This window comes from Leptodactylus fuscus, chromosome 11, assembly GCF_031893055.1.
Source record: "Leptodactylus fuscus isolate aLepFus1 chromosome 11, aLepFus1.hap2, whole genome shotgun sequence".
In the NCBI taxonomy this organism is placed as follows: domain Eukaryota; kingdom Metazoa; phylum Chordata; class Amphibia; order Anura; family Leptodactylidae; genus Leptodactylus; species Leptodactylus fuscus.
The window spans coordinates 13,235,442-13,307,530 of NC_134275.1; the positions used below are offsets into that span (position 1 = coordinate 13,235,442).

The 72,089-nt window shown below is 43.6% G+C and overlaps 3 protein-coding genes across 3 annotated transcripts; 1 reads left to right on the plus strand and 2 right to left on the minus strand.

The window, feature by feature from the left end:
- The first annotated feature begins 417 nt into the window (after window positions 1-417).
- ATP7A (ATPase copper transporting alpha) lies at window positions 418-40,142 on the plus strand. Its single transcript, XM_075259525.1, has 23 exons — window positions 418-485; window positions 7,535-7,667; window positions 14,900-15,374; window positions 18,550-19,281; window positions 20,068-20,268; window positions 20,810-20,973; window positions 21,686-21,847; window positions 21,946-22,022; window positions 26,190-26,412; window positions 26,499-26,732; window positions 26,958-27,049; window positions 27,943-28,070; window positions 29,831-29,985; window positions 30,979-31,113; window positions 32,769-32,963; window positions 33,145-33,327; window positions 33,476-33,686; window positions 34,647-34,793; window positions 35,090-35,232; window positions 35,527-35,730; window positions 36,328-36,445; window positions 37,526-37,628; window positions 37,784-40,142. Exons 2-23 carry the CDS (start codon window positions 7,548-7,550, stop codon window positions 38,058-38,060), a joined length of 4,479 nt encoding a protein of 1,492 aa, XP_075115626.1. The 5' UTR covers window positions 418-485; window positions 7,535-7,547; the 3' UTR covers window positions 38,061-40,142.
- A 4,261-nt stretch (window positions 40,143-44,403) lies between these two features.
- LOC142184763 (cis-aconitate decarboxylase-like) lies at window positions 44,404-47,921 on the minus strand. Its single transcript, XM_075259826.1, has 6 exons — window positions 47,880-47,921; window positions 46,611-46,665; window positions 46,164-46,348; window positions 45,726-45,830; window positions 45,415-45,620; window positions 44,404-45,325 (listed from the first exon to the last, which is right to left on the minus strand). Exons 1-6 carry the CDS (start codon window positions 47,919-47,921, stop codon window positions 44,404-44,406), a joined length of 1,515 nt encoding a protein of 504 aa, XP_075115927.1.
- A 7,344-nt stretch (window positions 47,922-55,265) lies between these two features.
- On the minus strand, window positions 55,266-58,084 carry LOC142184207 (cis-aconitate decarboxylase-like). Its single transcript, XM_075258963.1, has 6 exons — window positions 58,064-58,084; window positions 57,720-57,774; window positions 57,194-57,381; window positions 56,982-57,086; window positions 56,274-56,479; window positions 55,266-56,187 (listed from the first exon to the last, which is right to left on the minus strand). The coding sequence occupies exons 1-6, from the start codon at window positions 58,082-58,084 to the stop codon at window positions 55,266-55,268; spliced, it is 1,497 nt and encodes a 498-aa protein (XP_075115064.1).
- Between the last annotated feature and the right edge of the window lie 14,005 nt (window positions 58,085-72,089).

The window sequence follows — 72,089 nt, forward strand, 5'->3', positions numbered from 1 at the left end:
TCCTCTACATTGCCTGCCGTGTGAACAGACCCAAAGGGGTTTCAGCCCAAATCCTGGTCACTCAGGGCTGCAGTACGACTCCATTCTCTCCTATTGGGTGACATGGCCGTCTCTGGCTGTGTGAGGTGAGTGGCTTCATGTACAGCCCCATGACCAGATTCCCCTCATGTCTCGGCCTGTCACTCACCACTCTCTAGCTCTTCCTCTGCACTAGTGTTTATCACACGACGGCCCCACTCACGTCAGCAACATTCCATTATCACGTGCGGACGACTTTCACCCCGCCCTTTTTTTTTGGCCTCGAGTTACCAGGGAGACTAGAAGCTCGGTCATGTGATCGCCATGTTCTCGCGAGATTCCTCGTGTCCCGGATCTCAGTGTCTGGCAGGCACAAAGTGACAGCGCGGCTCAGTATGTGAGAGTGCGGGCAGAGAGTGCAGGGGACGGGGATGCTGCCGATGGCGCCGCGCTCTGGACACAGTCATGTAAGTCACCTCTGACTGGTCTTATATCTCTGAGGAGAAGTCTGTGTGTGGCTGCGGGGACTGCAGGGGAGATGAGGAGAGATGAGGGACCAATAGACTACAGACCGGGGCAATACACTGCTGAATAGCCAGACAGTACTTACCTAGTGCTGTCTATAGGACGGGGGACACCTCTGCTGTCTACTAGGCTGCCAGTGTACCAGGGTGGATCTATCTATCTATCTATCTATCTATCTATTGTAGTATCTATCTATCTATCTCCTATCTATCTATCTATCTATCTATCTATCTCCTATCTATCTATCTATCTATCTATCTATCTATCTATCTATCTATCTCCTATCTATCGTATCTATTTATCTCTTATCTATCTGTTGTATCTATATCTATCTATCTCCTATCTATCTATCTATCTATCTATCTATCTCCTATCTATCTATCTCCTATCTATCTATCTATCTATCTATCTATCTATCTATCTATCTCCTATCTATCTCCTATCTATCTATCTATCTATCTATCTCCTATCTATCGTATCTATTTATCTCTTATCTATCTGTTGTATCTATATCTATCTATCTCCTATCTATCTATCTATCTATCTATCTATCTATCTATCTATCTATCTATCTCTCTATCTATCTCCTATCTATCTATCTATCTATCTATCTATCTATCTATCTCTCTCCTATCTATCTATCTATCTATCTATCTATCTATCATCTATCTATCTATTGTAGTATCTATCTATCTATCTATCATCTATCTATCTATTGTATCTATCTCCTATCTATCTATCTCCTATCTATCTATTTCCTATCTATCTATTTATCTATCTAAAGGGGTTTTCCGCCTTTATCAATTAACGACCTGACCTTAGGATAGGTCATCAAGTAAAGATAACTGGGGTCCACCGGGGGGGGACCCTCATGGATCAGCTGTTTGAAGTGGTAGCATCACTCTTTGTGCAGCTTATTGGTGGGTGTCGGACCCCTACTCATCCTCAGTTGATGGCCTACCCTAAGGATAGTTAGTAAAGCCTGGAGAACCCTTTTATTGTATGTACTGGAATAGCGTTCCTCACTCATAGGGATGGTAACATGTAATAGTTACTGGTGCTGTCTGTATGACGCTTTCCTCGGAGGGGGATTCTGTGTGGGAAGAGCTTTATCTTGGATTCTTTATATAAGGTTTGGGACATTTCAGAAGGATTAATTAGGGGAACGAAGGGGGGGGGGGGACTGGTGCTGAGACCCCCACTGATCGCTAAAATAAAGGACATTATGTTATGAGCTTAGTTTTTCATCAGCCAGTGCTTGTGGGGACTGAAAGGGGGAGATTTATCAGGACTGCCGATTCCTACCCCAATCCTGACCCTCATTGCCCTGGAATAAGGTGCATCTAATTTCTTAGGAGTCTCTTAATACATTGGGCGCGTCTTCTACTTCTGCATTTTACAGTCTCAGGTCTAGGCCAGCTCTAGCTTCAGCTATAATTCATGCCAATCTCTGGTGTAAAGTATAATAGCTCTGCTGAGCCCTGAGTGGCCGGACATTATTCCCCCCTTTCTGTTAAGCAAGGGGATTTTTAGGTAGAACATGTAATTTTTTAAAAAAAAATTCTGTATTTTTTTGGAGTTTTTTTCTATGTTATTTCTAAACACAAAATTGATATATTGTAGTTCTTACAGTGACCACTAGAGCGTTCCCCTGTCGTGTTTCAGGTAGATCAGTTTTCATCAATGCTGTGCAGAGCGGGTGTTTTGGTAGAATCCTCTTATTGGGGAAGGAGGGGGTACAAGGGCAGAGGGCACCCCTGTGGTCCTACAAAGGGCTCTAGTTATACCGGGCCCTTACTAGTCATACCTTGTCCTGACTCCTGACTTGCACATGTAATCCCCATTCTTACAAAATAAATAGCCAAACCAAACAGTATTGTGGCAATTTTTATATATTTTTTTTTTATAAAGTTTGCCTCTCTTTATTAGCTACACCATACAGTACTGTTGGGTCCTCATTCGATGGTCCGGGGCTATGGGGAGACCTGCATCCACCCATAGACTAGTAGACAATGCTGCCTCCACCGGCCTCCCTGACCAACCTTGGTGGTTGCTTGAGTCCATTCAAAATTGGGTTGTAAAACACCCCAGTTCTTACTGATCGGTGTTTGTCCCACTGGTCAGATCTCAAGATACCCCCCCCCCCCCAATCCTGTGAATAGGGGTACTTCTTGTAGTTGTTCCTATAGTTGGGCCTCAGCGGTCTCTGGAGTTAGTCAGGATGGCGGAAGAGGACCAAGACCATCAGTGAAGCCCAGGGAAGGTGAAGATCACTGTTTGTTTACTTACCTCCCATGGACTTCTGATGGTTAATCTCTGTAGTCTGAAGAGATTATAGATTATAATAGCTGTTCTGGTTGGGACATGTTTAGTCTGAATATATAATATCCGATCCAAAATAACTGATGTGCACATAATCACATTGGTTTCGGTTATTTTTCGATTAATTACACAGACCTAGCCCTAACCCCTTCTTGTAATATCTGGGTGCAGCCCCCGTAATATTATATAGGCTCAATCCTCCCCATAATATCTAGGCACAGCCTCTTACAATAGGCCCAGTTTCCCCTCATATAATAGCTAGGCCGACAGCCTAAGACAGCCGGGGGTCCCTGAGAGCAATAGTCTCGGCCTAGGTTCACACGTGCGCCTCCACTAGGGGATTCAGTACCCCATTCCGCTGGGGCAAAATCCCAGCTGGCCTCATTCTAGTCTAAGGGGTCCATTGGTAACCACTTTTTTAAGTGGGTTAGGGTCTTCAAGCGGACCCCCCCGACCAAATGGAAACTCAAACGCAGGTGTGTATCTAACGTAAGCCTGTCCCGTTAAGGCTCTGTTCCCACGGAGTAACGTGCCGCTCATTCTGACACGTAAACACATGTCAGAGAAAGGCACTTCAATGGTTGCCGGCTCATGCGCGCTACACATTGAAATCAATGGGAGGCTTTGCAACCCCTTGATTTCAATGTGTAGCGCGCGTAATTCGGCACCCAGTGAAGTCAATGGGATCTGTTTTGAAGCACCGCGGTCTGACAAGTGTTTACGTGTCAGAATGAGCGGCGCGTTACTCCGTGGGAACGGAGCTTAAGTGTTGTCAGTGGAGTTTGGTCTTCTATAAAATGGCCACCACCATCGAGACGTATTTCTTCAAGGCAAACGCGTGATGTGAATACACATTGGTCTAGGTTAAACTGTATGATGTGAATGTGGGCCATGGTCCCTCTTCATTTCGGTTGCTCTTCAGGAGGCGCCTTCTTCCCTTTCTTATGTGTCATCCTTCTTTCTTGTCCGTCCTTGGCTCTTCCACACCCTTTCAGTTTATAGGATTGCTCCTTGTGATGGAGTTCCACACCCACCACGTTTTCCTTCTAATTTCCTCGTGGCTTTGGTCAGACAGGTTTATTACTTAGTGGATTTACTTTGCTCACCTTACATATTGTGCGGCTTCAGCTTCCCTGACTACATTACTAGATTATGTTATCAAGACGGAAGGATCTGTGCTGGAGACAGACCGGTGCTACTGGTAGACGCCACCACATCAGGAGCCAAAATCTGTTCTTCTGGGTTCTTTGACTTTGTAAGGAACATGTGCCTGGCTGTAGGGTGTAGATTATGGGGGCATCTCGTCTATATGACCCCGCACCAGTACAACCCGAGAATACTGTAGCCCAAACTTTCTGCAGCCGCCCCCTCTTATGTTCTATTCCCTTTCCAGCATTGTATGTTGTCTCGTAACCCCTTAAGATTGCAGATTAAAATTAGAGATCTAGTAAATGTTGCTAGCACTTGACCCTGATGCCTAATGTCCATGTTAACCCTTTACTAATGTGACTCATTTCATTCATGATTTGTAACAATTTTTATTTCAGTTTTGTTGCCTCCACAATGTAGCTGCAGCTCTGTCCACTGTATAGTGGTGTATCCGGGTAACTGTGTCTCCACTCCTGTTACGTGAATAGGAGCAGGGTGCACATGTTCCCCAGGAATAGCGGGGCTGTCTGAACAGCTGATCTGTGTGGGGTCCCGATGTTGGACCCCCACAGATCACATACTGATGACTGACTTAGAGCCTTTTTAGTAACTGCTCCATGTGAATAACGCACCAGAGCACTTGTGTGACCGCCCATCATTCACTTTTATGTGGCTGCTGGAGATTACCGCCATTCCCCCCGCCCTCGCCAGACGACCCCTTTGTGATTAGATTCAGATTTATAAGATTTCTGATCTCCATTTTTTTCCCATCACTGGCCCACAGGACCTCTGGGTTCCTATAGTTTGCAGTAAATATGTATTTTCCAGGGCTGCTGTTCATACAATAAGGACAAGGAAGGGCTGGCTTATTTATTCTGCTAAATACGGAAAATGTCCAAGCGCTGACTCCTCCAGGAAGCTCCTGCGGGGCGGGGGCTGCGCTATGTACTCTGCTAGCTCCGCATCTTGTTTGTATTCCTTCTATTTCTCGCTTCCTGTTGCACACTTTTTTTTTTTTTGGTAACATTGTTTATTCAGTCAGGATGAGTTTGCACTACTGTTATTTACTGTCCATTGCTCTTATCCCTCACAGGATGTAAGCTACGGACATTAATGCAGGCAAAGCCTCCTTCCGTCTGGTGTCCATCTGCGTTCAACCCCAAGTGAAAATATGACAGCAGATTTCTTTTATCATGTATTTTACTTTTCTAATTGTAGAAACGATCCTGGAGGACTTCTTATTTTGTTACAAATGTGAACAAATGTGACGGAAGGAAATGTCCTTATAGTCAATGGGAAGAGACCCAGAGGAGGGGGCTGATGTGTCTGTTACTCTACTACTATTCATTTTAAGGACACGTTGATCCCGGGTTGTTACACAGACTGTCAGATTGGAGTCGGGAAATTTTTTTTTCCCCTGAAATGGGGCCTCATGGGGGGTTTTTTTGCCTTCCCCTAGATCAACACTGTAGGGGATTGTAGGGTTATAGGTTGGACTTGATGGACTGATGTCTTCATCCAACCTCATCTACTATGTGACTATGTAATTAAGTGACTATGAAATGAATAATGATGATTTAGTTCCTCATCCTCAATGACAGAAATCTGGAGATCCTATAACCCTTGGCCTCGTAACAACGGCGCTCATTCATAACCTTTAGGTTTAGGGCTCTGATCCTTCCATGGGAATGTTCCTCTTCTATCATGTGTCGGGTAACGTGACCCGAGGGCAGGGTCCTAATGGGATGAAAAGGGAAGTTCTGTGGCCAATTCCACCCTGGTGCTGAATGTTTTCAGATTACTGGTAATTTACACTTTAGTAAATGTGTTTATTCTAGATAAGAGCTAAGCCGCTTTACAGCAAATTCTTCTAATAAGCGACCACAAACCTAGTTATTTCCCCCGCCGCCTCCCTGGCCACAAGCCACAGTCCTTGACGTAGATGATCTTTTCACATTCTGTGTATAAGTGTGACATGTAAGGTACTCGGAGCCGCACCGGCCGCCATAGTGAAATCCCGGAGTGTCGTCTCATAATGGTTAACTGAGACAGGGAACGGATCCTGGGAAATAAACTCTTTGTGTTGCAAATTCCTGTAACATTTCACAGTTCATTTACTCCTGTACAAGGTGTGTTATTTGTGTAAGGATCGCCTGTCACTTGCACAGCTCAGACCATCGGACAACTGGCACAACCATAGCAATTCCTGGAGAGAAGGGAATACTTTGCAAACAAATCCTTTCTTGGCTTGCCAGCTTCAGCAAGTATTCCCGCCATCTAGTTCAGGCAGTTCTGTATGGTAGCGAGTGACTGTAGTATTGGAGTAGATGGAGGGTATTTGTTGCCTGTTACAATGCACGGGTGTGAACAGGAACAAAATAATAGGAAAGATTGTTTGCAGGTTTGCTTTGCAAGGGTGTTTGTGAAGGTGCACAGAGCCTATGTGCATGTCCTGCTCAGGGTCCTCGGGAGTGAGGAGTAGATACTGAGGACATCCATTGCTCTGGAAGACTTGTCCTGAATTGTACGGATATCCCACTGACTAATACTAAAGTATAAGGGTAAGTTCACACACGTTTTTTTGGTTAGTATTTTGAGGCCGTATCTGCCTCAAAATCCTGACCGAAAAAATGAAATCAATGGGAGCCGGAAAAAAGAAGTGAGATGCTCATTCTTCAGGCCGATTCGCCTCGCGATTCCACCTGAAGACCCTCCCTCCTCCTGACTAGGACCATTCATTTGGGCCTAATCCAGAGCGGAGTATGCGGCTGGGTACTGGTGCACCGCATCAGCGTCCAGTCACACCTACCCATATTTTGGTCCGGAACCTGAATCGGCCTCTGCCTCAGGTTCTGGACCAGAAAACCCTGTGTGTACTTACCCTTAAGCTACTTCTGTCCTTAGGTAGTACTCACTTGGTTAAGAGTCCGTTTACATGTGTGCCATGTGTTCATTTGGTCATAAATCGTTGAACAAAAAAGTCACGCAAACCTACTTTTTTTGTCCGGCAATATCAGTAAAACACCAAATGGTTCCCATTATAGTCCCGCGGGATCTGCTTGTGTTTGTCATTTTCCCGATCTGTTGTCATTCATCAAAAGAAGAGATAGGACAGCGCAGAGGTGAGCGTTATGTCATCAGAAAGCATAGAGAAGACCCATCACTTCATACAGAAGTTCTACCTAATGCCTTGGGGTAAAAAGCGTGACTCTACTTATGGATGGACAATAATGATCTGGACACGGAGTTACAGATGAGAGATAAGCAATGTACGTAGCCGCCTGCACAGAATCAGATTAGCCTTCTGTCCCAGCGTTGCTGGAGGGGATTGGTGACATCAGGGCACCTCAATCAGGATCAATGCTGAGAATCCGCACATGGCGCGGTTGTGTCTCAGATTTGTGGTCTGTTATATTATTGTATATTACTGCACTTGTATACATTTCAGTTCTCGATGGTAATGTCGTAGTATTTTCTACTTTCCACATTCCTCTTATTTATTCTTTTTCCTTTATTTTAGTGATAAATCCCGGATGGCGATGGAGTCCAGGGCTCTGCGGACTGTCATCCCTGTGGAGGGGATGACCTGTAACTCCTGCGTCCAGACCATCGAGCAAAGGATTGGCAGTCTCAATGGCGTTCACAGTATTCAAGTGAGTATTTTAAGTTTATATCAGTAGCCTATGCAGTTCCATAACTTTCTTATTGTGCCATGGCCGTGCTGTCTCTGTGCCGGATAACTTATTGGCTCGGCATTGTTATTTCTCTTCTTGTAGAGTCACTGGAGATCTGATATGATGGGATTATTCTAAGGGAAGTGTCAGGTCTAAAGCCCTTCCTAAACCAAACTGTTTGTTTTTATACCGTGTTAGCCAGTAGGTATGAAATATAAAAAACAAAAAACTTGATAGTCTTCAGTAGGTGATACCTTTTTAATGGCTAACTCATAATGATGACAGAATATAACGTTTCAAAGCTCTCAGCTAATAACACTTTCTAAAGGCTGCATATTTATGTACAGAGACGGATTTATGAGTACAGGTAACATGACCCTATTTAACACTCTGGAGAATGGAATGAATGCATCACATGGGTTCATGTCATTCTATACAAATCACTTAACTAAGACAGCCATAAAGATAAAGAACCTGGGAACTGTGAATTGTTTATATTTACAGTGCCTACAAGTAGTATTCAACCCCCTGCCGATTTAGCAGGTTTGATAAGATGCAAATAAGTTAGAGCCTTCAAACAAGAGCAGGATTTAGTAACAGATGCATAAATCTTACAAACCAAAAAGTTATGTTGCTCAGTTAAATTTTAATAAATTTTAAACATAAAAGTGTGGGTCAATTATTATTCAGCCCCTAGGTTTAATATTTTGTGGAATAACCCTTGTTTGCAATTCCAGCTAATAATCATCTTTTATAAGACCTGATCAGGCCGGCACAGGTCTCTGGAGTTATCTTGGCCCACTCCTCCATGCAGATCTTCTCCAAGTTATCTAGGTTCTTTGGGTGTCTCATGTGGACTTTAATCATGAGCTTCTTCCACAAGTTTTCAATTGGGTTAAGGTCAGGAGACTGACTAGGCCACTGCAACACCTTGATTTTTTTCCCTCTTGAACCAGGCCTTGGTTTTCTTGGCTGTGTGCTTTGGGTCGTTGTCTTGTTGGAAGATGAAATGACGACCCATCTTAAGATCCTTGATGGAGGAGCGGAGGTTCTTGGCCAAAATCTCCAGGTAGGCCGTGCTATCCATCTTCCCATGGATGCGGACCAGATGGCCAGGCCCCTTGACTGAGAAGCAGCCCCACAGCATGATGCTGCCACCACCATGCTTGACTGTAGGGATGGTATTCTTGGGGTCGTATGCAGTGCCATCCAGTCTCCAAACGTCACGTGCATGGTTGGCACCAAAGATCTCGATCTTGGTCTCATCAGACCAGAGAACCTTGAACCAGTCTGTCTCAGAGTCCTCCAAGTGATCATGAGCAAACTGTAGACGAGCCTTGACATGACGCTTTGATAGTAAAGGTACCTTACGGGCTCGTCTGGAACGGAGACCATTGCGGTGGAGTACGTTACTTATGGTATTGACTGAAACCAATGTCCCCACTGCCATGAGATCTTCCCGGAGCTCCTTCCTTGTTGTCCTTGGGTTAGCCTTGACTCTTCGGACAAGCCTGGCCTCGGCACGGGAGGAAACTTTCAAAGGCTGTCCAGGCCGTGGAAGGCTAACAGTAGTTCCATAAGCCTTCCACTTCCGGATGATGCTCCCAACAGTGGAGACAGGTAGGCCCAACTCCTTGGAAAGGGTTTTGTACCCCTTGCCAGCCTTGTGACCCTCCACCATCTTGTCTCTGATGGCCTTGGAATGCTCCTTTGTCTTTCCCATGTTGACCATGTATGAGTGCTGTTCACAAGTTTGGGGAGGGTCTTAAATAGTCAGAAAAGGCTGGAAAAAGAGATAATTCATCCAAACATGTGAAGCTCATTGTTCTTTGTGCCTGAACTACTTCTTAATACTTTAGGGGAACCAAACAGAATTCTGGTGGTTTGAGGGGTTGAATAATAAATGACCCTCTGAATAAACTTTTCACAATTTTTAAAAAAATTAAGCAAAGAAATAACATTCTTTTTTGCTGCAGAGCATTTCACACTTCCAGGCTGATCTACAGTCCAAATGTCACAATGCCAAGTTACTTCAGAATGTGTAAACCTGCTAAATCTGCAGGGGGTTGAATACTACTTGTAGGCACTGTATATGTATATAGTAATAAGCCTCTCTCCCCCCCCCTCCTGAAATCCTATCCCTATGTGTCCAGTTGTACATAAATATGCAGCCTTCAGAAAGTGTTTTTAGATATATCTGAAGAAGAAGCCTAGAAGCTTCGAAACGTTATATTCTTCCTAAACCAATAAGAGTGCCATATGGGGAACTTGTGGCCACAAACTCCTGAAGCAATTCTGAGATATTCATCTTTTTAAAGAATTATAAATCCGCCTGCAAGTGCACAGAGGACATGTCGAAATTGCCAGATTTGCTGATAAGTGTTCTGGCTTTCCCCTGGAATTGCTGACTGATGTCACTCCTTTTCCCCCAATTGACATTTTTAGTTTCTTTATGTGTCATGTCTGACTACAGACAATTTAGACTAACCCAGGGCAACACGGTGGCTCAGTGGCTAGCACTGTAGCCTTGCAGAGTCCTGGGTTCGAATCCCTCCAGGAACAACATCTGCAAGGAGTTTGTATGTTCCCCCCGTGTTTGTGTGGATCTCCTCCCATTCTACAAAGACATACTTGATAGGAAAGAAATGTACATTGTGATCCCTATATGGGGCGCACAATCTACATGGGAAAAACAAAGTAGACTATTCCCCCCCACCCTCTCCATATCCATAAAAAGATGATAATGTTGTGGTTCCTTTTAGTATCCCCTCCCCCCCACGAGGCACTCTTATTGGTTTGGAAACATCTTGGACCTGTCAGTTTTCCTGGATATTGAAGACTTATCCTTAGGATGGGTCATTAATATAAGATCAGTCGGGGTCCGACACTCTCATCGCTTATATATTTGGGAGTGGTTGCAGCCTTCAGATTCTGTACTTGGTTTTGCAGCTCAACATCATTCACTTGAATGGGACTGAGCTGCACACAGACCATGCAATGAATGGATGAATGAATGATGTAACATCCAGGGCTTTGAAGCAGACCTGTACTCACTGGAGCGCTGTTGCTATTCTCTTTAGCTGACCTTTGGGAGTCTTGGTGTCAGACCCCCATGATCATCTATCCCAAGGATGGGTCCTCTTTATTTAAATCCTAAAAAACCTCTTTCAGCCTAAGGCCTTACATAGCAAAATGCAGCAAAGAAACGTGGAAAAAACCTGGTGGAAACCCATCACAGACTGTCTATAACTATACCGTAGGTGTAATTGACAAGCATTTTGAAAGCACAGCTGTGGATATTATTTTCTGCAATGTTTGGATGGGGTTAGATTCAATGCTATCGACTTTGCAGGTAATGTAAAATGCAGTGAGTTTTCTCAACACGGGGGTTCGGCCTCCATCTAACACTTTTGTCTTGAGATGTTACTCGATTTCCTACACAGCACCCTCTACTGGGGGGTCCTCCAGTGCTCAGGTGAGATCCAACACCTTACCTTGCTGAGCTACTGATCTGACCAAGGTTCTTCTTTTTGGCCCATTATAACGATCTGACACCCGGCTGCTCCCAAACACGTCAGATTATCAGAATTTTACTGCATTTGCACATTGGAGCAGATTTATTAAAATGGTTTTAGCTACCTATAGCAGCCAATCACAGTGCAGCTTATATAGATAAATGAAAGCTGAGCTGTGATTGGCTACTATGGGCAAGTAATGACCGTTTTGCGCTTAATAAGTCTGCCCCGTTATTTTTATGAATTCACAATGTTCTCACATATGGCAAACTGGAATAAAAATTGTGCCGTTCCGTTCGGCATCATTTCTAATAGTCTGATATTGAGTAGATTAGAGGTTAAGTGGAATATTCCATTATTGTATTCGTAATAAAAACTTCTGGTATTTACATAAGGGTAGACGACCGCTAATCTGTTATGTACACACAGGAATACGCATCTGGTACTGCTTATAAAACAGTCATTAAACTTATTTATACAGGCTGTAACCTGCTGGCCGCCTGCCAGGGTCACTGAGTGAATGAGAATTGGGGATGTTCTGCAGTGTATACCTCAGGCCCGGTTCACATCTGCGTTCGGTATTCCGCATGGGGACCCCCTGAACAGAATACCGAACACATTGACAAGCGGTGAGCAATGAAAGCACACGGACCCCATAGACTATAATGGGGTCCGTGTGTTTTCTGCACAGTGTCCGTATAAGTCATGCGGAGAGGAAAGTAGTTCATGAAGTGTTTTTCTCTCAGCATGCTTCATGCGGACACCACACAGACCCCATTATAGTCTACGGGGTCCGTGTGCTTTCATTGCTCACCGCTTGTCAATACGTTCGGTATTCCATTCGGGATATCCCCAAGCGGACTCCCCAAATGGAATACTGAAGGCAGACATGAACCAGGCCTTACTGATAGCGTATAGGCCGGGGAGAGGACGGTTAGGTACTATCCTAATTAGTAATTCTTCTATATACAGTGAGACCTCTCCAGCAGACCTCCCCCTTACCCTCACCACATTTTCCATATTAGCCACCATCTTTGAGAAGACCACCCCATAAGTTATAGATCTGTGAGGGTCTCATCTGACTTGCTTGATTTTTGTTTTCTCATATTCTTTCCGAAAGGGTCTGGTAATAACTTATAACCCGGGGGTAGGATCTGTGTTCTCCTCCACCGGACTGGAAAAAACAAAACCCTCTTCTGGGATCCATTCCCATTATAGAAAAAAGAATGGCTAAATAACACCAGACATTCAGTACAATTGAGGAATGGCTGACAGAAGAGGGAATTGGGGGACATTTCCTTGTGTGTGGGGTGCAGCTCTGCTTCGGTGGAGAATGTATTCGAGGTAACGCTGCACATCGTCCGTGTCCGTGCGCTGATAACATGACGCCTGTTGTGCAGCACATACACATTGTAGCCGCTGCTTGCCCTTGTTATTGCAGGGCTCTGATTTGCTTTTAATTGAATCCACATTGCTCACATCAGCTTCCTGGTAATTTCGGCACGCCATTCCCTGCAGGGCATATCCCAGACGGATGTCCTAGGCAGTAGCGAACAGCTAAAGATTCAATTTGCGTTAACAAGGAATTGAATGTTCTCATTGTCCAGGTTATTCTTATTATGCCCGGTGGCGATGCGTCTCTAGCTTGCGCGTGTAGATTATTATTGCAGATTTTCTTTTTCTTTCCACCTTTATCTTCTGCTCTACAAACAATAAGAATTCTTCCAAAATGTTCATACTATTGCGGCATAGCTTGAGGCTCCTGGCCCCTTGTAAGATTTACAATGGACCCCTCTTTATCCCCAGACGCTTGAAATGGCTTCCACTCTTTGCAAAGACTTTCTACAAGGAGAGTCTGGGTGGGGATTTTTGCCCATTCATCCAGAACAGACAATGATGTTGTACAAGGGAACCTGGCGTGCAATCTCCATTCTAGTTCATTGTCAGGGCCCGGACCAGTCAAGTTCTTCTTTCCTCCAACCATAACTTTATGGCTATTGCTATGTGCACTGGGCGCTGTTATTCTGGAACGGGAAAGGGCATTCCCCAAACAGTTGCTACAAAGATAGAAGCATACATTTTCCTAAAACATCTTGGCATGCTGAAGCTTTAAGATTTCCCTTCACTGATACTAAGGAGCCTAGGTCAACCCCTGAAAAACATTCCCCTAGCATTCCCCTCCTCCACCCAACTGTATAGCTGCACAATGCCATCAGACAGATCACATTCTCCGGACATGTGCCGAACCCAGTCTTGTGGATTAGACTGTCAGCAGAGTCTTGGTGATGCCCAGTAACGCTAGTTCATCTCCACTTTCTGGGGACTGATGTAGCGCTGTGCTCCGAGCCATGAGCACTGCCATGTATTTTCAGTAACATTTCTCCTGCCCAGAGACTTCCATTAAGCCCCTTTTTCTTATAATCCACCCCCACATGTTGAGCAAGTTGATCCATTTTAGCCCATACTAGATGCGTTACGTGTATGCGGTACAATTTTCCTGCTGACAGACTCCTTGTTAGGACGGGCTCACACCTGCACCCGGTCTCTGCTTTCGGGTTTCTGTCTTCTGCTGAGAGAGATTGGACAAGAGACAGAAACCTGGGAAAGACAACAGACTGTGAATGGGTTTGCAAAGTGAGCGCCCATGAACGTCTTCCGCCTCTCCACAGCGAAACTGTTTTTTTTTAACCGGTCACAGAGTTGGCCTGGCAGGACTCTGTGTCTGGTTAAAAAGAAATGTTTGGCCGCGGAGAGTCAGAAGACGTTCATGGGCGCTCACTATGCGAATCCATTCAAGTGAATTGGTTTGAAAACTGACCGCCGGGTTCCGTCTCCTGTCCAGTTTCTCTCGGAAGAAGACGGAAACCCAAAAGCGGAGACCGGGCGCAGGTGTGAACCCGCCCTAACTAAACTATCGGACAGTATTTGTGCCATTAATAAATGTTGTAGTATATTTTACTAACAGATTTTGGCTCCTTTGTGTGAAATCCTTCATTTCATTTCTCTCTATTGTGAGCTGTCCCCTGCGTCTCACTGTGTGTGGAATACCAGATTGTGTGTAATCCAGATATCTAATATGATCCTAAATCTCCCATTCCAGACTGTGTTTTCAGACGGTGATATCTCTGGAAACTGCATCTCTTCTTGAATCTCCTCTTTCATATGACACCCAAATCCCGTTTCTATGTTGTATAATATCCCATCTATAACCATTTGAAGTGACCCTCCCCCACCCTCATTTGTTCCCTTCATTATACGCAAACCTGTACGCCATACACAGTGAGATCTCTTAATAGAGAAGGGAAAGAATTCGGAAATTCACAGGATTTCACAGAAAGGAGCCAAAATGTATCAATAAGGTGTATTAAAGAATGTATGAATGGCGCAGATACTGCCGGAAACCCAAACGTTGTCTGAAGATTTAGCTATGCTGTAAGTAGAGGCATCTGATCTAAACTCTGTATTTCGCTGCACAGAACGGACACGAGGTTTGGAGCTTTGTCTAATAAAACATATTAACACATTAAATACAGAATTATGGACCTGGTGTAAAAAAAACACCCTGAAATGATAGGTGCATATTGAATACATGTGACAAAACCGGTTGTGTGTGCTGCTGACTTCCAGATTTTTGGCTGGCCCAGTTGTTCCTGTGTTTTGTTTGGCTACTAGATGTCATATCTGTTTGCATTTCAGGTATCGCTGGAGGGGAAAAATGCAGCAATTCTGTATGACCCCGCGCTACAGACGTCAGATACTCTGCAGGAAGCTATTGAGGATATGGGATTTGAGAGTGCACCTGCAGACAGAAGCCCTGAGTCCGTACCTACCGAGAGCACCCTTCTCTACACCTCACCGGAGCAGTCTATGGAGAGTCTATGCAGTGACCTCCTAAGGCTGAGAGGGGTCCTAGATGCGAGGAGTCTTCCCGATGGAGGAGCGCTCAGTGTGACCTTCATACCCTCAGCCCTGAATACTGACCGTATAATACAGAAGTTTCCAGGACTCCGTTTAGAAGCAGCAGACACCAATAAGATGTCTTCAGCTTCTCAGGACAGTCAGACTGGAGATGTCTTAGTGAAAATGAAGGTGGAAGGGATGACCTGCCATTCCTGTACCAGCACTATAGAAGGCAAGATCGGGAAACTCAAAGGAGTTCTGCGAATCAAAGGTAATAAGCTGTGCCGGTTATGTCTATTGATGTAGTAACATTATTTGCTAACTTCATTATGGCCTATGGTTATATTTCCTCACCTTGCTGTCATGTGTATACAATACTGCGGTGTTTTGTCCGTATGACTTGTACAGTATAAGGTTCGCACTTCAGATACATTTTGCAGCATGGCCGCACACACTGTAACTTGTGCAGGACTTGGAGAATTTCTCAATCCGTCTTCATATTATTCTTACAATGTGGTGACTTATTTTGCACGACAGCGGCCGTCGCTGGATTTTGTATCTTTAGTTATTTTCCATTGTACACACCAGCCAGGTAAGTATTACTTCTGGGTATAGGGATCAGGTTGCAGTGGTTTATTCTCTATGAGCTCAGGATAGTCTTAGATGTATCGGAGGTTCACTGGCAATTGTTTCTGCTCAGAAAAGCCTGAAAAATGAAGCCGATGGAAGTGATTTACTTGTATACAGATTACAAAGAGCGCAGCCATATAATAAAGGGGCAGTAACGCTGCTCTCAGAACCCCTCATTGTGGAGTATTGTTGGGGTCCGCTAGATATTACAGATGGAGAAGGTTGTCTGATGGGGAGACTCCTTTATACATTTCCATAGAATGTCAATGTTAGAGGGGTCTGATGGTGACCCCCAGTGATCAGGTGTTTTATGGGGCTGTGTTGCTGAGACCTCTTCATTCTTTAATGTGCAGAGAGTGGGGGTAGAGTTGGGGGTCTGCCTGGCTGAGAGTTGGGGGTCTGCCTGGCTGAGAGTTGGGGGTCTGCCTGGCTGAGAGTTGGGGGTCTGCCTGGCTGAGAGTGGGGGGTCTGCCTGGCTGAGAGTGGGGGGTCTGCCTGGCTGAGAGTTGGGGGTCTGCATGGCTGAGAGTGGGGGGTCTGCCTGGCTGAGAGTTGGGGGTCTGCCTGGCTGAGAGTTGGGGGTCTGCCTGGCTGAGAGTTGGGGGTCTGCCTGGCTGAGAGTGGCGGGTCTGCCTGGCTGAGAGTGGCGGGTCTGCCTGGCTGAGAGTGGCGGGTCTGCATGGCTGAGTATGTGGGGCGACATGGCAGAAGACTCTGGTTCCAAATCGTTTAAGGTGGATCCTGGGAATGTGTATTTGCGGCTGCTGATCTGAGCGCTCGGTAAGGCTTCGGGGGCTGCACAAGGTCTTTCTAGTAGTCGGGGCTTGAACTGTTTATGGATTTGAAAGTCACCCACAGACTGTAAAGTGTATTCTCCATTTTATGGGCAGCCAGTGGTTTATGGGGACAGGTCGGGGTTGTTGGGTATTAACCCTGCTGCAGCATTTTGGACAAGTAGGAGGAAATGTATTTTCTTCATGGTGCATTACAGTAATAAGATAAGATAAGATAATCCTTTAATAGTCCCACAGTGCGGATACTCAGCGTGTTACAGCAGCCTAGTAATACAGATACAGGATAATACACAGTAATATATTACAGACGTAGACACACATAAGCTGAGAAGAGAAGATATACTAGGAGTCCATAGCAGCTAAGGGACAGAAGAAGAAAGAAGGAAGACTTCATAATCATTAGTTCTCTGTGCGGAGTGTCTTCGCTTGGTCTGATGTAGATTATACAGCCTGGTCACGATTGGGAGGAAGGACTTGTGATAGCTCCTTCTCACACTTGGGGTGAAGCAGACGGTCACTTACAGTGCTGCCAAGTCCCATCAGGGTCCCATACATGGGGTGGGATTTGTTCTCCCGCATGGAGGTCACCATGAACAGTATCCTTCTGTCACCCACCACCTGTACTGGGTCCAGGGGGCTCCCCAGGACAGAGCTGGTCCTTCTGATCAGCCTGTCAAGTCTATTTCTGTCCCTGGTTGATATACTGCTCCCCCAGCAGGCCACACCGAAAAAGATGGCTGAGGCAACCACAGAGTAGAAAAGGCCCTAAGAAGTGGCCCCTGGACTCCGACATGACATTATGAAGCCATGGACCAGCATGTAGAGCTCTTCTCTTGGAATAAGGTGTTTGATTTTTGCATTATTCCTCAGGTAGAAGTACAAAGATATAATGGAGGATACCTGGATGCTGAGAGATAATTCCCCATCAATAACTATAACTACGCACAAGTTGCACATTCTCTGACCTTTTGCAGGCTTGTGTTTTTAGGGATAGAGGTGGGGGGTGTATAAGTTACCATTATGCGCTGACCTCCAACCCTAACAATTTCACATTTGTCCGGGTTCAGCTTTACAAAACCCTTTGGCAAAACAAGCGCCGAGGCTCTGAGCAATCCAGGTGGGTTTATATCAGGGTTGGCTATTGTTGTGTCTTTTTGGATGTAATTGGATTTTTTTCTTACATGTATGTTGTACTAGCTTTTACCCACGACTTCGTCTGCGGTGATTTGAGAATTGGGCGGACACAGACGTGTGAAACTGTAAAAGTGCTTTAAAAAGTTTGGTGGGCTAGGAAATGTGATGTGATGTGTTGTATTGTGTATGTCGTGGTACAGACAATGTGATGTGTTGTATTGTGTATGTAGTGATACAGACAATGTGTATATATATATATATATATAATATATATGGGTATCATCTTTATAGCAGTGATAGGCCAGGTCATGACTCCTTATTAATTTGCCTAATGGAAGTATGTAAACTGCAAACCACATTGGGGATAGCACTGAGCCCTGTGCACCTCCATATTTTGTGTGGCATGATGATGATGAAGAAGAAGAATCATCAATCCTCATCATCCATCCAGGAACTAAACCACTGAAGAACGGTGCCATCAATTCCACAAAACTCCTAAAGTCTATGTATTAGGATGTCATGGTCATCTGTAACAATGGTGCTGATGGGTCTAATAAGATTGGCAGGGTGCATTCACCTCCGGCCATGGCCATGGGCAGGTCATTTAATAATAATGTATTAAATGACCTGGACTCATTGGGGGAGATGTATAAATATCCGAGGCCACATCTGTTTCTTAAAAGAAACTACAAATTTCCGGTTTGCTTTCCAGTGGCAACAAATATGTGGTGTTTTTACGCTGCCCTTACTGGTAGTGAATTGGCCCCAAACCAGCCGTTCCATTCATAGTGAACCACATTGTTGGTAATATAATGGTGGATTTGGACGGATTATTTTCAGGTCGCTGTTTGGTCTTTGGTAATGTGTGCACCTTTCTCTTTTTGGCAGTGTCCCTGGACAGTCAGGAAGCTCACATCATCTACCAACCTCAACTCATCACGGCAGCGGAAATCAGGAGCCAAATAGAAGAAGCTGGTTTTACAGCATCGATAAAGAACAAACCCCTCCCGAAACTGGGAGTCATTGACATTAGACCCTTGACTAATGGGATTGGAGATATTGCACCGGCCAGACCAAAGTCTCTTAGTGACCTAACAAGGGCTGTATTCCAGGTGGACGGCATGCACTGCAGATCATGTGTCGTGAACATTGAGAGTAACATCTCTTCCTATCCGGGGGTGTCCAGTGTTGAAGTATCATTAGAGAAAAAATCGGCAGTGATCACCTATAATCCTAATCTCCTTAGTTCGGAAGCGCTGTGTAGGGCGATAGAGTCTCTGTCACCAGGCACTTTTAAAGCAAGGCTCTGCAATGGCCTGGACGGCGGTGACCCTGCCATTGTCCAGCGTCCGTCAGAGACAAGTAACACCGAGCAAACCTCTTCTGAGCGGACGTCTCACGGGGTATCCTCTAAAGTCACTGTGATCGACATCGAAGGGATGACTTGCAATTCTTGTGTGCAATCTATTGAGGGTCTCATCTCTCAGAAGCCAGGTATAAAAAGTATCACTGTGTCCCTGGCAAACAAAAACGGGACCGTGGAATATGACCCTGCAGTGACCAACCCTGAGTCTATACGGACCGCAATAGAAGATATGGGATTTGATGCCTCACTAGCTGGTAAGTGGAGTTCTGTTACTGCCGTGAACCCGCTCCATCTATCGTGATGCCTTTACCATTGCACTTTATGATCATAAGAAAAAAAAAAAAAAAAACAGTGTTACTATTTTTAGAGAGCGGATTACGGTACGCCAAATCATATCAAAACCTAAAATTGAAATATGTATACTCAATTCCACAAGGGATCCAGAGAGAGTCCGGGCATCGGGCAGGGATACAGTGCAGCGCGTCGCCTGCCAAATGCTGTTGACTTTGGGTAGTCACTCCGTGAGTCAGAGAGGAAAGCAAATTCAGAACCTGTGGGGTGTGGTGGTTATTTTAGGGCACAGCTATTTTTAGTATTCTTGGTATCAGCAACACGCATCTCTTTATGCCGCCCAATGTATCCGCCAGTCCAAGTTTATCTTCCCATTGAAGACAGGGGAATGGTGTTGGAGGTCCACCACAAAAGAGAGCGGAGTCCATACATTGTAGAAAATGAAAGAGATGCTATGGAGATGCCTCCTCCCACCAAAAACACCGGGGTCCCTGCCCACCCCTTTAAAATCTTAGGAGTGTCAGAGTTGGCGCTCACCCGCTCACCATTTCAAGCTCCTGAAGAACATGGGTCTAGAGACTGTAGAAACCATCTAATATATTTTGGCATCACTGTCAGTCCTGTAAAAATGTCTGCTGGTATTTTGCCGTTTTCTTGATACATTAGTATGTCATATAATTCTGCTTTTATAGAATTACCCGCAGCAATATTCTTATTTGAACACCACATGTTTCTTCCATTTGCTTTAGGCCTGTTCCCTGAAATTACTCTGGAACCCGTACAGAAACCTCAACGCTATTCTATTAATCCAAAAGAAGGCGCCAGCAAAGAATCGCCGGAGCACAGCAGTCAGGAAACCAGAACAGTCAGCAAGTGTTTCATTCAGGTCTCCGGCATGACGTGTGCATCCTGTGTAGCAAACATAGAAAGAAACCTCCGCCGGGAAGACGGTCAGTGGTCCCGCATACAGATCACACAGATTCCTGAACATCAGCACTTTCAGGGTTAAACTGTAGTGGCCAAAAATAATGTACAGTATTAAGGTTTATAGTCCTCTTCATATATATTCGTGGTAATAGTAGAGCTCAATGTATGTTACTGAACACACAATATCATGGATTTCTATACATCCTACATTGCGGAAATGCAGATTTTTTTGCTGCAGATTTTGTAGCGTTTTTTTAAGCCATAACCAGGAGCGGATTGAGTAAAAGGTAGAAGTGTATATATATTTCCCATTCCTTCTTGGTTTTGGCTCAAAAAAACCAAAAACTAAATTTGCAACAAAAAAAACCTGCGTTTCCACAACCTGGGGCCTTAACCGAAGTTGGATCTCTCCAAGAAGAATCAGGACAGTCCATGAGTCTATAGAATCCATAAGTAGATGGCTAGACTCACTCATTCATCTATTATCTATGTAACGTGATGGTTTTTACTCCGTAAGACATGACGTATAGTTTATTGTAATGGATTCTGTTCTATTCTTTCTAGGTATACATACTGTGTTAGTAGCTTTAATGGCAGGCAAAGCTGAAGTGAGATACAACCCAGTGATCGTACAGCCCCCAGACATTGCTGAGCTCATCCAAGAACTGGGCTTTGAGGCCGTTGTACTAGACGACTACGATGAAGGAGATGGAGTCCTGGAGTTGGTGGTAAGCTGACTTTGCTGATCTGGTTGGAGGGCGCTATGTAAGGCCTCGTTCACATCTGCGTCGGTAATCTGTTCAGGGGAGTCCGCATGGGGACCCCCTACCCGAACGGACTACCGAACGCATTGGCAAGCAGTGTGCAGTGAAAGCACATGGACCCCATAGACTATAATGAGGTCTGTGTGCTTGCTGTGAGATCGCCACAGTCGTTCACAATTTACTTTCCTGTCGGCATGACTCGTGCAGAGATCTCGCGGCAAACACACGGTCCCCATTATAGTCTATGGGGTCCTTGTGCTTTCACTGCACACTGCTTGCAAATACATTCAGTAGTCCATTTGGGAGGGATGGTCCCCATGCGGACTCCCCTGAACGGATTACCGACGCAGATGTGAACCAAGGGTAATGTGCTTTGTAACCTGATGGACATGATCATTTAATTGCGCGTTTCCAGACTTTGATTCAGTCCTGTATGTGTTTCCGGTTTCATTGTTAGACAGTTGAATGAACGTTGCAGCCAAGAACTCAGAAATTGTAAATTTTGCAACCCTGCATTTAGTACTAGAATTAAAGGGGAGAAGTCTCCTGCATTATAATAATGACTTTGGCCTTACTGTTTAGAATCACAGATACAGAGGGGATAGACTTACAATTGTGTGGTGGTGGTTTAATTTTTTTTTTTCAGTTTAATTTTGTTTTTTTTGTTTTTTTGTAGGTTAGAGGGATGACCTGTGCATCCTGTGTCCATAAAATAGAATCATGTCTGATGAAGACTAAAGGCGTGCAGTACAGCTCTGTTGCTCTTGCAACAAATAAAGCTCATATTAAATATGATCCCGAGATTATTGGACCGAGAGACATCATGAAGATTATTAATGTAAGTGTTTTTTCAAAAAATCCCTGTTGCCCTGTAGGTTGCGTAGTGTATATAGAAATGCGGCCTACGATCTTTTAACCAATTTTCTTGTTGTTCAGGATTTAGGATTCCGCACATCCTTAGTTAAAAAAGATCGATCTGCAAGTCATCTGGATCACAGGACTGAAATACGGAGGTTTGTATTATTTCAGGCATTATTCTTACATGCAGAACTTATTTAACCCCTTCCCGATATCTATCGTACCATTACAGTGAATGCCGGGTCTTAAAAGATAGCGGCCATCCTAGTTATTGGGTCTCCGCTGTATTGTACAGCAGAGACCCAGCACCAATACCTGCAATCAGAGACAAAGTGCCCCCTGTGTCAGTGCGAGACAGTTGCCACAAAAGTGACAGCCCATAGGACAATAGGGGGGGTTGATAAAATGGTCAAAATTAAATAAATAATATATTTTTCCCAAATCGAAAAATGGCAGCAGCGGGAAGGGTCTAAGGCGTTCCCAAGAGCAGTAAAATGCTGTTTAATCCCTGACTACGTCCGTGCTGCTGATACAATTGTCACCTCCAGTCTTTGCACGTGACTGCTGCAGCAAATGAATGGCCTCGTGGGTCAGGAGCCCCCGGCTACGTTCACATCTGCACCCGGTGTCCTGCAACTTTTTCGTTCAGTGATTCAAAGGGAAAAAATGGGCCCCAGATAAACCCCATTATAGACAATGCTCACTACAGCTGTATTGGCAAAGGGAGCTTAGGGACTTCCAGTTTTGGAAAAATTGTATTTCGATGAAAGGATGATACAATTACAAATATAGTAATAGTGAACATCTAAAACTTTTAATTATATATAACATATATATATATATATACACACACATATATATATGTGTGTACTCAGTAAGAAAAACTTAGTGAGCACAGTGACTGCTGAGTTGCCACGAGACGTATATGTATCCTGCTATAAATAATGTCTTGTGAGACCGTGAAATACTACCGCATACTGAATGCTGGGCTCCTCGGACAATACAGGGTATGTCTCCCATACGTCACTGATGAAACTCAGCTGCTAGTCATAAGACTTCTTCATATCACAAGTCCCCTCCTTTGTGAACGTTAGCTAGGTAACACAAACGTGTCCATATATCTAAATGGAAATTTGGTATTGGACAGACAGGCGCCTAGGAGTCATCCCAAACAGTCAGTATGAGCAGTATATCAACCCTGTATGGCTTGGGGTCTGCTAACCGCACATTGCTGTGAAAAGTCTCACTGTTAAGGTATAATCCCTATTAGTAAGGAATTACATGGCACCGCCGTGTTGTAGTATTAATATGGTTCACAACTGGAGTAGCCTCCCCTCGATTAACATCAGTGACCTGTTCCAATATACGTCTCTGGATTTACCAACATACTGTGCACCACATGAGCAAGTTATTGGGTATATCACCCCCTTAGTACAGCAGTTAGCTTTAGACCGTGTCATGCCCAACAGGAACCACATGTATAAGTGCCAGTGAGATGGCTAGTGCCTAACCAGGAGGGATCACTGGCCATAGGTAACGTATGACGGATCACAGGACGGTCCCGGAGGTTGGCTCCTCTTCTGAGTGTAACACTCGGGTGATCTTCTATCAGGAGGCTTCAGCCCCTGCATTCATGGGATAGGAGATACAATAGGTGGAAGTAATGTTATTCATAAACGCCATCAGCATCCCCTCCTGCCCTGCATTGACCTAGCAGACCGGTGTCGGCCAACACATCCCTTTAACTGATCAGGGAAGTGCTTTATTAACACTTCTATGGATCACCGATCATTATCGAGGCTGCCGGGATTTCTGCCACTGCTGGACTGTTTGCACTATAAGGCGCAGCCGCTTTTAAGCAAGTTTTTTTTCTTGCTAAGAAGCACGACATAGTCCGAAAAATCTGGTATATAGTGATAGTATTGCATTGTATTGTCTTGTGCTCGTCATCTTTCCACCAGTTCCAGGTCTTTGCATCCTTCAGTAGACGCCGGTCCAGTGATTCCAGAACAGGACAGTGGTGGGAGCAGAATGACGGGGGCAGCACACTGCAAAATTGTGCAAAAATTACCAGAAATCATTGCTTGGCAATGGTAGGGCCTAGAGAAAACTCCAACTGTGCCAGAATCAGTGGCCGGTGCCTATTGACAGATGCAATTACTTGGAGTTGGTGGTGGAAGGTGCTCTTTAAAGGTAGTGTTTTTGTGTCTCGGCTTGCGAAGCTCTTGGCGTTCTGTACCCACATCACAGCTGTCCTCCTCTACGCATTAGTGAGTATTTGCACTTTGTCCTGCGCTGTGTCTCTACCTTACTGACTAGTAAAGCTTTTTATTATCCTTATCCTAATCACTGTTGATACTTGAACCTGGTTTGCAAGTCAAAATCTGATATTATGGCTGGAAACGAGCGGCAGAAGAGGAAGGAATCGCCCTGTACACAGATAACATGGCTTCACTTCTGCTTTGGTTTTTTTGTCTCTCTGTCAAAAGTCATTAGAATTTATTTATATATTTATTTTCAGCCTTTACAAACATCAACATGTTTATTGCATAATATTGACTCGCATGTCCCTTCTCGCATTCAGTTGCTACAAATTCTAGGGAATAATAAGTTGAAAGGAGCAGAATTTTTAATACGTATTTATTAGAATTTATACAATTTTCCATTATTCATGAGGACTACATTAAAGAGGACCTTTCATGGTTTGGGGCACAGGCAGTTCTATATACTGCTGAATTCAGCGCACTGTCGGCTTTCCCGATCTGTGTCCTGGGTGAAGAGCTAGCGGTCCCGGTCCTGTAGCTCTTTACAGCCAGGAGGGCGTTCGGGACAGTCTGTCAGGTACGTCCTTCTCCACAGCAGCACCTATCGTGCTGTACAGTGTGAGCGGGGACAAACGCCCCCTCCCTCTGCTCACAGTGCTCGTCCATAGACAAGTATTATCAGGAGGGGAGGGGGGTGTTCCTCCCCGCGCACACTGTACAGCGCGATAGACGCTGCTGTGGAGAAGGACTTACCTGACTGACTGTCCCGAACGCCCTTCTGACTGTAAAGAGCTACGGTATCGGCACCGATAGCTCTTCACCCGGGGCACAGATCGGGAAAGCAGACAGTGCGCTGAATTCAGCAGTATATAGAGCCTGTGCCCAAACCATGAAGGGTCCTCTTTAAATAAAATTTCCCTTGTCTAGCACTTGCTGTAGGACTTTGCAGTTTGGGGCCATATTAACACTTACTATACAGTAGTGTAATGTAGAAACCAGTAGAATTGTGTCCAGCTCATGACGCTGCAGTATTATAGCTCAGCTAAGCTGTTGGGGTGTTTGCCAACAAAATGTGAGTGGGTTCTGGTAGCGGCCAGGGATAGTCGGGGGGTAAATAATGACCAGTGCGTGCTCGGTTATACAGCGTAGGATGAAATCTGATTATAATCTATGTAATCTGCTTCGTACTGTGACATCAGGGACCCTTATTCATCCTGAGAATGAAGATGTAGCATTGCATCTCACACGTAGCAAGCCGCAGTAAAACAATGCTGCGGAAAACATCGCATTGCGGTTTTTTTCCTGCAGCTTTTGCACAGAAAGTTTGCAGAGTTTTCCTTTCCTGACTCCTTGCACCTGTTATACCTATGCAGAAAACATTGGCATTTCCATAAGTATAATTGACATCCTGCCAGAATCCCATCCATATTGCAGGTAACGTAAAACGTTGCATGTTTTTGCCACAGCCGAAATGCTGCATTTTTTTGTGTAGATTGTGACCCCCAGATTGGGCTCACAATGTACTTTTTTTTTTTTTCTCTCAGTATGTCTTTGTAGAATGAGCAGAAATCCACACAAACACGGGGAGAACATACAAACTCCTTGCACATGTTGTTCCCAGCGGGATTCGAACCCAGGACTCCAGCATTTTTAAACGTGGTGTCCTGGCCTTAAAGAGGTTGTCCGGGCGTTGGGGGAGGCAAAAATGAAATAAACCATCTCCTGTCCCTGGTGCCCTGGTGTCCTCCCATTACGTTCTGCTGCCCAACTGTCTTCTTTGGTGGAAGTCCTCGCCGGCTGCGACGTGCCGTGTCCCTTTTGCTGAGGCCGCTGATTGGCCTCTGTAGTCACATGGCTGGGAATTCTGCCGGAAGAAAACACTGGAACTGCAGGAGCAACTGGAGCCCTGAGGACAGGGACTTACAATTGCTTCCTTTATTTTTGGTGTAGATGAAATTCTTGCCCGGGCCTTGGCTATCTCTTCTGTATATTAATGTATGTGAAGCTCACCATCACTGTACTGACATGGGATGTGGCCTGTCCTGTTCTCTTTTGCAGGTGGAAGCGATCATTTCTGATCAGTTTGATCTTTTGCATTCCTGTAATGGGATTAATGATCCACATGATGTTCATGGACAGCAGTCACATGATGCTTCACTACCACAACATGACTCTGCAAGACCTCACAGCCCATCACCCTACAATGGTCCTGGAGTATCAGATCATGCCCGGCTTGTCCATCATGAACTTGCTCTCCTTCCTGTTGTGCGTTCCCGTGCAGGTACATGCTTATGATTTTTGCACAGTGTTATTTTTGAGAATATTGTTTTCTAACCTGTTTTAGTAAATCTCTTGTCTGTGTTTTAGTTTTTAGGTGGCTGGTACTTCTACATTCAGGCATATAAAGCCTTGAAGCATAAGACTGCCAATATGGACGTGCTCATCGTTCTCGCCACCTCCATTGCCTTTATTTATTCGCTGGTTATTCTTCTGGTTGCCATGTTTGAAAAATCCACTGTAAACCCAATTACCTTCTTTGACACCCCACCGATGCTGTTTGTCTTCATTGCATTGGGCCGGTGGCTGGAACATGTGGCTAAGGTAAGAAGTAATCTGCTTTATTGTAGGGGTGGAAGGATTACAATGTAAATTTACTTCTATCAGACCCACTATTTGATTCATAATATTATGTCCCAAACCAATAGGGCTATTATTCTAGATGGATTATTGAGTGGATTATATGCGCTATGTAATGTATCAGGGAAAAAAAAACGTCAGATTAATGGCATCATTAACAAAAATCTAAAGTGATCAAATCTTTTCCAGAGTAAAACATCAGAAGCCCTGGCGCGACTCATATCACTCCAAGCAACTGAAGCTACCATCGTAACAATGAGGCCTGACAACTCTATACTGAGGTAGGAAAAGTTAATATACAGAAATGTATATCTGTAGAGTCTGTAGCATATATGACATGGACACCCGGATCCACCTTTGGCAGAGCGGACCGCTGCGAGACGTGCAGGAAGAGAGGGGATGTAGTGATGATGGTCACTGAGATGTTGAGCCATGCCGACTCCAGTGCCGTGACCAGCTGCGCTAGGTTACGTGGTTGAGCATCCATGGCGTGAACAATGCGATTGAGGTGGTACCACAGATTCTCTTGGGTTCAAGTCCGGGGAATTTTCTGGCCATGGGAATACGGTAAACTCCTCCTGGTGCTCCTCCAACCAGGCACGTACACTGCGAGCTTTATGACACGTCACATTGTCCTGCTGGTAGATGCCATCATTTATTATTGTTTATTTATATAGCACCATTAATTCCATGGTGCTTTACATTTGGGGGTTACATACAATACACAAAATATACATATCATACTAACAGTGATCGGCTGGCACAGTGGGGTAGAGGGCCCTGTCCGTGAGGGCTTACAATCTATCATCCTGAGGAAAAACAATTGGCATGTAGGGGTGAACATGGTCCGCAAGGATAGATGCATACTTGTGCTGTTCCATCGTGCCTTCCACAATGATGAGTGCACCCAGATGGCTGCTGACACGTGGCTTCTGCCACTGGTTATGTAACATTGATGTCAAAAGTAGGCGGTGGTGACATTAATATAACAGGACTGTGTGTGTATGTTATATATATATATATATATATATATTATACATACACTCTTTAATACATGTATACTTGTATTATGTAAATGGCAGTCTGTATTTGTATGCCACACATTTCTGTTTTGAGATTTTTGGCAACAGAGTTATTCCTTTAGACTAATGGGAATGTCCTTTCTGTCTCACAGCGAGGAGCAGGTCGATGTGGAGTTGGTTCAGAGAGGAGACATTGTGAAAGTGGTACCTGGTGGAAAGTTCCCTGTGGACGGGCGAGTTCTTGAAGGCCACTCTATGGTGGATGAATCTCTTATTACAGGTACTGTCTGTTCTGTGATTGTTTGTAGAGACCTTCATGGAAAGGATTTTTTGTATTCACTGGACTTTTCCTGATATAACATTTTAGGCTATGTTCACACTACCTATTGACCGACCTTGTTTTCCATCATGTTTATTTACTTTTATAATTGAAGAAAAATTACCAGAAAAGTGAAAAGCACGACAGAACAAGCTTCCATCATGTTTTTTTGCATTGATGTGAATGCAGACGGACACTAAATGGAGGGGACTCCATCTGCATAGTGTCCATTGGTCTTATCCTGTTATGGGTGCGACCGTCAGATATTAAATAACAATAGTGTGAACCTACCCTTAGAAGTGTTTCACAGCAATGTCGAAGCAAATGTATCTGATGGGATGGGATATAGCATTGCACCTCCCGTGTAGCGTGCCGATACAATGCTGTGGAAAAGGCCGCGGTGGAAACGCGTTGCCACTTAAATGCGTCATACAGCACTGTACCATGACATTCATTTATGTCTTGTGAACAGATGGAAGCCTGCTAAAGATGGCCATACATCTCTAAAAACTGTTTGACAAAAACCCGTGTGGCTGCCGGACCCCCTACCCATACTGTACAAGTGCAGGCTCTGTTTGGCAGAGGGTGCATGTGTTCCTTAGAGGGCATAGGTGACGGCTGCTGCCAGATATCTCTGTGGGTGAATTATTTCACATGAAAACCAAAGGATTGTGCATCACTTCTATTCCCTATATACGTGTGCCATTGATGGAAAGTCTTATTACACTGCAGTAACTCCTGGGGACGCCTGTTTTGATCGACACATGTTGGGGGAGACTATATAGTTGTTATTAGGTAGAGGACATTTGGGATTATCACTGCCGCAGACTTGCCCTGCTGGATTGTTAATGCTGTCCATTAGGGATGTAGGTTACTATTCACATTATAATCCTCCAGTTTTAAGGTTTTGTCTTAGAGTAGTCCATAAAATGTTAGATCCCAGGTTAGACTTCATTCATGGCCCCTTTCTGGGTTTATTAGGGGGAGGTGCATTTATTGACGGTCACTTCACCCTGGTCCATTTAGTAGTAGAGTTTGTCACTGATGGAAAGTCAAGACGATTGTATATACATAACATTAGGTTCACACTCGCGTCGCCTCTCTGTTGTTCTGGTCTGTCGGAGGATCAGAGCAACAGAGAGGTGGATTGCTGAAATAGCGGTAACACACGTTGTACACAAATTTAAACATATGTCCTACCCATAGGGCAGTGGTAAGTATGTGATCATGGGGCTGCAACCACTAGGACCCCATCTGATCATGACAATGGAAGTCTCAAGTCCTTTACACCGCTTCAGTGTGAAGTATTATTTTACAACATCGGCTAATGATATTACAGAAGGTGTAACAAGAAGAGATATGTGATACGTGAGTCCGATCACCTGAAGATCACTAACGCTGGCTGAGATCCATAGTGTTACCTTATATAACAGCCTATTACGTGTGTGTATATGTGTAATGTGTATATATATATGTATACACACACACACCTGTGGTATCCTTATCAGTAACACTTACTCTTGGGATCACGGCAATAAATACAATTAAAATAATTAGGACAGTCATTGAATATTCATCAGACTGTGATAAGCCGCCATCATGATGACTTATTTATAGCAGATTGTGTAACTACACTTGGCCTGACTCTTTACTGGAGACGCTGAAAAGTATGTGAACCCCTCTTACTGTATGACATGAATGTGTACCATGTGCTCTCCCAGGTGAGGCAATGCCTGTACTGAAGAAGCCCGGGAGCAGTGTTATTGCAGGATCCATTAACCAGAACGGCTCCTTGCTCATCTTGGCCACTCATGTTGGATCTGATACTACTCTCTCACAAATAGTTAAGCTTGTGGAAGAAGCGCAGACATCCAAGGTAACGACCTCCATAGTACATTAAGCTATTTTCTCAGTCAACCATCAGTTTCCATTTATGGTCCAGGTCAGAGGTCTTGTATACCCCTCCCAATAAAACATTGGAAGGGTGCATTCACACTGAGTAAACGCTAGCTTATTCTGAACGTAAAACACGTTCAGAATAAGCGGCGTCTAAAGCAGCTCCATTCATTTCTATGGGAGCGGGGATACGAGCGCTCCCCATAGAAATGAATGGGCTGCTTCTTTCACTCCGTGCAGTCCCATTGAAGTGAATGGGGAGTGCCGGCGTGTACGCTCCGGCATGAGCAGAGCTTGCCGTATACGCCGGCACTCCCCATTCACTTCAATGGGACTGCACGGAGTGAAAGAAGCAGCCCATTCATTTCTATGGGGAGCGCTCGTATCCCCGCTCCCATAGAAATGAATGGAGCTGCTTTAGACGCCGCTTATTCTGAACGTGTTTTACGTTCAGAATAAGCTAGCGTTTACTCAGTGTGAATTCACCCGAAGGGGTATGTGGACATGACGTGGTTAGAATAAGATACATTTCTAAAGATAATACTGGCAGATTCTATTATTTTATCCCATCATTGATTTCCAGAAAAAAAAAATGGTTCTTTGGGATCCTCCCCATTTGTGAGGGTCACGGGCTCCAAATTGTGATCTTCTCGCACGTAACTATGCCATACATATAATGAATGATTTGTAATTAAGATAAGATAATTTCATAGTCCCGTTGGAGTCGGTAGTTTGGCTCCAGATTCCACAGCCCTGCTCCTGCTCCTTGTAATGGCCACAACCACGTAGGTATTGTATATGGGATACGTCCATACCTGAGCTATATGCACATGTAGAGGTTTCCTCTCTGTGCAATGAGAATTATAGGCTAGATATTGTAGTGGGTGTCCTAGTGATTTGTAATGCGATCTCACTTCATTCGTATACTAATATCATGTCTATCTATTAGCGTCATCTATATTGTCTCTTCCAGGCTCCCATCCAGCAGTTTGCTGATAAGCTCAGCGGATACTTTGTTCCATTCATTGTCATAGTCTCTGTCGTCACCCTGTTTGTCTGGATTATTATTGGCTACCATGACTTTGAAATAGTAGAGAAGTATTTCCCTGTAAGTATATAAATGGCTGAATTATTGCTTTTAGAAAGCGTATGTCTGATTCTGAGGGGGATTCCAAGTTCTGTCTCTAATCCTGCTTCATCTTACTGTGATTTTCTAGACTCAGTCACTGCAAAAACGGCAGCACGAGGCTTCACACTTGTATATGAGGTTAATGAGCGTGCAAGGGGGGGGAAGCCAAGGCTGTTGTCAAACTACAACTCCCAGCATGTATACTGGCTCTGCTGTTCTTGGAACTCCCATGGAAGCGAATGGAGCATGCTGGGAGTTGTAGTTTCACAGCGGCTGGAGTGCCGGAGGTTGCTGACCCCTGGTCTAGTCTGTCTGAAAGATAAATGGTGCCAAAAGAGGGTCCAGGGGGTCCTTGTTGCCTCCCGCTGTCTTGTTGACCTATAGATAAGGATACGGATTTATATTACGATGTCCTAAAAGCTCCCATATAGTTGTAGTTTTGTCCGTTGCGTGCATTAGTCATTTTACAATATTGTCTCATGCTTATCTATTACTAGCAGTACTCACGACTTTGTCTGCGGGCCCCCGGCCCCTGCGCGACCCACATGCAAACCATCCCCCGTTGCACCCCTACCACAGTTCCCTGCGGGCCCACCCCTGGCCCCCCTTCCCCTTTGAACCCCCAACATGCCTACCCCCCCCCCCCCCTACAACCTCCTTCCTTCCCCCCCTATCCCCATGCACTGTGAAAGCCCCTAACCCCTGCAGCCAACAACCCCTACCTGGAGCCCGCTACAGGGCATCTCGGCACTACGACATGGTAGCCTAGGCTGCGCTGTATTTGCAGGCCAGGCACAGGGCGCACCCGGCCCGCTGTACTCACCGAACAGGTGGTGCCGAGGTACGTGTCCTGTCTTCAGCATGTGTTTGTTCCAACCGCAAGTTACTGGTGCTGGTGCGGTTGTCTGCCGAATGTGTGGTGAGGCGGCCGCAACCTATGCTGGCTCCGCACTGCCGGCTGGCATTGTGGCGTCGTTCCGAACCGGGAGCAGCCACCATTTTCTCTGGCGTGGACTTTCTCACTGGTGCCACCCACGCAAGGCCACCAACGTATCAGGCCGCTCGGCTTCCCCTGTGGCCCGCCCACAGACTGCAGCCAAGCAATCGGAGCCCTGCTGAAAGACCTGCGATGACGTCATCTCAGGTCCTGCAGCGGAACCAGATAGAACATTCGCGGGTCGCGGTCGGAATTCCGGGTGAGTGTGGGACCTAAGAAGTCTCCTATCTTTCCTTCCTAGTGAATATCTAGGTCTGTGTGAAATCTCACCTAAATCCCTTCAGCCATTTGGCTGTGATTGAGGAACAAACATCCAAACATGCAAACGTTCACATTTATAATATTCGTAGGATAGGATTAGTAGGATAGGATGAAGCCTATCAGCGCCCTCTAGTGTTCATTTGATATTTTGGGAAAATTATACACCTTTACTGCTTCTAAGGGTTCTCTATAGGATGGGCATCTGTAGAAATAATCTTTTGGGCATATTATTGTTCTCCATATTATATTTATTATAACATAAAGAGTTTTCTCTGTCTAGTTCATCCACTTTTGGCGGCAGGAAACCCTTCTTTTAAGTTTTAGTGTTGAAGCCACTTTCCTTTATATCCTAATGTAATGTATGTTCTTTCCCCAGGGTTACAACAAGAGTATTCCAAGAGGAGAAGTCATTGTCCGCTTTGCCTTTCAAGCCTCTATTACAGTGTTATGCATAGCTTGCCCGTGCTCGCTTGGTTTGGCGACACCGACCGCAGTTATGGTCGGCACTGGTGTCGGCGCTCAGAATGGCATACTGATTAAAGGAGGCGAACCCCTGGAAATGGCGCACAAAGTAAGCCTACGGAAAAATGAATAGTGCAAGTGTGTTACTTTATAAGAAGGCACCTTGTTCTTAGGAGATCTCTCCATACAAGCTTCTGATATTGGTTGTTGTGTTGAGTTGGAGAAATGTCCATCACTGGAGTCTTTACAGTCCTATGAAAGTGAAATGAATGACTTTGTTGTTTCCTCAGATCCGAACGGTTGTGTTTGACAAGACGGGGACCATCACACATGGCACGCCTGTTGTTATGCAAGTGAAGCTTTTAGTGGAAGGTAATAGGATGTCTTCAAACAAGCTGCTGGCGATTGTGGGGACGGCCGAGAGTAACAGCGAGCATCCCCTCGGAGCCGCCGTCACAAAGCATTGCAAAGAGGTAGGAGGCGGTAACTGTATCTGTCACTGCTAGGGGGTTCACATAGATAAAACTCACCCTACATCTGGAGGATACAATAAGTATACATTTTGGGTTTTTTACACATTACCATAAAGAAGTGATTTTTTTTTTCTTTTTCCTTTAACAGGTCCTTAACACAGAGATTCTGGGTACTTGCTCTGATTTTCAAGCCGTACCTGGATGTGGGATCAGATGCAAAGTCAGTAACATTGAACGTCTACTTAACCCCGCCAACCAAACGATGAGTGCAAACAACAGCAAAAATGCCCTGCTTGTTCACATAGATGAAAGTCAGGAGGACTCGGATATTCATTCTTATGCGGATTCCCAGAAAGCAAGTAAGTGCACATTTTATTCTCTCGAGCTGTTGACTATTAGGCCGGGGCTCCACGGGTCTGAAAACGCCGCGATTTGCCTGGGTTGGAGACACCGCAGCAAAAATCACGGCGTTTTACAGTACAGGCAAAGTAGTTGGGATTCTAGTGAATCCCATGCATACTTTGTGTATGTACACACCGCGATTTCCAAAACCATGCTGGTTTTGGAAATCGCAGCATGTCAATTATACCTATGGAAACACCAGCGGGTTCCCCATAAGTATAAGTGCAACAGAAAGTCTGCGGAGGAAAACGCCTCCAACTTTCTGTTTAAAGCGCTGTAGGAAGAACCACGATACGTTGCCACAATAAAGCGCTGGGGGACGTCCCGTGGGGCCTTAGCCTCAATCTGATCTCTTCAGAGATTTCTTGGTTCATCTTATTTATGGCCACAGCTATGACCTTGTACTTTAGCCAACTATCACTACAGCTCTGTCTAGATCTGATCTGATCTTTTTACAGAAGGCACTGCTTCCTAAAAGGGTTAAGTCATGAAAAATATCTATAGGATTCCCTACACTTGAAACCCCCACCAGTCCTGAGATCGGGGGGTTGGGTTTCTTCCTCCATTATGAATTCAGCTTAACCTCGGCCTGTCTGAATAGATGTCCCCCTGCAGGATGGGGCACATGAGCCGGAGATGGCAGAATGCTGAGCCAACAACAATGATTTAACTTTCAATTTTAGAACCATTTTCTTTCCATTTACAGCACTGGACTGGACGGTATTGGTTTTATACCAGTGTGCTAGGACAGAATAAGACGTCTTTATTTCACAATTATAAACGTAGGACTTGTCTCCCCAATATGGGACATTCCTTACAAAGACCATATGGTTTGTCACATAGTAAAAGTGGCTCTGGAAGCTTCAGAACTACTACGAAATATACATTTCATTTATCCTCCATCTTGCCTCTTGCAGCTTCTTCTTCACATCAGACATATTCTGTGCTTATTGGGAACCGGGAGTGGATGAACCGAAATTTCCTTAGTATGAACAGCGAGACGGACGCTCTTATGACCGAACACGAGAAGAAAGGTCGCACGGCGGTCCTGGTTGCTGTTGATGGTGAGCAGTACGTTCCATATAGTCACACTGACCAGCCCTTGTGTGTATGATTTATTGGTAGACTCTAGAGATGAACGAGTACTGTTTGGATCAGCCGATCCGAAAAGCACGCTCCATAGAAATGAATGGACGTAGCCGGCGCGTGGGGGGTTAAGCTGCCGGCCGATGTCAAAGCGGAAGTACCAGGTGCATCCATTCTTTTCTTTGGAGCGTGCTGTTCGGATCGGCTGATCCGAACAGTACTCGCTCATCTCTAGTAGACTCGCATTCACGCTGTGCTTTTTTTTTTCTTTTAGGTGTCCTTTGTGGTTTAGTAGCTATAGCGGACACTGTGAAGCCCGAAGCGGCATTAGCAGTTTATACGTTACGTTCCATGGGGTTGGATGTCGTACTCATGACTGGAGACAACAGCAAAACTGCAAAAGCCATCGCCTCGCAGGTAACTTATATAACCTACTCTAAGGAGAGAACGCAGTGTACAATATAGTATCTCCAGATCCGGAAATAATAATGGGAGGAATTGTGCACCTTATATTTGGGAGTATTCTATTTCTTCTGGTAGCTACATTTGTGGCATTAACGTGAAATCTATGAATATATGTGTATGTCTATTTATTGCAGGTCACCGTACATATTATATACATATAGATTGTGATTATATGTGGTCATTTATTTTTTAAAGATTAATTTCAATTATTCATTAACCACTTTTTTTTTTTTCTTTCTTCTCCAGGTTGGTATAACCAAAGTGTTTGCTGAGGTTCTGCCATCCCATAAAGTCGCCAAGGTAAAGCAACTACAGGACCAAGGTACGCGAGTGGCAATGGTGGGAGACGGAATAAATGACTCTCCAGCTCTGGCAATGGCCAATGTCGGGATTGCCATAGGGACTGGCACAGACGTAGCCATTGAAGCCGCAGACGTGGTGCTGATACGGGTAAGGTTTAACACTTTCTGTTCGCTCAAAGCTACTAGTCACGGCTAGTCGGGAATTAAGATAAGATAATTGTTTAATAGTCTCACCATGGGGAAATTCAGTGTGTTACAGCAGCCTCGATAATACTGTAATATATTACAATAAAGAAAACATACAAGCTCAGAATAGCAGATAGTAAAGATACCAGGAGTCAGAGCAACTAAGAAGAGAAGACTCAGGATCATTTAGTTCTCTGTGCCGAGTGATCTCCGCTTAGCCTGATGTTGATTATACAGCCTGACCGTGGCTCCTTAACCCCAGTGCTATCACGGTCTCATACATGGGGTGGGAGTTGTTCTCCATGACCGTATACAGTGTATACTTAATAGAAGGTCATGGGCTTACTGTGCCATACCCAATATGTCAGCGGCTGTCCTAATGGTGACAAGGGGTTGTTTATTCCATATATTGCAAGGAGGGAAACAAACTAACATTTCATCCGCTGGGTCTCAGGCACAAGAACATTGAATGCAGTCTATGAGCACATACCGTGAGAACTTATGTAATCCATACGGACACATGACTAAATAAACATATAAAACTGTTTTTCTCACACAGAATAATCTCCTGGATGTTGTGGCCAGCATTGACTTATCCCGCAAGACTGTGAAGAGAATAAGAATCAATTTTGTGTTTGCCCTTATTTATAATCTCATTGGTATCCCTATAGCTGCAGGTATGTAATGGCTGCCTATAGATACTGAAGACCAGGACGGGTGGATAACAAATGTCATTAGCCTGGTTTGCTTAAAGCAAGTGAAAACTCAACTCGAAGTATTACTGAATTTACATATATCATATATCAGATGTGGAGGCCAATGTCCTGACAATAAATGGGCGTTCTGTGGTTTTTGGTGACCAGCAGAGTTTACAGGCAGTTTTGTGTCTGTATAGAGTCGCCTCTCTGCATTTTTATAATTCTGTATATAGCAATGTTACCTGAATCTGTATTGTTTCTGTAGTTAAAGGGATCCTATCATTAAAATCACATTTTTTCTCGATCACACGTAGGAATAGCCTTAAGAAAGGCTATTCTTCTCCTACCTTTAGATGTCTTCTCTGCGCCACCGTTCGGTAGAAATCCCGGTTGTCATCTGTATGCAACTGAGTTGTCTCGCAGCAGTGGGGGTGAGTCCTAGCGATCAAGCAGCACTGGGGGCGTCCCCAATGCTTCGAAAGAAATCTCCATCACCGCCTCCATCTTCTTGAGGAACGGAGTCTCTGCGCATCTTCTTCTGGAACTGGGTTTCAATCTTCTAGGCATGCCCGGGCCACAAGAAAAATGGTCACTTACACAGTAAGCTGTGTAAGTGGCCATTTTCTTGTGTCCGCTTACACAGTAAGCTGGTGTAAGCAGCCATTTTCTTGTGGCCGCGGGCATGCACAGTTGGCTCTGCCCGAGGCCTAGAAGTTTGAATCAAGTTCCGGAAGAAGACACAGGGAGATGGAGGCGTCGCTGGAGAGTTCTCTCGCAGCATTGAGACGCCCTCAGTGCTGTTTGAGCGCTAAGGACCGCCCCCAGTGCTGCAAGAGAACTCATTTGCATACAGAGGAGAACTGAGATTTCTACCAAACAGCGGTGCGGAGAAGACATCTAAAGGTAGGAGAAGAACAGCCTTTCTTAAGGCTATTCCTACGTGTGATCGAGAAAAAAAATTGATTTTAATGATAGGATCCCTTTAAGGATGAATGACAGTAAAGACATCAGGTAATAATATTAGTTATTAATTTTACATGTCTATAACTGTCCTTTCAGGTGTGTTCATGCCGGTCGGTTTGATCTTGCAGCCCTGGATGGGATCTGCAGCTATGGCCGCCTCCTCGGTCTCTGTTGTTTTCTCCTCTTTGCTGCTTAAGCTGTAAGTAGTGTTTTATCCGCGTGTTACTCTCAGTGACATGGTTTTCGCCATTATTTACCTTCCCATATGTTGACTATACCTGTTCCGTTGGGGGCTGCACGTTGGTTTCTTGTTTCATACCTTGAAGGTAATTCCTTTATTCTTTCTTTGTGCAGTTACCGCAAGCCAAGTGTGGAGAAACTGGAGTTGCAAGCACAAGGCCAGCTAAGACAGAAGTCTCCGTCAGAGATCAGCGTTCACATCGGCATCTCGGAAAACCGAAGAAGTTCTCCAAAGCTCAGCTTGTTGGACCGCTTTGTGAACTACAGCCGGGCTTCCCTTAACTCCTTCCTGTCTGATAAACATTCTCAGCAGAGCGTCCCACTAAACGATCCCGACAAACATACACTACTACTAGAAGACCCCAGAGGAGAAGAAGACACCTTCCTGTGATCAGACGCACCAAAATATTCTAGTTACACATGTACTGACTGTTCGTCCTGTCTGCCTAATACAGATACCTGCTAGAATATACCTAAGAGCCCGTGCGGATTGGCTTATTGGGCCAAGGACATTTGTCACAAAGGTGACAAGATACCAATGAGCCTTGTGTAGCTGACGTATGAATACAATGCAGGGACACCTTGTGGTTACAAGGTTCCTCAAGCCATTGACTTGCAAGCTTATGTGCCTTATTGCCTTGAGATTTTGTTTTCTCATAGATTGACCTGGACACTTGAGAATTATGTGACCCCATTCACACCCTCTGGTTTTTTTTAACGTGGTTGTTGGTGGACATTCCCTTATTAAATGGGGTCAAATTGATCCCAATTTTCTAACAAATCATTGCTTCACATTTATGCAGTGGGGCCATTGGGATGGTTTCTATCTACCAAACCTATGGAGACTTGCTTGCCCCCATCATAATATCCCTATAGGATTGTATTACCGCGCTATGGGACGGGATGTCACTGGTTAGTTCTTACTGCCACATACAATATAAGATCCCTAAAACAGCCCGAATCCTGTTTCTACCAAGACCCTGATCGGGTTCTAGAAACCACCAAAATCTTAGGGTCAAATAAAACGTTCACGTCAAGGAGGATTCTCTTAATTTATTGTAAGTGTTTATGAAGAGTCTATAGAGTCTAATATATTATGTGCTTCTATCACGTCACACGGGCAGCTCACCGCTATTTATACCTCATTGACAAGAAACCTCCCAGAACGTCCATCAAAGATCCCAGCATGTGTTTTACAAATGGCGGAAATCTTCCTATATTTCTTCTGTATGGCACAGGCCACAATACCAGAGTTATGTTAGGATAGCAGCACTCGGCTAAAGGCAGTAGATATAGGTATAGATATTCAGTCTCTTACATAGAAAATAAGAAATAGTTTAGTTGCAATGAAACCCAATGTTAGGGGGTAGGTGAGGAATTGTGGGGGGAGACAAGCGTATCGCATTTTGCATCTGTAACGTCAAGCTTTGATAACTTGTAACCATAATAAGATAGTTCAAGCTTCATACATGAGAGAGTCTGATAAGGCCTTGCTTACATCCGCGTTCGGTAATCCGTTCAAAAGAGTCTGGAAGGGGACACCCCACCCCACCCCCCCGAATAGCAAACACACTGGCAAGCAGTGTGCAGTGAAAGCACACGGACCCCATAGACTATAATAGGGTCCGTGTGCTTGCCGCCCAGATCTCTGCAGGGAACATGTGGACAGGAAAGGACGGATTACCAAACGCAGATGTGAACCTAAGTGTAACTGAAATCTTTCACTTTTCTGTAATGGTAAAGCAATGCGATTCCCCAATAACCAAAAACTGTCTCTTTCTGTGCATGGCCTTAGCCTTAAGGTACAATTTCTATTTTACATTTTCACATTTATAAAACACATTTCAGCCCAGGCCACAGGTTGCGAGACAACTGCATTATTTTTTTTGCAAATTCTGCTGCAAAGGCAACGGTGGCCTGAAAAGGAACGGGGAATGTAATAAATTTCGGGTAAGTTCACACAGAGTTTTTTAGACCGGAACCTGAAGCGGAGGCTGCCTCAGGTTCCGGTCCAAAATACGGGTAGCCGTGACTGAATCCGGGTGCACTGCACCAGCATCCAGGCGCGCACTCCCGCTTCTTTTTCCCGGGAGCCGGAACATACCGGCTCCCGGAAAAAACACCTGACCATCTCCCATTGATTTCAATGGGAGCCGTCTTTTTGGTCAGGATTTTGAGGTGAATACGGCCTTAAAATCCTGACCAAATAACCCCGTGTGAACTTAGCCATCTGCTAAATCCGCTTCCGGCCTTGGCACAAAATCTGCAACCAGAAATCGCTTTTGTGCAATGTGTGACCTCAGCCGACAGGGATGGATACGCAGGACTTGGAGCTTCTTATTTGGTGTATTATGTTCTTCATTTCAGTGAGCAGTAACTACATTTTCACATTACAATTCTGTCTGTTGGAATGATGTGGAATTATCGCAGTAACGTCTTTCTATTTGTAAAATATATTTATTGGATTTCTTTCCTTTTTCAGACAAATTGTATTTGCTATATTTCTTTTACATGATGTATATTTCTGCTATTGGATCTAAGAAATACAAAATATATTCACTTGTTTTACTCAGCTAAACTCTACTCGGATGTGGCTCTGTGTGGTCTCTAGTGACGTCTCTTACCCAGGTTTAACGAATGAGCTAAGGCTGGGTTCACACTAGCGCCCGGTCCACTTTAAAAATGCAAGCAGGAATTTCCTCTCTACATTTTTTGGGTAAAGACCCGACAGACTCCATTATCGTCTATGGGGTCCGCGGGTTTCCAAGGGATTAGGTTTCCGTTCGGGGATCCACCAAACAGAAAACTGAACGCAGGTGTGAACCTAGAATAAGAGGGTTTTTGGTTTGGTTTTGTCTCTCCAAACAGACTCCATATCTAAGGTAGGGGGGGGGGGGAGACATTTCCTTTAGTTGTAGATCATATTCCACAGCGTTTGGCAGACATGGACATTCACTATCCAATCTACATTCCCTATCAGGATGTCTTTGGAGTCTGGGAGGAAACACATCAGAACATAGACTGCCACAAATGTTGTCCTTGTACCTAACGAATCACTATAAGGCCGGGACCCCATGGACCGGAAACGCCACGGGAAAAATTGTAGCATTCTACAGTACAGGCAAAGTGGATGGGATTCATGCGAATCTCATGCCCACTGTGCGTTTAAAACCACAGCGCGGACACACTGCGATTTCCAAAACCAGTGCAGTTTTGGAAATCAGAGCATGTCTATTATATTTACGGAAACACCGGCGGCTTCCCCATAGATAAAATGGTAACAGAAAATTTGCGATGGAAAAGTCCGTAAACTTTCTGTTCAAAGCGCTGCGGGAAGAACCACAATGCGTTCTTGTCACTGGTTTTCCTGCAGCACTTTATAGCGGCAACTCATCCTGTGGGGCTTTAGCCTAAGACTCTGTTCACACTGCCGTATATATCAATACAGGAAAGTCAGTTTTGCTACATTGTTTAGCCATAATTTGAGCCACTTCTAGAAATTGCTCCTTAATGGTTGATAAATTAGATACATTTACAAGTCTGACACATCTAAGTGGCATCGTAAAATGTTACACCACTTTTTATGTCACTCGCTGACAAGAACCAGTTTGCGACTTTTTAAATAGTTGATAATTCGCAAATTCCTGTTTTTGCAGGTTTGATATATGCAGTGTATATCTGCATGTGTCCATAAGCCCTATAAACCTGATGGAGTGTCCTTAGCATTTGGCAGACGGGTTCACAGAAATGGCATTAATAGAATTTAATAGAACAATAAATCATAAAAAAAAAACTTTGAATTAAAACCAGTCAGCAGAAATTGTGTACGTTCACAAGGGGGTTTTTGGACCGGATTTTGACACGGAAGCCGCCTCAGAATCTGGCTCCAAAAAATGCCTCCCATTGACTTCAATGGGCCTAGTTGGGAGGGAGGGAGGCAGATAGAGCCTCTTCTATCTAGTCCCTGTCTGCATTGACTCTAATGTAAAAAAAAACAAAACGGGAGCTTTCTTCCATCGTGTTAGTTCCTTTTCTGACTGGAGAAAAAAAAATGTCCTCTCATTCTATAATTTGAGAGTAAGGGCTCATTCACATCTGCGCCCGGGACTCTGCTCTGCAGGTTTCCGTTTCCTGCACAAAACAGGGGCAGGAGACAGAAACCTGCCGACATCTTTCATTTGAATGGGTTTTAAAAGTCTCCGGCCGGTGAACATTTTATGCTCTCCGCTGCTAAACTATTTTTTTAAACTGGGCACAGAGTCGGACATGCAGTACTCTGTGTCAGATTTTTAAAAATCTGTTTCGCCGCGGAGAGCATAAAACGCTCACCAGCGCTCACGGCCAGACTCGGCATGACAGGTTTCCATCTTTTGCATGCAGAAGACGGAAACCTGATAATGGAGTCCAGGTGCTGGTGTGAACCCAGTGTAATGGATATTTATGAACGTATCCTTATAGCCAAAAACTGAATGTATCCTAAATTAGTACTTGGTTAGTCTGAAACTGCTCGCTACTTTCTAAAGCCGAGTTCACACTGAGTTTTTTTGGACTGGATTTTGACGCGGAGGCCGCAGCATTCCACTCCGGATTAGGCCCAATGAATGTCAGGAGGGAGATATAATCCCAATTGCTATTGAATTATCACATATTACATTTGGCTCCTTTACAGTGTCCTGTGCGCATCCCTCCAGCTGCTAATACAGCAAAAAGCGCTACTATCTAAGTGCTATATCCAATGCATCAATTAGCAACAGTATATCTGTTTTGCACTAGTCACTATTGCTTGCCAAATGTCACATATATACTAAAGTTGGCCTCCTATATTATCGTCACATGTATTGGTAAGTATTAAGCGTCATTCATAGTCGTTTTTTTTTTTCTTGTTTTATATGTTCTATTTATATAGATGAATGTTTAATAAAAATATATATATATTTATTTTTTTTGAATGAATACAAAATTATAATATCTAAGATGACAGAAACATCGACTGTAAGAGTAACCAACACAGATTGGGCCCCTCTGTTTCCATTTTCATTGATACAGAGCCTGCACTGCTGGTCTAACAGTGTGACGGAGACTCTGTGTGTGTCTGTCTGTCCATCCGTCCGTGTGTGTGTGTCCTAACATGCTACACTTCCCACATTATATGTATGTGCTCCTAACTGTCTAACCTCTCCCCACAAAATGGATACATGTTCTTCCTGCCTGGTCTATGAAGCTATGATGACTTACATCTGAGTCAGCAGTGACCCCAGGCCTATCGTCCCTTATGATTGGCTGAGGGATGCCTGCGAGGCATTATGGGGAACCCCATGCGAATCCAGATGTCATCTCTACTCAGCATCAATTTTGCCCAGAGTTTGACTGGCCTATTACACGATCTAGACCAGGGGTAGGGAACGTGCGGCTCTCCAGCTGTTGCAAAACTACATTTCCCAGCATGCATACTCGCTCTGCTGTTCTTGGAACTCCCATGGAAGTGAATGGAGCATGCTGGGAGTTGTAGTTTCACAGCAGCTGGAGAGTCGAAGGTTTTCTACCATAGATCTAGAGGATTCTTTAATGACCCAGACTCTGAACAAATTGTATTCATAAGATATATGAATGGCCGGTAACTGAACAAATTAGTCTTTGCTTACAAAGGAACTGTGATGTCAAGTCTCTCATACAAGATAACCAAGCAGAGCTTAAAAGAACTCCATAGACTTAGATTTGCATCAATTTTCATTTATAGTTAGATTTTTACCTGCAGATTTTAAAGTCAAAAGTAGGAATGGATTAAAAAAAATAAAAAATCCATCATCTATATCTCTCTCTCTATATCTATATATCTCCCCCATTATCAGTATGACCCACGCCTGGTTTTGTCAATCTGTGACTAGATCCATAAGGTTTCCATTTAGACAAGAACATCATTGCATGCTGCACTATTCTTGCTATCAAAAGTTACAGAACTGTAGACAGATTGGAAGCTGGAACCTAGATTGGTCTGAGAAGTTAGATGTAGACTCACAAATGACTATTAATGCTTTATTTTTTAAAATTTACATAAAAAGGGAAAGGAATACAGAAAACAGAACGTGGAACATTCAGAGATACAACTAGAAGTAACCAAGAACATTCTCTGACGACAATACATTAAATCATTTACGATAGAGATTTCTGTTCAGACTATTTACAGACAAACACATATTGGTCGTAACATTTAACAGGACTGAAGTGAAAAGCTATTGCTTGCTGCAGGGATCACGGTCAGTGGCAGTCGGCAATAAGACGTCACAATCTTTGGGCGATTCCCATTGAAAGACCTAGAAACACCTGGAATTACTTGTATAACTCTTGGGTGGCCATAAATATCCCTATGAGACTTAGATATATCCATATATTATGAAAGAGGCATATACAAAGAGATTTACATATGGTAGATGAAGACGCTGGTACATCAGGCCTCACACATCCCTCCACTAGTACATCCTCCCCTATGAGAAAGGTGGGAAGGTGAGCCTGGGATCCCAACCCTGGAAGTTACTGACCCCTAAACTAGGCTGTACAGTGTCTGGCTTAGTGCTAAAAACAGACCGTTTGTGTGAAAGCAGCCCTAGTCTGATATTTTATATGGTTACATGAACAGCGCAGACTCTTGCTCTAGAATTCCAGTATATGGCGCAGAGAAATGTTATTCTGCCCCTTTTTAGCTACAACATATTGCAAACAATCAGAATTTTTCTGGATTACTGGAGCAGAAGTGGTAGCTGTGAGCCATCTGAGACACTTTCTAGATTCTCTACCATCTCTATAACACACTGAATTTGGTCGTCCTGTAGGACGTGTCCAGCATTGGACCTGAATTTCTTCACTAGAGATTTTCGGCTCAGAGGTTTCCTCCAGTGCCCATAAAAAGTGCTAGAATTGCCAACGATTATGTCTCCATTTTTCATGAGCAGGGACACTTCTCCATACATCTTGTCAAAGTTGGCTTCATTGTCTTGTGGATGCTCCACCACCACTTTGTTCAAGAGTATATGGATAGCCTTACGGAACATTTTGTTCTCGTGGAAAGACCTGAAATTAACTTCCCCATCCAGTAGAGCGGTGCAGGCAATGAATTGCAAGGAGTGACGGGCCTCATGTTCTGAATATGGGTAGGGCATGTCAATATACTTAAAATCTGGAATTCTAAGAACAATGGTCCGAATGATGGATGGGTTGAATGTTCCATACTGCTCTGCAAACCTGTTTCTCACTGAGAACGCAGCATCAGCTATCCAATGCATTCCTAAATGTGCTGGGAAAGACTTGAAAGCAACATCTTGCTTCTCAAGAAGAAACGCATAATGCTTTCCTGGCGAGTCGACGGCCTTAGTCTGGTAGTCACCATAGAAAGCACTAAAACCAGAACAACTGGGCACATCATCAAGTATATGGGAGTTTGCCTCCATACCATTAGCAGCCAGAATGGCGGCTTCAAGGCCTAACCTAGTGGCATTACCAATATGTAATGGCTTAGCAAGAGTGGCAGCGTTGGCCATTGGAGCGCCAGCAAGTGAGGCCGCAATGGCCAAGGCGTGGGTACATTCATCTTTGTCTAATGAGAGAAGCTTGGCTGAAGCTGCTGCACTTCCCATGGTGCCAACTACAGAAGGTGGATGGAACCTGTTAAGAAAACATTATTCCATGAATTAGTTCCAATATATTCTATGACATACACAATGATGGCGCGCTACAAGGAGCTCACTACTCACTTTTTAGGAATATTCTTTGCTTCACTAGAGAAACTCATCAGTCTTCCTTGTATTTCAACCCCCACATTGAACGCGGTCAGGAGATCTTCACCACTGACTCTTTTATCAGGTGAGATCATCTGAGCCAATGAAAGGATGGCAGGAAGCACGGCACCCGATGGGTGAGTGGCAGGGTGCCAGGTGTCATCAAAGTCCATGGAGTGTACCTGCCGGAATAGGGAGTGGAACTATACAACCCAAATGGTGACCAGTCCAGATGGATTATGTGTTTATTGCTAATATTATTAAGCCCTTTATTCTTATATACTTACAGCGACTCCATTGACATAGGCTGCCAGGGTCGGGGAGAGCTTCAAGCCTTTATGGCCGTAGACTGAACACAAGTGAGAATTGCCACGAGCGGAGGAATGGAGGTCCTAGAACAATGAATAGTATAAACTGGAATATAACCAATGCAATATCTATGGGATCGAAATCCAACTGTCCAAGGGTAGAATTAGTCCATAATAGTCTAAGGAACAGAAATGGATATACTGTCTATAAGTCATGTGGTTCCATTTAGAGAATTACACAAAGTTGTCGCTAGAGAAGAGACTACGGCATTGTAACGTGGGCTCAAATAATAGAAATATATAAAAATTGAAAAACTAGAATGTTCTGTATCCCTTGTCCAGTATGAGCTCCGTATAATGTTACCTACACTACTATAAGTATCTATACAGTCCCAATCCACATGGTCATTACCGTACCTGGCAGTATTTCAGCACAATCTTAAAGACATGTGTTGTGCTGCCGATAAGCCCCACGCCAATGTTGTCCAGTATCATGCGCTTACTTCTGTGGCGGACGATATCAGACAGATGCTCCGGGCAGGTCCCATCAATAAACGATGCAAAACTGTAGGTGACCGGGTTTTCTATCTGGTTTCCAACCACTGTAAAGAAACGTAGAAGGATATAGATCACTAACTCTATAAAGGACTCATAGAAGGGAACCAGAAATATTGTCGCCTTCACCATTTATCTGCGTGATCTTTACACAAATAGACTGAAAGCCTGAATAAGACACAGACGGGTCATCTCCTACTAAGCTGTTCTATCTTTGGTTGGTTTCTAGCTGGGGGGTCGGCGTAACACAGTTTTGTCTGCTGTCGTACCAGTCAGAGAAATAGCTTTGGGGATATGTTGCAGATTTACCTTTTACCGCAGACTTGTGAATGCATCGTGACAGCGCAGGAAATCTCCTGGAGTTCTAGAAATAAAAGAAACTTTGTAATCAGAATCTGTGCAATACCTTGCACCAATACTATAGTGAGAAGAGGCAGAAGCAGTGTACAGCTCCTCCAGTGTACAGTGACCACCGCAACGCAGCGCCCGCAGGAGGAGCGACCTAGTGGTCCAGCAAGACCCTTACCACCAGACCAAGCCCCCAGGCTCTGGGCCACACCACCCCACAATAGACACCATGCAGCAACGCTCCATGTGAACAGATTCCAAACAATCCACCTTACCATACTGCTTCAGTCAGAGGAGTCAGCGCTTGTAGGTGGGGCCCTTTTGCAGTCTCCTGCTAAATAAAAACACCTGGGCCAAAAGGGAGGAGCGCTGGTAACAAGTGAGAGGACAGATTTACTATAGTATATGTATGGAGAAGAGTATAAAAGACAGGGGCAACGCGGTGGCTCAGTGGTTAGCAATGCAGCCCTGCGGCGCTGGAGTCCTGAGCTCAAATCCCGCCAGAGACAACATCTGCAAGGAGTTTGCATGTTCTCTCCGTGTTTGTATGGATTTCCTCCCATTCACCAAAGACATACCAATAGGAAAAAAAAACGTACATTGTGATCCCTATATCATGTATCCCCATATGGGGCTCACCATCTACATAGAAAAAAACCCAAAAAACACAGACCGCACATCCCAATCTTATACATTGAGCTAATGCGTCTCAGCATAATCTACAAACATGAGCATGAGGTTCTTAGTATACGTATAGATAAAGGCGTATGAGCCCACTCACTAATAAATATAATATAATATCATCATCATCTAATGAGAAGCTGCAGCGTATAATAATCCACTGGTGTCATTTTAATTAAACTATAAAAATTAATTATTGGCTGATAAATATAAATATATAAATACTAAGATAATCTAATAACTCTGAATACAGACATTGACGTATTTATCAATCTAGTCATCAATATATAGAAAAGTAAGATGATTATTTGGTTGTCTTTAAGGCGCTTACTTACACGGACAAATGTGAGAAGCACCTACAGTAGGGTACCAAGTGTTTTCTGATCTGAGATTTCGGGTGATTTCGGGTGTTGTATGCCTCCAGCTGCCCCCTTCCGTTCTGCTGCTATTAGTATAACCTAGGGGTCTCCTCAGACCCCAGAGTCTAATAATTGGAGGCCCAGGGAAGGTGAATAAAACTAACAAACACGAATACCCTCCTGGCCTCACCTTTCCTGGGCATCCTAGCTCATCTTTAGCATCTTCGGCCATCTTCCCGTTAACCCTGCTAAGGCCTGTGATTGGTTCTCAGTGGTCACGTGAGGGCGCACTGACTTCATTACACTGCTGCGCCCCATGTGACTGCTGAGATCTAATCACAGGCCTCAGTCACATGACGGAAGACGCCAGAGAGGACGCTGAGCCCAGGAGAGGTGAGTATAACTAGTTATTAATGTAAGCCCCCTCTCCTGGGCTAGCATTGATTGAGAAGAGGCCCATTTTCATTTACAATATGGAGCAGCTTTCCCTGACCGCTTACATAGTGATCCAGGTCCCTGGCCATCTCCAGCTGGTCGCAGGCCCCATACCCTGCCGGGCCTGGTCATGGTCACACTCCCTGCGACCACCATAGTTACACCACTTGGTAGCGTTACCAGAAGAGCTTACACTTATAAAACATGTCATATATTATTGTGGGAATTTTCACAGAAATTAATGTACCTGACATAACGTGATGATACGCCAGGTCGTAGGAAAGGCCCTGAAGCCTCCATTTTGTCTTCCTATCTATCTATTTTCCAATTATCTTCCCCATCATAAACATAATGGTGGACTTGGCCAAGCATGCGTATTTTCTCAATAGGCAGAGGGAATAAGTCTCTGTCAGAAAATGGTCGGACATACTAAATGTCAACTCTTCATTCCCCCATTTGCTTCTGGGAACAGTCAGGACACCCCTTTATATATGAGATGGTCAGTCAGTCCTGCTAAAATGGTTGGATAGGACTGACATTAATCTAATGGGTACGAGCACCTAAATGTCTAACAACATTTTTAGTCGCCCTTGAAGCGATTAGGGAAAAGGGCAAAGACTATTTGTCAGTTGCATCCTGGGCCTAGTTAATAGAAGTTTTGCAGACTCCTGTATAGTTGAACTTTTCACCTCACTCCCTCACTCCCTCCCCCGTTCAGGAACTTTCCAGGGGAGGGAGGGGGGAGCAGAGTATGTTAATGAGAAGGGGAGTCTCCGGTATATTACAGGGGTACGTGTGCGGAGACTCACCTTCTGCCATTTGTCCTTGATGGTGAGAGGAACCCCCGCCCACCCTACCCTTGCGGTGGTTTTTTGTTGTCTGGTTTCTGGCTGGTTTTTTCTTTGTTTTTCAGTTGTCACAGCGGCGGATGTTCCATGCCCCTTGGCGATAAAAAGATTGGCCTACATGTCCGCTGTACCACAGCGGTAACATTCGGGAGGAAGATTGGAAGAAGGAAAGGCGGGGCATGGAGGTTTTTTCCGGGTTTAGTTTTGTTTACTTTCATAAAGTATTTGTTTATGGTTGAATTTTTTCAAATGTTTACAATATGTTAATATAGAATAAAATCGCTGTGGCCAACCCACCTTTTACCAAAATTTAGGCGTTTGTGGTTTGTTGTATAAAGTCAGCAATAAGGTCATGGTTAATCGACGGTATGTACAAATAGTCTGATCATTTTCTGTGCACATTTGTGTCATGTTCTCTTCATTGCACACAATTCAGGGAGAAGCCGAGCACAGCTGACATTTTTCACCTTCCAACAATGTATAACCTTTCCACTGTTGGTCACTAGAGGGAGGCGCATCATCATACATACAGCCCATACACGGCATCATACAGCCCATACACGGCATCATACAGCCCATACACGGCATCATACAGCCCATACACGGCATCATACGGCCCATACACGGCATCATACGGCCCATACACGGCATCATACGGCCCATACACGGCATCATACGGCCCATACACGGCCCATACACGGCATCATACAGCCCATACACGGCTCATATACAGCATCATACAGCCCATACATCCCATACACGGCATCATGCAGCCCATACACGGTTCATACACGGCATCATACAGCCCATACACAGTCCATATACGGCATCATACAGCCCATACACGGCATCATACAGCCCATACACGGCATCATACAGCCCATACACAGTCCATATATGGCATCATACAACCCATACACCGCATCATACAGCCCATACACGGCATCATACAGCCCATACATCCCATACACGGCATCATGCAGCCCATACACGGCCCATACACAGCATCATACAGCCCATACACGGCCCATACACGGCATCATGCAGCCCATACACGGCATCATACAGCCCATACACGGTTCATACACGGCATCATACAGCCCATACACAGTCCATATACGGCATCATACAGCCCATACACGGCATCATACAGCCCATACACAGTCCATATACGGCATCATACAGCCCATACACAGCATCATACAACCCATACACGGCCCATACACCGCATCATACAGCCCATACACGGACCATACAGCCCATACACGGCATCATACAGCCCATAAAGGTTTTAGCGAAAGTATTGGCTACAAGATACAAGAACAGTAATATCAATATTAGTGCAAGCAGACCCAAAGAACAAAAAAGTCGTACATTAGTGTGAACCTAGCTTAAGCCCTTTTTGTGATTTCTATCGCGGTTTTTTATTGTGCATGTTTTATTTTTATGTATGTTTTGTGTGTATCTGTATATTGATTGTTATTGTCTTTGTAGATTTGCGTATATGAGAAGTTCCATTGGTTACCTGCTTTCCTGGTCCGCTGGTTGTCGGTGCCGATTCCGCTGCCTTGGTGTTTTGGATCTTTGTTGGTGTCGTCTCTGCTGAGTTCTATTATTTTTGAATATAAACAGAATTGGAGCACATCCGGGATAGGAGCATATTGAAATGCATTGGATATTTTACTACTTACCTGTTGTCCTGGTCCGATGGCTGTCGGCGTTGATTTTGTGACTACTGAAGCTTGGACTTTATTGGCGCCATTCCTGCTGGGTTTTAAATTGAGTACAATAAAGAATTAGATTTGTATATTAAACGTGGACATTTATGTATAACTGTATTTGTGGTATTTATTTAGTTATTAGTTTTTTATGTGTTGTTATTTATGAATTATTATTTATCATTATTTATTTATTATTTTTTATTTATTTTTATTTATTTTTTCATTTTTTATTATTATTATTTATTTATATATTCATTATTGTTTTTTATTTATTTTTTATTTTATTTTTTATTTATTAGCACTTCCTAGCACCTCTATTCACTTATTCACTTTATTATTATCATTATTTTATATATATATTAAATAGCACTTTATATTATTGTTTCAACACATTAGTGTACACATATATGTTATTTTACACTATTTATATTTAATCTAATTATATTAGTTTTTTTAAAAAATTTAATATGAATTCATACACTAATTAGGTATTTACTATTAAATATTGAATATATGTGATGAATTTTTGGTATTTGGTATTTGTATTTCACATATTATTTCATTTTATGTTTTGTTTTCAGTGTATTATATTTTTCTATTTTTTTGTTATTGTAAATTTATTCTATTTATTTATGCCCTTATGCGTTATGCATTGAACGTAACTATATTCATTCATTGTCTTTGTACCCCAGCTATTTTTGCCTGTGCGGCGGTTCATCTCTGTGGCCGCTTATATGTGATATATGAGGCAGGCGCGTGTACGCGTGCGCGTCTGGCCAAACTTTATTAATACAACTTTGGAGCACAATGACGTCATCGCGCTACGCGTACGTGATGACGTCATCTGTGACTCGCGGTCATGCGCAGTTGACGACCAGCCGGATTAGGGAAGGAGGGACGAATGGAGCTCCGTTGAGCAGGTGATCCTTATTATCTATATTTATTCTTGGTTATATATACCGCGCCTTGGTCTATGGTTATTCAGCCTCCTGACGAAGCCGAGTGAAGGCGAAACGCGCGTCAGGCGTTTCCCATGGTCCTACCAGTCTCTGACTGAGTCCCCTGTGTTATTTTCTCCATTTATATAGTGGTACCTACAGAGAATATGTCTACACCTACGGGTATGTACTAAGGTGACCCTATTTGGGGTGCCTCTTTTCTTGTGAGGACATGTGTATTTTAGTCCCCTGGCCTATGATCGGTGTGTAATATTAAGTATCTAATTGGGGATTATATTCCTCTTTTTGTGATTCTTGCTCTTGCACTTTTATATATCATGTTTGGGGTCTGACTCAGCCTTTGACTGGTGGGAGGGTTTTTGGTATTCTTCCGCTACTCTATGGGGAAATTTATCTTTTTCCCTATGTGTGTCTCCCTTGTTTGTTGATGTACTGTTTTATGTGATATTTATTAATAAAATTATGTAATTTTTATATGCTGTGTCTCTAGTTGTTTGAAAGGTATATTTGTATTTGTTTTGAGACCAGGTTGTTTTGCATTCTTGGGTTCTTGTTTTTGGTTTTCATTACATATCACATAACTCTCTGGTGTGGATTCTGCAGTACTCGTCTAGGAGACAGATATCACGTAGGTCAGGCCAGTGGCACATTGCATAAGGATGCAGATGTAACATCATTGGAGAGGGCTGAAGAAAGGAGGGAGTTCCCCGGAGCCCAGGAGAGGTGAGTAACATTGTCAACTACCCTGGGCCTCCGATCTTTATACTCTGGGGTCTGAAAAGATCCCAAATATAATAATACTTCATGGGTGATTAACTATATTTGCAACAAGCACTGGGAGACAGTATACTGTGTGGAGGCCTCTGTTGTTGGAATTGTGAATTCTGGTGTGACCCCTTTAAAACCACCGGGTCCGCAGCGAGAAATGCCCCTTTAAGATATTGTACTTCATCAATGTGTCTGGGTTTTTATAATCCTGTCCATCCCCTTACCAGCCAGCTATTAGGTTTTTCCTTAGTTTTGGCTCCTATACATAACCATAAAGAGCTATGGGACATAATACTATGTGGAGGGGCCACTATGGGACATAATACTATGTGGAGGGGCCACTATGGGACATAATACTGTGTGCAGGGGCCACTATGGGACATAATACTGTGTGGAGGGGCCACTATGGGACATAATACTGTGTGCAGGGGCCACTATGGGACATAATACTGTGTGGAGGGGCCACTATGGGACATAATACTGTGTGCAGGGGCCACTATGTGATATAATACTATGTGAAGGGGCTACTATGGGAAATTATACTGTGTGATGGGAAGACTACACTGTGTGGAGGTGCCATTATGTGACATCATAGTGTATAGAGGGGCCACTATGGGACATTATACTGTGTGCAGGGGCCACTATGTGATATAATACTATGTGGAGGGGCCACTATGGGACATAATACTATGTGTAGGAGCCACTATGGGACATAATACTGTGTGCAGGGGCCACTATTGGGTATAATACTGTGTGGAGGGGCCACTATGGGACATAATACTGTGTGCAGGGGCCACTATGTGATATAATACTGTGTGAAGGGGCTACTATGGGAAATTATACTGTGTGATGGGAAGACTACACTGTGTGGAGGTGCCATTATGTGACATCATAGTGTATAGAGGGGCTGCTCTGAGACATTATACTGTGTATCAAAGTATTTAGCAGTGCTATAGACCTATCTAGTACAGCATGAATGGTGATTGTCCCCACAATACTGTAATATATCAGGGATTGGGTACAGTGGTCAGGGGATGAATGTTTCTCCTTCCTGCTGTTAATGTTAATACCGGATTCTTTATTTCAATATTCAGCAATGTATAGAAGCAAACATGAAAGTTTCAAATATTCCATATGGGAAATTATCCCCATAAACACTGGACTAGGAACTTCCAAAAGTGTTGTGATGACTAAATCCTTAGTCACGGGCAGTATCTGCAGTGGTAAGTATTCCACAACTTGTGTGAAGGGAGGTAATCCTTAAGGGTGACAGCGATACGTGATTCACAGAAGTAATGAAAGTTGTAATTAGTGATGTTTCAGCCCGAGGCCTTCATCAGACTCTGTACCTGGATCAGGAGGGGCGTGCGGGTATGGCGGTGATCTAAGTTTTCATGGACCTGTCTGGACAATCCCATGTATATGGGATCTGTGACAGGTGCAAGATGGTCATTAAAAATGGACGATTTTCACGGCTGTTTTGCACCTTGGTTGTCTCCGTGTAGTCTTAGAATTAGATCAATTTGCATTTACACAATTACTTTTTGAATGCAGTCCAAAAGTGGGAGTGGATTGAAAAAAGTGAAGTGTCTGATATTATATTTTCTCTCCCGTTATCATTATGACCCAACCATGGTTTTGACTTCCAAAAGTGAATGCAAAATGTGAATGTGTAAATAAATCCTTAAAGGGGGTGTCCAGGATAAAATGATATTTCTACCCTAAGCGAAACACCCTCCCCCTGCCTACCTTCTAACTTACTTAGGTTATAAAAAAAATCACTGGGTGGTCATGTTACCCCCTGGCACATTTTCAGATTTTCTGGTGACGTTCCATTTCCCCATTTCTTCTTTTGCGCAGGCACCAGCAGTTGTCAAATAGACGAGAAGCTGTACCCCCAGAAGGAAATTATGTCCTTTGCCCAGAAGACAGGTAAGCAGGGTGGGGTAGGTTGAGTTAGTTGGGAAGGGATGGGAGTGGGCAGGCTAGCTAGGGAAACAGGGAGGGGATGTGAGAGAGTGAGAGAGGGAGTGGGAGTGAGTAATAGAGGGAGATAGTGTGAGTCTGAGTGAAGCACAATGTATCATGGTAGTTGTAGGAAAACAGAACAGGAAGCTAAACCATGTAAACAAATGCAGAAGATGCCAGGAGCTCCCAGAGATACCCAGAAATCACTCAAAACACTGCCAAAGATATTTGGTCTGAAAGATCAGTGGGAGGTCTAACACCCAGTGCCCCCGCTGATCAACTGTCCGGTCGCACCCCCTTGTGACCATGATCATTACGCCCCTTTCTGAAAGGGAGATGTAGACACAAAATAACAAGAGATGATATTCATTATTAATTCTTTATTTTTAAATTTATATAAAAGAAGGCAGAACGGGGAACATTCAGGGCTACAAACAGAAGTAACCAAGAACAATAACATTCTCTGCCGACAATAAGTTAAATCACAAGAGATTTCTGTTCAGACTATTTACAGATTTTAGACAATAAACATATATTAATATTAACATTCAACAGGACTCAAGTAAAAAGCTATCTCTTTGGAGGCATGGCGGTATCATGGTCAGTGGCAGACGGGGAGATTAGACAATAATAGGACTTGTCGTAATCTTTGGGCGACTCCCATTGAAAAATCACTTCTAACTAACTCTTGGGTGGCCATATAACCCAAACCTCGACAACTATGGATGCCCTTAAATATAAATATACTGTACATGAGTATCCACATGAAGACTTAACATATATATGATATATGGCAAATACAAAAATATTTACATATAGCAGATCAAGACGCTCGGACATCCTACAAAATATTGCAAATATTCAGAATTTTTCTGGTTTACTGGAGCAGAAGTGGTAGCTGTGAGCCATCTGAGACACTTTCTAGATTCTCTACCATCTCTATAACACACTGAATTTGGTCGTCCTGTAGGACGTGTCCAGCATTGGACCTGAATTTCTTCACTAGAGATTCTCGGCTCAGAGGTTTCCTCCAGTGCCCATAAAATGTGTCACATTTGCCAATGATTACGTCTCCATTTTTCATTAGCAAGGCCACTTCTCCATACATCTTGTCAAAGTTGGCTTCATTGTCTTGTGGATGCTCCACCACCACTTTGCTCAGAAGATTATACAAATCCTTGCGTAACATTTTGTCTTCATGGAAAGACCCGACGTTAACTTCCCCATCCAGTAGAGCGGTGCAGGCATTGAACTGGAAGGAGTGACGGGCCTCATGTTCTGAATCGGGGTAGGGTCTGTTAATATATTTGGAGACTGGAATTCTAAGAACAATGGTCTGAATGATGGATGGGTCGAATGTTCCATACTGCTCTTCAAACCTGTTTCTGACGGAGACGGCAGCATCAGCTATCCAATGCATTCCCAAATGTGCTGGGAAAGACTTGAAAGCAATATCTTGCTTCTCCAGAAGAAACTTATAGTGCTTTCCTGGTGAGTGGACGGCCTTAGGCTGGTAGTCACCATAAAAAGCACTAAAACCAGAACAACCGGGCACATCATCAAGTATGAGGGAGTTTGCCTCCATACCATTAGCAGCCAGAATGGCGGCTTCAAGGCCTAACCTAGTGGCATTACCAATATGTAATGGCTTAGCGAGAGTGGCAGCGTTGGCCATTGGAGCGCCAGCAAGTGAGGCCGCAATGGCCAAGGCGTGGGTGCATTGATATTTGTCTAATGAGAGAAGCTTGGCTGAAGCTGCTGCACTTCCCATGGTGCCAACTACAGAAGGTGGATGGAACCTGTTAAGAAAACATTTCATGAATTAGTTCCAATATATTCTATGACATACACAATGATGGCGCGCTACAAGGAGCTCACTACTCACTTTTTAGGAATATTCTTTGCTTCACTAGAGAAACTCATCAGTCTTCCTTGTATTTCAATCCCCACATTGAAGGCTGTCAGGAGATCTTCACCACTGACTCTTCTATCATGTGAGATCATCTGAGCCAATGAAAGGATGGCAGGAAGCACGGCGCCCGATGGGTGAGTGGCAGGGTGCCAGGTGTCATCAAAGTCCATGGAGTGTACCTGCGAGAACAGAGAGATTAACTATACAAGTAACTGCCAGGGAGGCAGCAGTAACTCCAGCAGGTAACATGCCCTATTTACTTACCTATCCTGGTTCCTGCTCACGGCTGCTAGCTCTTCCCCTTCTGCGGAGGTGGCTTTGAGCAGGAGCCGGGATCGGTAAGTGAGGCCACGGGCCCATGAACCCCACAAACACTATTATTATATTCGGGGGTCAGACCCCATATTATGCCAATATGGGGCATAATACTGTGTGCAGGGGCCAATATGGGGCATAATAGCGTGTGCAGGTGGTTGTGGGGAGTTGTGGTTCTCGGAGGGGAAGGGGAAGTCGGTCGGGGGGGGGGGGGAGGCATCTAAAAAGTTTGTCATGTGGTCCCACCATTCCTAGTTAAGCCACTGTATACAACCCTGGCCTTACGACTATGACAAATGGTGACCAATTCAGACGGATTGTGTGTTTATTGCTAATTTTATTAAGCGCTTTTTAGTATATACTTACAGCGACTCCATTGACATAGGCTGCCAGGGTCGGGGAGAGCTTCAAGCCTTTTTGGCCATAGACTGAACACAAGTTAGAATTGCCACGAGCGGAGGAATGGAGGTCCTAGAACAATGAATAGTATAAACTGTAATATAACCAAAGAGCTCCGTATAATGTTACCTACACTACTAGAAGTATCTATACAGTCCAAAGCCACATTGTTACCATACCTGGCAGTATTTCAGCACAATGTTAAAGACATGTGTTGTGCTGCCGATAAGCCCCACGCCAATGTTGTCCAGGATCATGCGCTTACTTCTGTGGCGGACGACATCAGACAGATGCTCCGGGCGCGTCCCATTAATAAATGATGCAAAACTGTTGGTGACCGTGTCTTCTATCTGGTCTCCAGTAACCACTGCAAAGAAACATAGAAAGAAACAGGTCACTAATCCTAGAAATGACTAGAAGCTTTCTGCATAGAACACGGGGGGGTCATCTTCTACTGATACATCTTTGGTTGGTTTCTAGCTAGGGGGTGAGCTTAACCATATTTTGGTGCAGACGGGGAATGCTGCTGCTCCGACCAGTCGTTTTGCAGCCTGTCACAGTTCTATGGTGGAGAATATATGACCTTCTGTAATATGGAACAAAACAGGACCAAGGGAGCGAAGTAAGAGGAGCTGGAGTATATTTGGTGAATCGATAGTCACACCTTTGGCGCAGACAAATAGCTTTGGGGATATGACGATTTACCTTTTGCTGCAGATTTGTGAATGCTTCGTGACAGTGCAGGAAACTTTCTGGAGTTCTAGAAAGAAAAGAAACTTTTTAACCAGAATACATGCCTGAGCATTCATATATATATAAAATACCGTATACAGCATTAGCACCATCTACAATGTTTCCAATGTAAACCGAATATTGTATTTGTGCATAATACTTGACTCCACCAAAAAAACTCTAAAGATTAAATAATGTACAACAAAAATACTTCAAATTCTAATAATATATTTGAATACAGACATAGAAATATTTATCAATTATCCATCAACCAATAGAACAGTAAGACGATGATTTGGTTGTCAGCGCTTACTTACATGGACTAGTGTGGAAAGCATCTTGAGTGTGCAGTGTCTTCTGGTCTGATTCGGTGCTGAGTTGCTGTTTGGTGTCTCCAGTCCTGTCCTGTGATATTTATTTAGTTTTGCAGCCTTACATCATTTACATATTGGCATGTCATAGGAAATAGGTGGAGTTACCTGAAGAGCTGACACCTATGTAATGGATTATTGTGGGAAATTTCACAGGAAGTAATGTACCTGACATCATAAGATACTTGTGTCCCTGAGCATTATCTTGTATCTATAATCATTATACAATTATACAGCGTCTTAGGAGATGCCCTGAAGCCTCCACATTGTCTTCTGAACTTCAGGAATCCATTCTAGCAAATCTGCTGCTACATAGATTGTGTATAACCTAAATCCAAGTTTGTATCTAAACTCTATCTATCTATCTATCTATCTATCTATCTATCTATCTATCTATCTATCTATCTATCTATCTCCTATCTATCTATCTATCTATCTATCTATCTCCTATCTATCTATCTATCTATCTATCTATCTATCTATCTATCTATCTCCTATCTATCTATCTATCTATCTATCTATCTATCTATCTCCTATCTATCTATCTATCTATCTATCTATCTATCTATCTATCTATCATCTATCTCTCTATCTATCTATCTATCTATCTATCTATCTATCTATCTATCTATCTCATATCTATCTATTTTTGTGTCATTATCTCTTCATTGCACAGAATACATTGCAAAGCCGAGTACAGCTGTCAATAAAGAATATAGAAATGCAGGATTTCACAGAAAGGAGCCGAAATTGAATAATCAAATATGTTGCAAAATGTATTAAATGACAACTAATGGTGGAAAATCAAAAAGTTGTTTGAAAGTTTAGTTCTGGTTTAAAGAGGACCTTTCATCAGATCGGGCACAGGCAGTTCTATATACTGCTGAATTCAGCGCACTGTCGGCTTTCCCGATCTGTGCCCAGTGTAAAGCGCTATCGGTCCCGGTAAAGTAGCGCTTTACAGTCAGAAGGCCGTTTCTGACACTTAGCCAGGGACGCCCTTCTGCCCAGCAGCGCCTATCGCGCTGTATTGTGGAGCGGGGAGGAACGCCCCCTCCCTCTGCTCACAGTGATTGTCCATAGACGAGTATTATCAGGAGGGGAGGGGGCGTTCCTCCCCAGTCTTAGAGCACAGCGAGATAGGCGCTGCTGGGCAGAAGGACGTCCCTGGCTAAGTGTCAGAAATGGCCTTCTGACTGTAAAGCGCTACTTTACCGGGACCGATAGCGCTTTACACTGGGCACAGATCGGGAAAGCCGATAGTGCGCTGAATTCAGCGCACTGTCAGCTTTCCAGCAGTATATAAAACTGCATGTGCCCGATCTGATGAAAGGTCCTCTTTAAAGGGGGTTTCCAGCCCACAGTGGATGACCAGGCAGCACCAGAATGACTGCAGCAGGGGGTCAGTCCAGGGGAATATAGCTTTTTAATTTAGTAAGAGCAGGCTGGAAAGGCTGTTTTAAAGGAAATTTGTCACTAAAAATTCATTTTAGAATTTATTTGTCATTTTTTTTTATTTTTCACGTTACATGAAATATTAATGTATTTAGAATCATTTTGAATATTTCCCACAGTTGACCACTAGAGGGGGCATCGTCATGCACTCTGGCAGCTGATTCTATCTCCTTTGCTTTGTATCTATAACAGGTAGCGGCTTTGGTGACATTATAATTGGAGAGGAATCTCAGTCTATATCAAGCGGATACAAGTGACTGAATATAGGACCAATATGTTCACAGCACCTATAACAGCTGTGCAGAGCTTTACATATGTCATTGCTGTTTGTGCGAAGTGCATGCAGTTGTGTTGTGTGTGTGATGTATGTAGTTGAACAGTGTGTGTTGACGCAGTACACAGATCATGCCACCTCTCATGGTCAACAGTGGCTCATGTCGGGACCTTGCATGAATTTCAGGATTGCGTGGAACACTGAAGGTAATTTGGGAGTATCCTGGGTCTGCTTAGTTTAAGACCAGATGTGTAAGTTGAAACTCCTGGACCCCAATGCAAAACTACCTACCTTGTGCCATTTAAAATATTGATATATTCTCAATGGCAGAGGGATCTTTGGGTCACCCTCGGGGTCCAGGGCCCAGTAGCGACTACTAACACTGCTCCCACTTTAGCTAAAGTTGAGAAACTTGTGAAAGGATTATTATTTTTTTTTTTACAAGTGTTATAACCTATAAACTAGCGAGCTAGCAGCATTACTATTAGCATGTCCTGTGCATGCCAAGAAAGAAACATCTCCCAAAAATAAGTAGACACTCAGCCTACTGACCGCAGCGCGTATTCGGAAGATGGCAGCTTTTCAAGATGGAGAGGGAAGGGACAATGAGAAACAATGGAAAACAAAACAGATGGAAGAACATAACAGGGCATGGAAATTTTACCAAAATTTTTAATGCAACAATCTTTCTATTGGACATGGAATTGTATTAATGGAAAGATTACATATATAACAATTCTCATAGAATTCTCTGATATTATATATATCCTAACCATAATCAGGTTTCTATTATACCTGACTATTACTAATGCTACAAACAATTTGGGGACCAATTTATTGGGAAACATCACCAGCCTTTATATACAGTATAGAAGCACAAACATCACCAGCAGTCAATACAAACTTTGCTACAACTTCAATGGAACTTGTAAATATTTTGAAGGATTGTTACTATCCCATTGGCGTCTTACTCCAGCATCTTGTGAGTTCTGTTGCTGCTCATTTCTCAAGATGACCACGCAAAGTTGGATAAAAACTTTGCCCAATTCTTGAGTGAATATGTAAGTAGCTTACAATGGATTCCTTACAATATAATATACCAGGTCGAGGGTTTGTTATAGATGTGAAACACCTTGAAAGTTATAAAAAGTCTAAAATAGAAAAAGTCTTGTAAGATCCAATAATATCTTCTTATCTCACTGATTTGCGTTAGACCCACAATACGTAAGTGACAATTCCAATCATAAAACCAAGTAATTGTCCTGTAGAAGGAAACAAAATACAATGTTTTATCATTGCCTGTCTAGGAGATACCGGGTGGGGATGGGGAATAGTTCTAGGACTTATTTTTCTGTCCAACATCCTTGTTTGCTGGGATACTAGGACATAGGCAAAATATATTAGAGTGTCACAATTCAGTGAGCGAAACTAAACATAGAACACTAAGTGACACTCCCTGAATAGAACATGATCATAAAGTCCATTTTATTAATAAAAAAACATCAATATTACAGGAGGGAAGACACAGAACAGTCACAATGTATCATCCGGAATGTTCAGCACTCCATTCTCTTCTATGGGGCTGCTGCAGATTACTGTCCTCGCAACCCAAAAAAATGTGACACTTATCTCCCAAGATGTGACACTTATCTCCCAAGATGTGACTCTTATCTTTTATTCTTTGGATGGAGAATAAGTGTCACTATGGCACAACCCCTTTACATTGTATATATTAAAAAGGAGTATAATATTGAAGTAGTTTGATTCACATTTCTAAAATGACAATGAGGAAAGTAACAATAAGCATGAAGTAGAAGGTCTTACATGTATAAGACTATATGAGAACAAGTTCTGATTTGGCATCTTAGAAAGGGATATGAGAGCAGAATCTTTTTTTTTTATTTTTTATTTTTTGCATTCATTTTTCATGGATGCAAATTTTTTGCCCAGATAATCTTAAGTCATAACAAGAAAATTTAAGGAAGTGTAAACTGCCATTTACCAAGAAAAGCACCTGTCAATGATGAATCACTGTATGAGGTGTTACAATTGTTCCTTAAACTTTGTTATTAGTGAATTTGTTTTAGAATTTTCAGCTCTTGCAACATTGAAGGAAATTCTATTGCTAGCCTTGGTGTATTGTCAGACCTGCTTTATCACTGCAAGACCATCCGGTTACCTAAATATCTTAGATAGTTTCTTTTGTTGTCTCATAATCTTGCTCAACAGGGAGAATAACGCAAGAAAGCGGTTTTGAGAATAAGTATATTGGAGATTTAAGACGGTGCAGGAGGAAGATAAAGAAAGAAATAGATTTGCTTTTAGATACAATGTATCAAGAAGGGAGAAAAGTATATTTTTGTATATAGATTCCCCCAAAGCTACACTCATTTATTAGGTATATACTGTATACTCTCTCTGTTTCCATCATTTATATGGCATCCTTATATAACAGTACAGACATAGCCTGATGTTTTGTTATTCTTATTATTTTTGCTTGCCATTCTCATTTCCAAATTGAATTTGTATTTCTATAAATAATATAAGTAATTAAATATAAATAATTTGTATAATTTATAAAGTGTTGCGGAATATGTTGGCGCTATATAAATAACATTAATAATAATAATAATAATAATAATAATAATAATAATAATAAATTGTTATTTTTATTTCATAGACTAAGAGTCCAGGTAATGTATTTTTCATTAAATAAAATGCTTGTTTCTTCAATTATTTCCATCCCCTCTCCCTGATCAGATCCATACACAGATCGGCCCGCAATAGAAGTCTATGGAGAGAGGTGGAGGAATCAGATTGTCTAACTTTCACTGCCACCATGACTGATGTGGATTTTCTTCATATCTATTTAACTAAAATATTGTGTTTTTTATGGCGTTTTACTGCCTATCTCACAGAACAAGGAGCCCAACTATCTGACACTGACCTCAGGACTCTGCAATTCCGTAATGTAAATCAGGGCATCCAACAGTTTCTTCTGCAGCGAGACTTTAATACGTTTCAAGCTTTTCCTCCTTATACTTCCAGGAATACATATTTTTTTGTAGAATTGCAGAAAGGTACTAAAATGATCCTCTTTATTGGCTGTAGCTGTAGGTATAGTATAGTAAGTATATGATCCTCTATATTGGCTGTAGGTATAGTATAGTAAGTATATGATCCTCTATATTGGCTGTAGGTATAGTATAGTAAGTATATGATCCTCTATATTGGCTGTAGGTATAGTATAGTAAGTATATGATCCTCTATATTGGCTGTAGGTATAGTATAGTAAGTATATGATCCTCTATATTGGCTGTAGGTATAGTATAGTAAGTATATGATCCTCTATATTGGCTGTAGGTATAGTATAGTAAGTATATGATCCTCTATATTGGCTGTAGGTATAGTATTTATACTGTTAATGATTCATTTTTCCATAAAAAGGTCTGTTGATGATTTTTAGAATATTGTAAATCTTCCCAGACTACAAAACATATCGTCCGGGCAGGGTTCAGACAAAGCGCACTGTCGGGTTTCTAGCAGTATATAAAACCGCATGTGCCATGCGCATGAAAGGTCATCTTTAATTATTGTGAGATCAGTCACTAGCCCCCGCACCTCAGTTGTCTTCTTTCCAGTGTATGGCTGTAAAACTATGTACACTGTGTAGTGGCCTGGTGATGTTAGTGCAGCTGAGTGCTCATTTTCTATAATTTACTGATATTATCATTACACACTGTACCAAGTATCTTACACACTGTACCAAGTATCTTACTCACTTTACCAAGTATCTTACACACTGTACCAAGTATCTTACACACTGTACCAAGTATCTTACTCACTGTACCAAGTATCTTACACACTGTACCAAGTATCTTACACACTGTATGAAGTATCTTACTCACTGTACCAAGTATCTTACTCACTGTACCCAGTATCTTACACACTGTACCAAGTATCTTACTCACTGTACCCAGTATCTTACACACTGTACCAAGTATCTTACTCACTGTACCAAGTATCTTACTCACTGTACCAAGCATCCCACACACTGTACCAAGTAGGGCACACAACCTAAATTCAGTATGCTTTTGGACTGTGGAGAGACAGGGAGAACATATAAACTACATGGCTGGACTTGCACCAATGTCCTCTGTGTTGCTGAGTGTTTTACACTAATGTATACAAAAGCTGCATTCACCACAATTCTCTATGTTCAGTTTTATGTGTCTAAATAGGTTTTTATCTCAAGGTGAGTCCTGTACAGGCGAGTGGGCAACAGGTTGGTTTTATTATCTCATGTGTGAGCTGACCGCACATAACAGTCACTTCCTTATCCCTGGGCCAAAATTCCCCAAGGTGAAATATTACAAAATATAGAATTCTGTCAAACTGATTACACCATTTACATAAGAGAATGACACTTAGAAGAAATGTGCAGGGCGTGTAACACAGAATATGTGTAAGATACAGCGGGGGAAAGTATGTAGTCGGCCACCAATTGTGCAAGTTCTGTCACTTACAAAGATGGGGTCGGCCTGTAAGTGACATCATAGGAGACCTCAGCTATGAGAGACAAAATGGGAAAACAAATCCAGAAGCCGTCCCCTGTCCAGTTTCCCAGGGGTATAGGGGTGGGGCGGGTGTATTTGGATAAATATAATAGTCCGTGGAGTCTCATCTTCCTCTTGTTTGGTGACAGCTGGACACGTATTGGGCAGCGATCTCCACAGTGGCCTCTTCTTCTCCCAGTGAAGTCTGGGATGTGGGTAGAGAGTCTTTGGTAGTAGACGGCCCTCACAGCTGAGTATTTGGTGCAGTGTAGCAGGAAGTGGGTCTCGTCTTCTAGGGACCCCTGGGTGTGAACGCCCCCTAATACTGTCCTATAAGTGATACTTTGCAGGCTTTGAACCGGTTACAGATTTTGCACTTTAGTACTAGGGGGGCTACAAGTCGTTGTAATGTAAAAACTTGACCTTCTGGCTCCTATTGGGTCTGGTCCTTATACAGATTATATGAGTTAGATTTGTATAACGCAGACCACTGAAAATTGGGATGTCCGAGCAGAACATGTGACGTAAACAGAGAGAGGAGCAAGTCTACTGTTGATGGCTTATCTTGCTGAGAAAGAAAGGATTGGACAATAGAAATCTAACTCCCCAATCCTAATTCTTCCCTGACATCCGGGGACAGGTTAGGAGGCGCCATACAATATAGCTGGTCACCTGGTCCCATCAAAATCACTGGGCTTGGCTAATCTAATGTCTATGGGCAGTTTACGTCTATATGTAACGGTAACGAGTGTAACTCCAGAATCCTGTTGTCTTTTATCCAAAGCTTCTTTTAGGATCTTATACTGTCCGACCTCATTTGTCCTTTGTCATTGTCATGTCACAGCCGAAGTCTTCCCATGGGATGTATCGCTTGTCAATCTAGTCGTCTGTATTAAGGATTGTACCATCAACAAACGATAAGAATATTCAAAATACATTTTACGGTAACTTTGTAAAACATTTCCCTGAAATGAAATAATATTTGCATATTTGCTTATAGCAGAGGCCCCTGGTCTGGGCTTTTTGTATAATTAGTATCACAACCTCTAATTATAAATGGGTGAATATTCCAGAATATCAGTCTACGTGTAGATACAGAGCGCCTTCTAAGAAATCCTTAGTCATCAAGTAATTGTGTTCATTAACTCTCGGGATACTTAGATATAATATTATTTCACCATAAGGAACGGAGCAGGGAGTTTCCTTCTAGTAATGTGAACAGCGCGTGACAACAAGATGAAAAGCGTTCATTGTGATGTGAAATTGGAAATCCATCCATGGGATCTTTAATTCCACTATCTGGTATTGCTGTATGAATGGGGTTGTGTCATCCATAGATATGGAAATAAGTATATAATGCATTTTATGCTCGGTCACACCTGCATTGGGGTCGGCCGGATTTCCGTCTGAAAAATCCGGAGAGAAAAGTCCTGCTTGTAGCGGAATGGGGGAATGGTCAGCGAGTGCAGGTGTGAACCGCGCCTTATAGCCTTCCTTTTAATAGCAGCCCCTGGTAGTCTAAATGCATAGGAATATGTGCAGTACAGGTAGTCCTCGACTTACGACGTTGATCCGTTCTTACACGGCGTCGTAAACCGAATTTCAACGTAAGTCGGAAACATACCATACGACGCCGCGTAGAAACGGATCAATGTGATTTAATGTGCAGCGACTTGGAACCAAGGAAGACTGTACCATATACAGTACAGTACAGACTTCCTCGGTTCCGAGCCGCTGCACACTAAATCACGTACTGTACAGGGAGAGCTGGCAGATTGCATTTATGCGGGAGCTGACTTTTTCTCATAGGAATGCATTGGCCAGCTCCCTCGTAACAGAAAGCTGCCAGCACTCCCGACTAGCAAGGACGAGCCTGCAGCAAATCAACGCTGATTCTGCAGCAGGCTTGTCCTTGCTAGTCGGAAGAGAGCTGGCAGCTTGCTGTTATGAGAGAGCTTACTTTTTCTCAAAGGAATGAATTGACCAGCGTTGATTGGCCAGTGTACAGCATTCGGCCAATCAACGCAGGCCAGGAGGCGGAGTCTAATATCGGACCACAATGGAGACTGCTGTGGTCCGATCCTAGACTCCGCCTCCTCACAGACGAGCCTCCGGCAGAAGCAGCGTTGATTGGCCGAATGCTGTACACTGGCCAATCAATGCTGATCAATTCATTCCTATGAGAAAAAGTAAGCTCCCTCGTAACAGCAAGCTGCCAGCTCTCCCGACTAGCTCGTCCTTGCTAGTCGGGAGTGCTGGCAGCTTTCTGTTACGAGGGAGCTTTACTTTTTAGCTCATCTATAGTCGTAACCACGAAACGTTGTAACCCGAGGACTATGTACAGTATAAGAATATGTGCAGAATTCCGATGAAGCTCTGCTAGACCTGCATGGCCATTAGGATATAGTAAAGCTTCAGCTGTATCCTCAGTAAATATAGCAGAACATTGCATAGACTCCAAGCAGTAAGGGGAGAAGCCGCTAGATAACCTTCTCACCACTTGTACTGCTCTGCCCTGAACAATGACCCTTGGCTGATAGGGATGCTTGAAGTTGTCTCATTGCTTGGAAGGATGCCGATACTGTATTGTAAATGGCATGTACATCACACTAACCTGACATGCAGAGACCTATTCATTCTGAACTCTAGTAAGTGTTATTGCAAGTGTTCAATTCACTGAGTAATAGGACAAAAATAATTAATATGCCCATATTTTATTGATATACATTAAAAAATAAAGTCCTAGGTGTGAGATCTAATAAAACAATATTCACATCACCCTCGGGAGTCGGACAGCCACCATAGCCGCCAAGACCGGGTGAAAAATGCCTGCAATCAGTGCCCAGACTGATCATGGGAATTAACCCCTCTAGCACCTCGGTCAAAGCTGACTGAGGTGCCATTTTACTGGTGGCATGTGGGTGCTGCCATTTTCTCGGGGACCGCTGGCACCCAGAGCAGACTCCGAGGCCAGCCTACCCTTACCATGACAGCTGGCAACCTTGTGAAGGCTCTCAGGCCTGTCTTTCATTATTTTCTATTGCAGGCTATACCATAGAGCCATTTTTTTAGCAATGCATTGCATTGGTGCTCAGACCCCCTGGGGTTCAAAACCCCTAGGGAGTCTAATAAATGCAAAAAAAAAAAAAAAAAAATAGAAAAATATTAAAATTTCAAATCACCCCCCTTTCCCTAAAATACATATAAATACTTAAAGGGGTTGGCCACTTTCAGACCAATATTGAAAGACAAATGTTATGGTTTTCTAGATTTCGGCTTGTTGTCATTCATTCTATTTATATTTTTCCCATACAGTAAACACCATAGTGTGTGTGTGGGGGGGGGGGAATCAAAATGGCTAAACTGCTGTATTTTCAGTGTTTTGCCTCTGATAAAAATTTGACTAAAAGTTATCAAAGCAATAACAATTCCCTACAATGGTATAACCCCATTCTGATTTTTTCCCACCCTCCCAGTACAACGTACAGAATAATTAATGGTGGCAGCATGAAGACAAATTTGTCCTGCCGATAGTAAGACCTCATATGGCTCTGAGAGCGGAAAAATAAAAAGGTTATGGCATTTAGAAGGGGGGGGGGGGAGTCAAAAACGAAAATAAAAAAATTCCTCCAACAGGAAGGGGTTAATTCTGGTTATGTTCATTGGAAAACCACTTATTGCAAGAGCATAAGACAAGTAGCGCCCCAGCGATGGACACAAATCCTCGTACAAGGAAGTCTGCTAGTTATTTTCTGCTTGTATTAAAGGTCATGTCCATCAGGCCTTGTCAGCCCAGATTGTTACCAATGATTAAGTAGAGTCACAAATGGTCCTTGTTCTTAGGTAAATCTCCTACTCATCGCTGAAGACTTTGAGTGGGCAAGATGGTGAGGAAGTCTTCCAGAATATTTGTCTATTTATACCTTATTGTTTACTTTGCATTAGAAGAACATTGTAGGATAGTTTAGTCATCTGCTGTAAAAGAAACATACTCGCTTCTTCTCGAGAAACGAAAGCCAGGATGATGGACGTCAAGCATTGTTGGCTAATGACCTGTATGCGGTCTCTTCCTCCTAAGCATTCTTACCTTGCTGCTCCTCACCATATACTATGACCTGTAGTATCCTTCAAGGTTATAGAGCAATGCTAGCAGTCACTATTGGGTCCTGGAGCCTGAACTGGCCCAAAGGTCTCCTCCACTGTATATAGCATATTGTAGGTGGGGGCTCTGTTATAGATTTTTACATTGGGGGTCCAGGAGATTTAAAGGAATTTAAAGGGATAACTTGTACACTGCAGCCACCTGCGTAAAAGTTAGCCTAGCCCTAGCTATATTGGATTGGCAACCATAGTTGTTCTGCCATGGACTATACACACCAAGATGGAAGACTTGAGATGTTGTCCTTGATACAATTGGCCACATCTTTGATAAAGACCAGCCACGTATCTGGATAGATATTCAGTTCAATGTCGTCTATGCTATTCAGGATGGCTGTTTCATAGTCTATGTATGTCCTAAAATTGTATTGTAGATGAATAAAAACAACTCTATTCAATATTTTACCTAGATACATTACTATACAGCATGTGATATAGGCAATATACCCTTATGTCTCTATTCTGGAGGAGGGTTCAAAATGAAGGGAATCAGTCAATGGTTATCATGTCCAATGGAAAATCCATTGTCCAATGTCTCCTATGAAATGATATTATAACGTACTGAAATCTCTGAAAAAAATGGAAGTAGAACAAATAATTAAAACCTAACTTAAAAAGATATAACCACACGTAAAATATTCCAAATCTCTGACAAACACTAAAGCTAGAGCTTTTCTGGATATAATGTATCATGTATCCAGATAAATTCGGTGTCAATATCTGGCTCAGTGCGATATATTGGATTCTCCTATAAATAGGACCAGCAGTAATGGGTTCATTGAATGTAAATGTTCATCCCTCTACCGTAATGTTGTAGGGCTAGTTAATGAATATCCCCAGACACGTTGCGCCCCCACTAGAGGGGTTCATCAGGAGGACAGGATAATATAAAGCCACAATCAAAAAATATCCCTAATGCAGAGAAAGCTGCAGTGAAAACTTCAGTTCCCAAGTCCCTAATGGTGGGAACCAATACTAATGATGAAGATGACGTATCTGGAGTTCATTGCCCTTTTATATGGGTAGCCACGTCTCCGGTCCCACCTACTCCAAGCGACCACACGCGATGATTGGACATAACGGATGCCAATCAAAGACAAAGACTCTCTATTTGTGACATGGGAGTGGCCAGACAACTTCATGATGCAGAGAATAAAGCCACTTTGCCATTGTTCATGATAGGAACAGTCTCCTTATCCCCAAAAAATGGGAAACAGTGGACAGTCCTATTCGGATCATAGCAAACTGTGACCAGAATAATAGAGACTAGGGAGGAGGAAAAAAAGCAGAAAATCAAGTGCTCCCCTGTGAAGAACCCGTGATTCTTTTAGCAAATGACCCCCCCCCCCCCCAAATATAAGCCCTTATCCTGCTTGTAGTGGGGTGCTCAACTGAAATGGTGAAGACACAACCACAAAAGCAGCATGAATGAATGTAGCCTGAGAAGGCAGAATCCTTGGCGAGCTGCTCTTGGCCCATCTGAGGGCGTCTTGACGTATACACCTACTAGGGGTGTATTCCATTCTTCAGACTGGGTCTGAATATGCTCCGCAGTGACCCCCACACAGTATAAAATGCTTCACAGTGGCCCCTATATAGTATAATATGCTCTGCAGTGGCCCTCACACAGTTTAATATGCTTCACAAGGGCCCCCACATAGTATAATATGCTCCACAGTGGCCCTCACACAGTATAATATGCTGCACAGTGGCTCTACAAAGTACAATGTGCTCCATAATGACCCCTACACAGTAGAATATGCTCCACAGTGGCCACACACAGTATAATTTGCTCCACAGTGACCCCACACAGTCTAATATGTTGCACAGTGGCTTTACAAAGTATAATGTGCTCAACAGTGGCCCCCACACTGTATAATATGCTCCACACTAACCCCCACAGTATAATATGCTTCACAGTGGCCCCCCACATAGTATAATATGGCACATAGTGGCTTCCACACAGTATAATATGGTCCACAGTGACCCAACACAATATAATATGCTCAACACAGTATAATATGGTCCCCACTGTGGCCCTAAACAGTATAAATGCATCAAAAGAGTCCCAATTGAGCCACTTAAAGTAAAACCAAAGAAATTGGATTGGATAAGATCTACTACCTACTTCTTGTGGGCGGGGCCGGGGCGGGCCTGTGGGTGGGGCCGGGCATGTGGGTTCAGGGATCCCCGGTGTCTGCTTGTTCACAGCGCAGGCTGAGAGTTATCTGTGGACACTGGTAGGCTGGGGCTGCGGCAGCCCCGCCTGCCAGTGTCCAGAGATGACGCTCAGCCTGCGCTGTGAACAAACAGCACCCTGGCTCCCTTCATCCCTAAGAGCGGGGAGCGCGTCATCCCCCGGAGCTGCTGCTGCCCGGCCTGCAAGTGTCTGGAGTGCTTGTTCACAGCGCAGGCTGAGAGTCATCTCCGGACACTTGCAGGCGCGGCCTGCAGACACCGTGGATCCCTGGTTGCATCCCATGATCGACTGATACGTCCTTTGCGATCTACCAGTATATCGCAATCGACGTATTGGGCACCCCTGTCTTAGACAATCACATTCAGAGAGCCGATATCTTCTCTGTAAGCCGAGCAGTACTAGGACCTCTGGGCCAGTTTTGTGTAATGCGAATAACCTGTCATTGTGTAAATGTATCAGCAAACAACAGTTACATGTTTCTCCACAATGACCCTACATGACATGGCAGGTTGGCCTGATCACTGGCACCTATAGGATACACACCCTGGATTTCCCATACAGATGACAAAACTGTACTCAAGAGAGATTGAACACCACCTTGAAACTCAGACTTATTAGGGGTTAAAACTAGAGATGAGCGAACAGTGTTCTATCGAACTCATGTTCGATCGGATATTAGGCTGTTCGGCATGTTCGAATCGAATCGAACACCGCGTGGTAAAGTGCGCCATTACTCGATTCCCCTCCCACCTTCCCTGGCGCCTTTTTTGCTCCAATAACAGCGCTGGGTAGGTGGGACAGGAACTACGACACCGGTGACGTTGAAAAAAGTAGGCAAAACCCATTGGCTGCCGAAAACATGTGACCTCTAATTTAAAAGAACAGCGACGCCCAGCTTCGCGTCATTCTGAGCTTGCAATTCACCGAGGACGGAGGTTTCCGTCCAGCTAGCTAGGGCTTAGATTCTGGGTAGGCAGGGACAGGCTAGGATAGGAAGGAGAAGACAACCAACAGCTCTTGTAAGAGCTAAATTCCAGGGAGAAGCTTGTCAGTGTAACGTGGCACTGACGGGCTCAATCGCCGCAACCCAGCTTTCCCAGGATCCTGAATGGAATACACTGTCAGTGTATTCCCGTATACCCGATATATACCCCGATACCCGTTCCAACGGTGTGCCCCCCCACCTTCACCCCAGAAATACCCTGCAAGTCCCCTAGCAATAGAATTGGGGCTATATACACCCACAATTTTTACTACTGGTATACAGTGCCATTGTCTGACTGGGAATTCAAAGAATATATTGGGAATACAAATACCCTCATTTCTTGC

Excerpts from the sequence above, each read along its gene's own strand:
- LOC142184763 (XM_075259826.1), bottom strand. The coding sequence starts at position 47,921 with ATGGCCGAAGATGCTAAAGATGAGCTAGGATGCCCAGGAAAG. Across the intron at positions 45,831-46,163 it reads TTGTGCTGAAATACTGCCAG|GACCTCCATTCCTCCGCTCG; the intron begins GTACGGTAATGA and ends TCATTGTTCTAG. Across the intron at positions 45,621-45,725 it reads CCTATGTCAATGGAGTCGCT|GTACACTCCATGGACTTTGA; the intron begins GTAAGTATATAA and ends CTATTCCGGCAG.
- ATP7A (XM_075259525.1), top strand. The coding sequence starts at position 7,548 with ATGGCGATGGAGTCCAGGGCTCTGCGGACTGTCATCCCTGTGGAGGGG. Across the intron at positions 29,986-30,978 it reads AAGAAGCGCAGACATCCAAG|GCTCCCATCCAGCAGTTTGC; the intron begins GTAACGACCTCC and ends TGTCTCTTCCAG. Across the intron at positions 35,233-35,526 it reads CAAAAGCCATCGCCTCGCAG|GTTGGTATAACCAAAGTGTT; the intron begins GTAACTTATATA and ends TTTCTTCTCCAG.
- LOC142184207 (XM_075258963.1), bottom strand. The coding sequence starts at position 58,084 with ATGCTTTCCACACTAGTCCAT. Across the intron at positions 57,087-57,193 it reads TTGTGCTGAAATACTGCCAG|GACCTCCATTCCTCCGCTCG; the intron begins GTATGGTAACAA and ends TCATTGTTCTAG. Across the intron at positions 56,480-56,981 it reads CCTATGTCAATGGAGTCGCT|GTACACTCCATGGACTTTGA; the intron begins GTAAGTATATAC and ends CTGTTCTCGCAG.